This window comes from Tenrec ecaudatus, chromosome 1, assembly GCF_050624435.1.
Source record: "Tenrec ecaudatus isolate mTenEca1 chromosome 1, mTenEca1.hap1, whole genome shotgun sequence".
NCBI lineage: Eukaryota > Metazoa > Chordata > Mammalia > Afrosoricida > Tenrecidae > Tenrec > Tenrec ecaudatus.
In genome coordinates this window covers 313,475,388-313,536,335 of record NC_134530.1, presented here as the reverse complement: position 1 = coordinate 313,536,335, position 60,948 = coordinate 313,475,388, and the positions used below count along the sequence as shown (strand labels likewise).

Genomic DNA, 60,948 nt, shown 5'->3' with positions numbered 1-60,948 from the left:
ACTTCATCTATTGGTGGTGATGTTGTGGCTATTAGCTTGGTGACCACAACGTGGATTAACACCAGCCTGTCTGGTAGTTGCAGCAGACTTATCCATGATTTAGGGATAGAGGCAGCATTCTCAGTGCTGGTAGGCCAAATCCAGCCACAGAGCCAATTTGAGAAGCCCATATTTATTATCTTGTTTCTCTAGAACTACTCTCAGTACCAATTCTGTTTGGGTTCTTAAGCGAAATAAAACCAGGACACTTATGCTGATAGATAGATAGATAGATAGATAGAAACATAGATAGATAGATAATGTTTACATATTGAGAAGGAATATAACAGCTACTGTATATACTCGAATATAAGCTGACCCGAGTATAAGCTGAGGTACCTAATTATTACCTGGGAAACCAGAAAAACTGATTGACTCGAGTATAAGCCTAGGGTGGAAAATGCAGAAGCTATTGGTGTGTTTCAATAATCAAAACAAATGAAAATAAAATTACCAAAAATTGAGACATCATTGGGTAATGTATTTAAATATTTATTTTAAATAAAAAACATAAATTAAAGGACAACAAGTCATTTAACATTCATAAACCAGCACAGTAAGTGGAAAATAGGATCAACAAAAACAATAAGGTATCAACAATGATACCTTAAGAATACTATTCCTTGAGCTCAATCAGCAACCAAGCTAAAATGTAAAGAGTTAAAATCCTTCCAAACTGGATTCCTCATCATCATCCGTATCCCAGTGCAGAGCTTCAGCTGGTGTGAGGTCATCTTAGACGCTGTCCTCACTGAGATCGCCGCCATCACCATCACTGCTGTCATTTTCATACAAAGCGCAGTCTTCACTGCCATCCATAGTATTACTAATACTACATTTCTGGAAGGCACGTCGCACCATGTCTTCTGGAATGTCTTCCCATGTATCTCAAACCCACTTTGCTATTAACTCTCTGTCAGGCTTCATGAGATTTCCTCCTTTTGTTAGTCGGGCTTGACCAGATGACATCCATTCATTCCACATCCTTCGCACACGGTCTTTAAAAGGCTTTTCAAAGATACATCCAGCGGCTGCTGTACAGATGTAAGTCCACCTGGAATAACGGCTAAAGTAACTTTACTATATTTTGCCAATTTTTTAATGTCATCTGATAGGTGGGCTCTGAACACATCCCAAACAAGTAACGATGGCTTTTTCTTTAAGGCTGCTCCTGGTCGTCAGTTCCAAATTTCTTCCAGCCATTTTTTTGTTCCGTCTTCATCCATCCAGTCTTTAACATGTGTACGCACAGTAATTCTTGGTGGGAAATTGATCTTTTTAGACAAGGTCTTTCTTTTAAAAATAATGACAGGACGCAGCATAGTTCTGTTAGCCAAACATGATAGATAGGACAACTGTAAAGTGTTTATTTCATTTCCTGTGGTTTTGAGAAACATGTTTTTTTCACCTAAACTTGCCACAATTCTGTTGCTTGGAAGATCAAAAGTCATGGAAGTTTCATCCATATTCCCAATAACTGCCAGGTCATAATTATAAATCCTTCTTTTTTATATAATAAATGACTGGAATGACAATTTTTTCTTCAAGGTCTTGTGGCAATTTCTGGGAAATCTTTGTTCTTTGTCTCAAACATAGTAGGCCAAACCTATTCATGAAGCGGGTACACCATCCTGCTGACGCAAAAAATATTTCAATGCCTGATGCTTTATATTTGTCATCCTTAGCCATTTGTAGAGCATGTATGCGGATTCCCATGCATGTTACGCAGTAACCTTTCTGATGACACTCCATAACCCATTTATGCAATTCACTCTTTAGAGCCCCATAAAAAGACGTTAAACCACAATGAGCTTTTTTAGCTTTTGGAATCTGTTCCAAGTCAGCCTTCATTTTCCGCTACTCCCTCACTTGCTTTTCGTCAACACATAATTCCCTACTTGCAATACTGTTATTGCTCTCTTCTGCTCTTGACACAACCTTCATATTGAAACCAGCCTCACATGACTGGCGTTTTTGTTTTGGTTCAAGAGTATCCATTTCTAATAGGATAAAAAAAACAAGACTTTGAAAAATAACTTTTATGGTAATGCCCCTTCCCCCCTTGCAATGTGTTAGCCGGGAGGAGGCGGGGAGTCCGTTCGGGCGGGGGATGCAGGATGTGAATTAACACAGTGACCAGAGGGGAGAGACGGAGCACAGCCACAGGCACATCCTTACCAGTTCAGTTGCCGGCATAAGTGAATCACTATGGGTACTTCTGTGAGTTGGAGCCGTCCACGTCATAGGACGACTCTGATTGGTTAGATGTGACCAAACAAACATTCAAAGCCCTGCAGTGTCAGCGGGTCTTTGAATGAACAGTGGAGAAATGGCAATCACCCGCGAGATAACGGGTGCTCTTTCCATTACCTTGAGCGAGGGGGGCAGCAAGATGTTACACCTCACTGTGGTACCACTGACCCGTGTATAAGCCGAACCCCAAATATGTGCTGAAAAACTCGGCTTATACACAAGTATATACTGTAATTAATCAACACAGAAATGCACAGGGTTTTGTTCAACTCACATCCGTAAAACAGGTAAATATACTGGAAACCCTTCAAATCATGTGGGCTGCCAAGTCCAAGGTCAAGGAAGAAGACAACAGAGTCACCCTGCAGGCAAGGCAAGCAGGGTTGGTCACCAACAAGCAGTAGCTCAGGAGCTTAGGGAAGCAAGTCCAGATGGGATATCAAACAAGCTCAAGTCCTATATGGCAAAGCAGGTGGAGAGGAGCCTCAAGCTCTAACAACATGATCCACAGCTCCAGCACGCACTGCTCACCAGAGGGCAAGACAGAGGGGGTTGGTCCCTGCAGAGCCATTGATCTCTTTGCCCTCCAATCAAACTACAACCTGGTTAATTTCACATGTTCCTATTGGCACAGGAAACCTAGCTATCACATTACTAATAGGCTGAATTATTGTTTGGTTTGAAGAGGACATCAAGGGATATTTTAGTTGAAGGTTTAAAGATGATTAACTCAGGACCCCACCTCCTCACCATTCCTGTAAAGGCTGCCTCCTGGAAGGCATATCTTGTGGAACCTCTTAGCTGCCGGGTCTGGAGCTTCAATCAGACAGAATCACATAGGCATATTCTGCTTCTTTAGCACCACCAGCCATCAACAAGCACGTATCTCAGGCATCAGGACCTGAGTTCCGACACAGCAGCCGTGGTCCTGCTTGGGTGCTGCCTCTTGTGGAGGCAGTCGAAGCGGGAGCAGTAACTGCTCCTTGTTAGCTGTGGGCGTCAGCATCACAGATGTCTGCTTGCTAGGCCGGTAGACACAAACCAGTCACGGACAGATGTGCGTTTGAAGGGCCTCCTGAATCAAACCCGACCCTCAAAAACGTTGGTGCTCTTGCATTATTAAGACAGAGCTTTGATGTCTGACAGTTGCCCACGTAACCTAGTTGAGTAGGGGTAATTTTGCATAGTCGATGCTTTTCTCCACATGGGAACAAATTGCTGTCTGTTAAGTGGGGGGACTGTTCTTTTTACATCAGAAAATGTACGGAAATAGTGCAGACTATATATCTTTGGAGAAAAAAGTTGAGAAAAACATATTCATTTATATATATATATATATATATATATATATATATATATATATATATATATATATTCATTGCTTGAGAAAGAGATTTATTGTTTTAAAAAGCCAAATGATGGTGCCCGGCTATCAAAAGAGATAGTGACTGGGGTCTTAAAGGCTTGAAGATAAACAAGCGGCCATCTAGCTCAGAAGCAACAAAGTCCACATGGAAGAACACACCAGCCTGTGTGATCGAGTGGTCCCAAAGGGATCAGTTATCAGGCATCAAAGAACAAAAAATCATATCATTGACTGCACACCTCCATGATAGGATCGCTGAAGACAAATGGGTGCATAAGCAAATGTGGTGAAGAAAGCTGATGGTGCCGGGCTATCAAAAGAGATAGTGTCTGGGGTCTTAAAGGCTTGAAGGTGAACAAGCGGCCATCTAGCTCAGAAGCAAAAAAGCCCACATGGAAGAAGCACACCGGCCAGTGCGATCACGAGGTGCCAAGGGACCAGGTATAAGGCATCATGCAAAAAAAAAAAGATATAAGTGTGTGTACGTATGTGTATATATGTATATGTATATATATATACCATATTAAATGAAGGGGGAAGTGCAGAGTGGAGACCCAAGGCCCAAGTGTCGGCCAATGGAGATCCCCTCATAGAGGGGTTTAGGAGAGGAGATGGGTTAATTAGGGTGCGAGGTAGTACCGATGAAGAACACAGCTTTCCCCCAGATCCTGGATGCTTCCTCCCCCCAACTACCATGATCCAAATTCTACCTTGCAGGCCTGGATAGGACAGAGGCTGTACACTGGTACATATGAGGGCTGGAGGTACAGGGAATCCAGGGTGGATGATACCTTCAGGACCAAGGGTGTGAGGGACGATGCTGGGAGAGTGGAGGGTGAGTGGGTTGGAAAGGGGGAGCTGATTACAAGGATCCACATGTGACCTCTTCCCTGGGAGAGGGACAGCAGAGAAGGGGGGAAGGGAGACTCCGGATAGGGCAAGATATGACAAAATAACGAGGTATAAATTACCAAGGGCACATGAGGGAGGGGGGAATGGAGAGGGAAGGAAAAAAAAAAGAGGACCTGATGCAAGGGGCTTAGGTGGAGAGCAAATGCCTTGAGAATGATTGGGGCAGGGAATGTATGGATGTGCTTTATACAATTGATGTATGTATATGTATGGATGGTGATAAGAGTTGTATGAGTCCCTAATAAAATGTAAAAAAAGAAAAGAGGAGAAAAAAATGATTAGGGCAAAGACTGTACAGATGTGCTTTATACAATTGATGTATGTATATGTATGAACTGTGATAAGAATTGTATGAGCCCCTAATAAATTGTTAAAATTTAAAATAAATAAATAAATTTTGAAAACCTAAAAAAGCCAAATGAATATTTATATATCAATTAAGTGATTAATAACCCCCAAGGTAAGAAGTACTATACTAAATATGAACCCATTATGTTAAAAAATATTATCTCAGGACAGTAGTTTCAGAGGTTCATCCAGACTCCAGAAATTCTGGATTCCATCACTATTTGAAATTCTGTTCTGCATTTTTCCTTCTCTCAATGAAGTTTCTCCTATAGAATCTTGGATCACAGTGTTCAGTATAAACCTAAACCTCCAAATCAAGGAGCCCCAACCCCATGAGGTATTTGATTGTGCATAAGAAACCTTGGCAGCTCCTTTGTTTGGACATTGATTAAAACATATCTGTCATAACTTTCGCCAGTTTGACTTCATAGGTGGACAACGGATTGCAAACAGTTACATTCATCAGCTGTGCAGTCCTACCTTAATGTGCCTTTTCTATTGCTGCTACCTGAAACAGGAGTCTGGCGGTGCCCTGGGTTACCAGGTGGGCTGCTAACTGCAGTTTGAAACCACCAGCCACAGTGTGGCAGAGCCGAGTAACTGAAGCACTCTGCTCCACAAGCTGCAGCCCGCATCCCCGACCCTTCCCTCTGGCCCCTGGTAAACACGAAACATCTTTGATCTATACACATTTGCCTCTTGTCTTTTGACACAAGTGAGGTCACGCAGTGTTTGTCTTTTGGTCACTGACATTTCACATGGTAGAACGTCTTCAAGTTCCATCTGCTATTTTTCAGCAGGCATTACGCCTTCATTTGTTTATTGCCCACCTAGTGTCCCATGGCGTGTGCACCCCCGTTTGTGTATGCCTTCATCTGAGGACGCATCAGGGTTGTTTCACCTTCTTGGCAGTTGTGGAAAATGCTGCAATGAACACACATGTTGGTTATTGTTTCTTTTTAAGAATTTTAATTGCTTAGTCAGAAAAACATTAGATAAATAATAATGTTAATAAATATGTTAATAATAATGCTAATAGAAATTTTCAGATAACATATTTGAAAGAAGCAGCAGTGCAGAAAGTACCACTCAATGTGCATGTAAGGACACACATCTGATCACTTCCACGTGCGTTGCAAAAATGGGACGTTTACATGTTGGACCCGTGTTCCTTTCCAAGCAAAGGTGAGTAGATTCCACAGAGTCATAATCTTGAAAACAGAAGTGAACAATTTATAGTTTATTTCCAGGTAGCAGTGATTTTTAAAGATTTAAAACCGTCTGAATCATTGTTTGTGAAGTACATATCTAGAATCTACTAGGAACATGTGTGCATATTTGGATTACATACTATGGTCATAATCCCGGGCCCATGGGAAGATCTATTTACTAACCTTGCTTCTATTAACTATTATAGGTCAGGTATTTTGCCGATGTTCAAGAACATGGAAGGTGTATTCTAAACAAGCAAAAGAATCAGATCCTCTGATCCGTTTTGTTAATGGCCTGATTGCTAGTTAACAGTTTCACTAAAGTAGCAACTAGCATTTTCACATAATAAAATTTAATGAAATGACAATAGGGCAATTGCTGATTTTAATTTTAATTACACTTCCTGTCATTGTGCATTAGTTAAATTAGTTGATTTGTAAGGAGTTTCAAACATTAACCTATAAAATTCTACACAAAAGTATATCCTTTCTCATTTCTTTGTTACAAATTAGAAATTAAAAACACTTTCTAAATATATTCAAATTGAGTTCCTGCAGCCAAAATGAAATTGAGAATCTTGTATATTAAATTCAGGAATTACTTTAAAATCTGGCCTGGAAAAATATTTGTCTGGGTTTTAATCCATCTTTTTGACTTGTGCAGCATGAGATATTCATCATAAAAAAGTACATTAAAAATCATTTTGCGGCCAGAAAGCGGAGACGGCCGATGAGATTGGTGTGACCACACATACGCGCTCGACTCCTGGCAGTCTTTACCGGTGGAGTTTTTTTTCTCCAGGTTACCGGAAGGAAGGGCAAGTGTGCGCATGCGTGGGCACTCCCAGCCTCTGACTTCGGTTACCTTGGAGACGGCGAGGCGCTCCCCCCCCCCCTGTTCTCCAGCCCCCTGCCCCTCCCCACAGCCCCCTGAGCCACCCCCGCGTGGGCTTCCCCTTTGCTCCTGGGCCCTGGCGGCTGAAGCGGGTGGTGATGGAGTTGGAAGCATTTTTATTGGGCACCTACTGTGTGCCCGGATGGTCAAGTCCCTGAGGACAGTGCCCGCCCTCGGGAAGCCACGGGAGCCACGGGCCCACCCAGGCAGGCCACTGTAAGGTCCCCGTGAGAGACGCCTGGCCCGCCCGAGCTACAGCGCGGTGCGCCTTGCGCGAAGCAGCCTCTGCCTGGGTGCCAACCCCAAACCAACTGGGTTCGTCGCCGCAGGGGCCATTCTGGCCCCCAGCGACCTTACTTCCAGGTGACAGAGCCAGAAAGCCAGGGCTTGCGAGCTCTGCCAAGAGCTGGACATAACGAAAGGGCCTGAGTCTAAAATCAGTACCTTCAAGGTGACCTCGGTTCTGCGTTTACGGATAAATATTTTTTATTTTCCAAGTTTTGCTTTTCCGCACCCCCCGCCCTCCACAACCCCGCCCAGTAGTTTGACAACGAACCTGTATTTTATTGTAATAAAAAGATAACAGTTTTCCTTTTGAAACATAGACGAAATAAGAGATCTGCGCCTCCCCTGGGAAGCCCCTCCCCATGGGGGCTCCCTCAGGTGTGGTGACAGGCTCTGCTGGCGGTTGAGGAGGTCCCATCCACCGTGGCTGGTGGCTGCTGGGAGGGGAGCCGAGCAGTAAGAAGCATCTCTGAAAGTGCTCCAGCAAAGGTCAGGCTGCCTTCCAAGGATCCCTTTTCAGCTAGTCCTTGGTCGCTCAAAGCCTGTCTGCAGATCCACGCCCAGCACACGGCATCCTTGGGAACTAGGGAAGATCATTCATTTAGACTGGGGTCCCCGGGGCTTCACCCACTGACCCTGGACGGAGAGAGGTTTGCTGGTTTTTAAATGTAATGCCTTTGAGCAGAGCCTTCTCCCTTGTCTTATGTGAAATCTCTTAACCTTCCACGGTGAGCACCAGAGTTTGTTGGACGGTGGTCTGTGGTGGCTTGCGTATTGCTGCGAGGCTGGAAGCAGTGCCACCGGTGTTTCAAATAGCAGCAGATAGTCCATGGGGAACAGGTCTCAGTGAAGGGAACAGACGAAGGACCAGGCTCTCCCCTTCAGAGATTAGCCGCTGAAGACCTTGTGTGAAGCCGGGGGAACTTTGTGGGACACAGGGCTGGAAGAGGAGAGGACAGAGCAGCACGGGGCAGGGCTTCATTCTATTGTTCTTAAGGTCTCTGTGGGTCGGACTGAAGGACAACAGCGACTGCTCTGGAAGCGCTCGAGGTTACGGCTCCCCCGAGCCCAGGCTGTGGGGCCAGACAATCTGGTGCAAATGCTGGCTCTGCCACCAACTGACCAGACAGGCGATGGTGGGCCTGTGGCATCCCGAGCTCCTTCCAACCCCAGGGTTCTGTGATCCAGTGACACAGGGAGGGGAGGAGCTTGGCCAGAGGGTGGCTTACCGATCTGTATCAGTGGACCTGAATGGAGGGTGCTTGGATTCTTGTCTTGCCTCTCCTGCCACCTGTTTGCCTCTGGGCATGCCACTTCTCAGGAACGACGTGGGCACGGGCCCAGATTCTACACATGCTCCTTGGCATGGCAGCGTGGCCTTCTCTCTCTTGCACCATCCCTGTCCTTGGACACAATTCCAAATCCCTTCTCTGGTTTCCCTGGACATTTCTTTGTTTCTGTATGCTCCTAGACACCCCCGCCCCCCGAAAGTATCTGCCTTGAAATCCGCCCTGAACATGAATGTGATTGATGGCAGGGAGAACGGTCTGGCCCAAAGCTGCTGTGACTCTCGAGAAGGAATTTCAAGCTAGGTTTCAGGGAAGGAACAAACCACATGGCCAGAGAGGAAGCTATTTGAGACTAGCAGGATTTCGGCTGCTTTACTACAACCTCTCCGAGCCCTTTCCAGTGATCCTTTAGAGTTTCAGTTTTGAAATTCTTCATCTTATACTCCTTGGAAGGAGAACTCTGGGGCAAAAATTGGTTCCTCCAATTAAGTCCCCACAGCCTGGGGAGTGAGTGAGTGAGTCACAAGCCACGCTGGTGCAGCCTCAGTTAGGCTGTCCGTGAAGAAAACTGACATTTGCAGGGTGATTCACACCTGGACAGTGAGCCAGGTTCTCAGCCCTCTGGGGTTTGGACATCCCCCTCCAACGGCTAAGGTCCGGAAACAGCAGAATGTGGCCCTGCTCTTCCACGGAGGGAGGAATCACAGCGTCACAGAGGCTCCTTTTGGGATAGAGCATTGAGTGGTTCCTTCCCATACCTAGCTCCAGAATCTTCTCTCGAAGCCGGGGTCTCTCAGTCTGGCATGACTTATGTTTGGAACGGGTCCTCTTCTGCTTGTGGGAGGCCATCCTCTGATGTTCCCAGAGGGCCTAGATGGCATTAGGTCAGCGTGCGTCGAGACCCCTTTGGGGGGGGGGCGTGTCAAATGACCCTTTCACGGGGTCTCCCGACTCATAACAGTAGCAAAATGACAGTGATGAAGTAGCAACGAAAATAATTTTATGGTTGGGGGGTCACCACAGCATGTGGGACTGTATGAAAGGGTCTTGGCTCTGGGAAGGTTGAGAACCACGACATCAGATAGATAGCAGCAGGCATCCCTACCCCCTACCGAGCATTGTAACAACAAACCCCATCTCCAGACATCACCAAATTCCTAGGTCAGTAAAACCACCCTGAGCTGACCGCTCCTGCAATTGAACCACATCGAATGGGTGTTGCTATTATCATCTCATTTTTTATAGATTTAAACACACTCACACACACACACACCACCACCACCAACAACAACAACACCAACAGTAACAGACTTTGAGAGAAGTAACCTACCCAAGGTCACTTGGCTGTAATAGAAGACTTGGGGTTCAAACCAACTGTGACCCCAGAGTTCTGGCCCATTTCACATGCAAGGCTCTGCCAAGAGACTGGACTCCCAGGAGCCACATGGCACTGGGTTCTGTGGAGGAGTGGTAGGGGGGTGAACTGGGTGAACAACCAAGAGAGGGCTGTCCTCGGATCATTTTTACTTTTCTGTTACCTCTGGAAGAAAGGAAATGGTAGTCTGGCTTTTACTGCTTTTGTCAGCACAGGTCAGTGTCCAGTCAGTGAAAGTGCCTGGTGGGTCATCTGACTGTTGGTGGAGCTCAGGCCTTCCATTCTTGTGAGATCCCCAAGTTCCACCCCAGAACTCGGGTGTGAGGTGAGATCAAAGGTGATTGGGAGCGGGGCTCATTTTGTTTGCCTTAGGCACCCCCTCCCATCAGGGTCCTTCTTGAGGCTGGAGAGCTGAGGGGATGCCCACTGCCCTCCCTGGAATGACCTGCCCCATGGCTACCCCTAGTCCAGGGCTAAGAGTGGCAGGAGAGGAGCTGAGGTGAGTAACCTCACATTGGAAGCTTGACATTAGATGTGGTGGGTGGGTTGGGGGGTTTATACCTGGGGAATCAGCCAACGCTCCAAACGAGGTCTCCCCCCTCCCTCAGCACGTTGTTCCTGGTTGACCAACGCACCTCTACATCCAGCTCTGACCTCTGCCTGCCCCTACCCAGCCAGCCTCACGTGGGAAGTGGAAGGGGTTCCCAGAAGCCCAGATGTTGGGTGAAAAGGAGCCATGTAGGAGAAGGGGAAGAAAGGGGTCAATGTTGGCCAAGGATTGAGCTGCCTAGGCAGGGGCCTCTGCGCTGCACTGGGCAAATCGGACCCCACAAAGAGCAGGTCACCACTCAGCTTTCCGGAAACACTCACTCTCGACCTTGGAGCCTTCTTAGCTATCAGTGAGTCCCGGCCTGACTCAAATTCGTCTCACTTAAAAAAAAAGTAAATATGCTAATTAACCCACAAAAAATAATTTTGCAGTGGTGGGGGGCTCATACAACTCGTATCAGAATCCATACATACATCCATGTGTCAAGCACATTTGTAAATTTGTTGCCCTCATTCTCAAACATTTGCTTTCTACTTGAGCCCTTGGTATCAACTCCTCATTTTCCCCCATCTATCTGATCCCCCTCCCTTGTAAACCCTTAATAATTCATAAATTATTATTATTTTGTCATGTCTTATACTGTCCAAAGTCTCCCTTCATCCACTTTTCAGTTGTCCATTCCCAAGGGAGGAGGTTATATGTAGATCCTTGTAATCAGTTCCCCCTTTCTACCCCACCTTCCCCACCTTTCCACCCTCCCAGTATAACCACTCTCACCACTGGTCCTGAAGGAATCATCTCTCCTGGAATCCCTGTGTTTCCAGTTCCTATCTGTGCCAGTGTACATCCTCTGGTCTAGCCAGAATTCTAAGGAAGAATTGGGATCATGATAGTGGCGAGGGGGTGAGGAGGAAGCATTTAAGAACTAGAGGAATATTGTATGCTTCATTGTTTCTACATTACTCCCTGACTGGCTGGTCTCCTCCCTGTGACCCTTCTGTGAGGGGATGTCAAGTTGCCTACAGATGGGCTTTGGGTCCCCAATCTGCACCCCCCCATTCATAAAGATATGATTTTTTGTCTTTGATGCCTGATATCTGATCTCTTTGACACCTTGTGATCGCACAGTCTGGTATGCTTCTTCCATGTGGGCTTTGTTGATTCTGTGTCAGATGGCCGCTTGTTTACCTTCAAAATTTTCAGATCCCAGACGCTATATCTTTGATAGCCGGGCACCATCAGCTTTCTTCACCACATTTGTTCATGCAACATCTTTGCCTTCAGTGATTGTGTCGGGAAGGTGAGCACCATGGAATGCCAGTTTCGTCCGTTAATGGGTTATCAGTAGTATTTTACCCTAGTTTTACATTGTTTATTGTTTTCCATTCCCATGGGCTTACTCTCGGTAGATAGAACCCACAGAAATAAAATCCCTTGGGTTCTTCATGGTGTGTGATTGTTAACAGAAGCTCTAAGGCGCCCTGTGGCAGAATAATTAAGCTCCTATCAGCTAATCCAAGTGTTAGGCGGGAGAAAAGACTGGCGATGGGCTTCTTGAAGTATTATAATGTAGGAAAGAAATCCCGAGAGCAGTTGCCCCTCCTACAGGGTGGCTTTGAATTCACCCTAGGATCTAGACAACAGAAATTCTGAGTCAAAAAGCGTCTGTCTGCAGCAGGCCGGGCCCAGGGCTCAAGGAGACAGTGTGGAAAGAAGCACCGTGAATGAGGAGGCCCTTCTCAGCGTCCCAGGGCGCCCACTTGGCTCTCAGGCCTGGATTGGGGGCGTCAGTGGACAGGAGACCCAGGGTTGGGGATTCCCCTTCTCAGGAGTTTCACTTCTCCCTCTTACAACCTGTCAGCTCCTTCAGCTCCTTCTGCCTGGATACCCGTGATGCAGGACCTCTTGTCACGCTTATTGGGCCTCTGATTCCTGGAGAAGCCAATCACCGCCCCCGCGGTTCCAGGTTATAAGGTCTCAGCGGCACAGGCGGCAGATTCTCAGAGGAACCCATGTTTCCCAGGGTCATGGCGCCCCGGATCCTCCTCCTGCTGCTCCCGGGGCTCCTGCTTCTGACCCAGACCCGGGCGGGTGAGTGTCGGGTCGGGTCAGGGGCGCAGGACCCTTGGGGTCGGGCGGGGGTCTGGATCTCAGCTGCTCTTGTCCCTCTCCCCTCCCCCCCCCCGCCCCAGGCTCCCACTCGCTGAGATATTTTGAGACCTCCGTGTCCCGGCCCGGCGGGGAGGCCCGCTTCATCTCCGTCGGCTACGTGGACGACACACAGTTCGTGCGCTTCGACAGCGAAGCTCAGGACCCAAGGATGGAGCCACGCACGTCCTGGGTGCAGCAGGAGGGGCTCAAGTACTGGGAAAAGGAGACCAGCAGGTGCAGGAGCCAAGCGCTGGTCGACCGAGTGGACCTGTGGACCCTGCGGGGCTACTACAATCAGAGCGAGGCCGGTGAGGGGCCCCGGCCCGGGAGGCAGGACTCGAGCCCCCGACCCCACGCGCGGTCACCCTCCCTCCCTCAGCCTCCCACCCGGTCTCCCCGCCCAACGTCACCCCGAGTCCCTGGGACCCCCTGTCCTTTGCCCTTTGCAGAGTGGGATTCTCCCGGTTTCGTTTTCGGTTTCACTGACTGGACTCTGCTCTGCGGGCGGGTCAGGGTCTCACACCCTCCAGAGGATGTATGGCTGCGACCTGGACCCCGATGGGCGCCTGCTCCGCGGGTACGAACAGTTCGCCTACGATGGCGCCGACTACATCGCGCTGAACGAGGACCTGCGCTCCTGGACTGCGGCGGACACGGCCGCGCTCATCACCCAGCGCAAGTGGGAGGAGGCCGGGGTGGCGGAACGCATGAGGGCCTACACGGAGGGCAGGTGTGTGGAGTCACTCCGCAGATACCTGGAGAACGGGAAGGAGACCCTGCAGCGCGCAGGTAACAGGGGCCCCTGGGCGCCTCCCCAATTCCCTTCTACCTGGTCTGTGTGTCCGCCCTGCTGGCCTCTCAGGGGGGAGGGAAATGGGACAGACTCCAGAAGACCCCTGATGGGTGTGGAGAGGAAGGGGTTCCCCTGCACCCCCAGGTCCTGTAGGACAGTGACTTGCCCAAGAGCAGCCCTCCTCTCCCTGAGACAGTGAGGGACCCGGTCTCCCTGGGAGAGGAGAGGACAAGATTCCTGACTGATCAGCACTGCCCTTTGACCCGGGAATTGACGTTTGGCCCCCAGAGGACTTGCTCTCTCATATCTTGTTCTCCGTACACTCCCAATGGGTTTACAGATCTGATTAACTTTATTTCCCTTTCTCAGTCTCCACCCAAGTCTAAAGTAGAAGTCCATGTTTTCTCTCTCCAGCAGCTATACCCCAGGCCTGTGGGCTGCCTCAGGCTGATTCTAGAACTTTCCGTTTTGAGGAGGCGATGGAGCACCTGGGCTCCAGGCTGGTGTCTGGGTGTTGGCCTTCCTCTCTGACCCCAACTGCCCAGTCCATCCTCAGGGTAATCACAGGAACCCTGCTGACTTGACCCCAGGGAGGTCAGGCAGAGTTCCTCAGCCCTCTGACCCTCCCTCCAGAGCCTCCAAAGACCCAGGTGACCCACCACCACGAACACCATGTCCCTGAGGGAGAGGTCACACTGAGGTGCTGGGCCCGGGGCTACTACCCTGCGGACATCGCCCTGACCTGGCAGCGGGACGGCGAGGACCAGCCCCAGGACACGGAGCTGGTGGAGACCAGGCCTGCGGGGGATGGCACCTTCCAGAAGTGGGCGGCTGTGGTGGTGCCCTCCGGGGAGGAGCAGAGATACACGTGCCGAGTGCAGCACGAGGGGCTGCCTGAGCCCCTGACCCTGAGATGGGGTGAGGACGGGCATGGGGTGGGCCTCCTCTCAGGGAAAGCAGGGGCCCTTTTGAGCACCAACAGGGACAGGGTTCTTCACCATCCGGTCTCTTTCCAGAACCGTCTTCCCAGCCCACCTTCCCCATCGTGGGAATAGTTGTTGGCCTGATTCTCCTCGCAGCTGCGCTCATTGGAGCTGCGGTTGGATTTGTGATCCGGAGGAAGAAGTGCTCAGGTAGACGTGTGTGCGTGTGTGTGTGTGGCGCGGGGAGTGAGGGTGTGTGTGTGTGTGTGTGTGTGTACCCAGTTTCTTGTCCCAGTGTTGGGTTGTCATGTTCCAAGTAGGAGGTGGCCATCTTTGGCTTCCTTAAGGGAAGTACCATCCACTTATGTGCTGCCCCTGTGTGGCGCCCTGTGTGCTAACAATTAGTCTTCTGCGTGTACCTGCGCATCCCTATGTGTGCCTGTGAAACGCATGCACAGATCTTTCACCTTTATGGTTCCAGTGATGGAGATCTGATTCCCAGTAGTCCCAGGTCCCAGGGAAAGTTCCTGCTGCAGACACACTTCCAGCAGGATGGCGGTCCAATCTGTGCACATCCATCCCTCTCCTACCCTGCCCTGCAGTTCAGGAAACCTAACTGGAGCCCAGCACTAACCAGCTCTTAAAGGACCTGATGGTTCAGTCTCATCCCCACTCCATCACGGATTGCTTTGTTCCCACAGGTGGGAAAGGAGGGAGCTACTCTCAAGCTTCAAGTGAGTATGGGGGAGGGGGCTGAGTTGAGACCCTTGGGAGAGTGTAGATTGGACCCAGGGAGGAGCCCCTCACTCATAATCCTTGTTCTCCGGGTCTCATCTCCTGTGTGCTCTGACCACTTCCTGTTTCTGTCTTCTCCAGGCAATGACAGTAGCCAGGGCTCGGATGTGTCTCTCACAGTTTCAAAAGGTGAGAGCCTGTATCCCTGACACGGAATAGAGGAGACAGAGGGGACAAGACTATGTGATAGGAACTCTTGGATTGGGACATTCTGAGAGTGCAGTGGACTCCTTCCTCAGAGTGACTGACCTGAATTTGTCTGTGGTTCTTTTTTTCTGCAGCCTGAGTTCTTCTTGTGTGTGCAGGGTGACACAGGAGTTGTTCACATAGGGATCCCTATGCCCTGGATAGACTCAGGATGGCTAAGTAATGGGGATTAAGGATTTTCCCCCTTTTCACTTCTTCCTCTGTAACAACCTGTGTCTTCTCCTTCTACCTGGTCATGATCCCTGAGCTTTTCTGATTCCTATTGGGCTCCTGATACCTGGAGAAGCCAATCAATGCCAATGCCGATCCTGGTTAGAGGATTGGATCAGGCTGCAGGCCCTTGGAATCTCCTTCCCAGTGGCTCTCAATTCAAGTCCCTGCAGACATTCCTCCTGTTGCCCTTCAGGATCCTGATCCCGATCCACACCTGCTTGTGAGTCTGGGACTGGAAGGAGGAGTCACAGTATGCTGGGCAGGGTCGCAGGACCCTCCGGGCTGGCAGGGCAGTCAGGAGATCAGGATCCTGGAGGGCAACAGGAGGAATGTCTCCAGGAACTTGAATTGGGAGTCACCCCTCTGGGCACCGACTTGGTGCAATGCTTCCACACCGGCACTGCAGCGGGAGTCCCGCTTTGTCCCCTTCGGCTATGTGGACAACACGCAGTCCAAGTTCTGCACTGTGGGGGGCGGGAGGGCGAGGTTCTTGGAAGGACAGAGTGAGCAATCAGGAACCTGCTGCTCCTGCGTGGCTGCTGCAACCACAGCGGGGCCTGGAGGGATCCCTGTTGGAGCTCAGGCAGGAGCACCTGAACCCCATGGACGGCTGAACCCTATGGACGGCTGATCCCCATCTGAGGTTCCGAACCTCACCGGAATCTCCGGGGACTCACGTGGCTCTTCGTCCTTCAGGGCCGCAGGATTCAGACCCAAAATGGGCGGTTCAGGGTCCCTGCTGGGCCGTTCATCCCCTCCTGTTCTGTCTGTCTCCTCTTCCTCTGGGGTAAATGCCTATGAGTGGTATTGCTGCATCGGGTGGGATTTCAATTCCCAGCTCCTTTAAGTATTGCCATATCGTTTTTCAAAGTGGCTGCATGTATTTAAAGGTCCAACAGTGCATACAAGTTCCATTCTCCCCACAACCTGTCCAGCATTTCTTTTATGTTTTGCTAAATTGGGCTAGGATTTGGGGCGTAAGGTGGCTTTTCAGTATAATTTTAATTGGCATATCCCAAATGGCTAGGGATCGTGAGCATTTTTTTCATGTGTTTGTTAGCAATTGGTACTTAGTTTTTGGTGACTTGTCTGTGCACGTCTTCGTTAATTGGGTCGTGTGTTATTTTCTTACCGCACTGTTGTAGTATTTTATATATTTTGGTAATTAGACACTTATTCCATGTATCTTTAGTTAATTTTTTTCTCTCTTGCCGCCCCGCCCCCGCCCCTCGCCGCCCTTGTCAGTTGGGCCTGGGCCTGACCAGAGACCCCTGACAGTCTCCATCGTGCCCGAAACCCGCCGTCCCGCCCGGTGATGGGGTTACTCCCCTAACTCAAAGAACATGTCAAATTCTTTGAGCTCCAGGAGATCGTCAAAACTTCCTGCTTGGCGTGGAAGGTACCGAATTCCCCGAGGAAGGACCAGAGAGATGCAAACGCTGTCCCAAGAACTCCTCTGGTGCAAGTGTAGTAGCTATTGACAACAAAATCGAGCAAGCAATGGAGCTGGTAAAAAGCCATTTGATGTATGCGGTTAGAGAGGAAGTGGAGGTCCTCAAGAAGCAAATCAAGGAACTCATAGAGAAAAAGTCCCAGCTGGCGCAGGAAAATAATCTGAAGACACTAGCCAGTCCCGAGCAGCTCGCCCAGTTTCAGGCCCAGCTGCAGACTGGCTCGCCCCCTGCCACCGCACAGCCACAGGGGAGCACGCAGCCCCCTGCCCAGCCTGCGTCCCAGGGCTCCGGCCCCACCGGGTAGCCGCCTGTGCCCTCGCAGAACTGGCCTGTGCATCATCTGAAATGAACCGACCCGACCCGACGGGAGAAGATTTCCTAGCGGGAATCCGCCTCCACAGTCACCCATTTCATCGCCCCCTGAAAAAGAGACGTGAGACGAACAGATGTTATACTCTCTCTTTTTTTTTACTCACCCCCACCCCCAGTATTAAACACTCATATATATACTTATGGTTTGAAGCAAGTTCTTAGTTGAGTGACTTAAAGGTTTATAAGAGAATTCATTCGCACGGATATACCGGGACCTTGTGCAACTTGGCAGATACCCGTGAAATGGTTGGATTCATGCTGAGGAGCTGTGTGCCTTTCCATCCCTGCCCCCGCTCCCCACCCTGACTTCAAGAGTTTGATCCTGCTTACAAGTAGTTTGATCCACGGTGTTATGAAGCAGGGGTGTTCCGGGTTATGAAGCAGGGGCGTCCCTTGGTGGACAGCCCTCCTGGCGAAGCCCCCTATTAGGAACTGGAAAGGGAGGGCTGAAGACTGCACAAGTCTCACCTCTGCTGAGAGTAAACATAGTTCATGTCTAAACTGACACGCTGTCATCAAAATCCACCACCAAGTCTCGTGCTGTGCCTCTTTCTGAAACAGTGAACAACGGAAAACTGTTAAGAGTGCTGAAACAGTGACAGGTAGCTGGGACAGAGGCTATCTTTATTTACCATGAAGGTTATTTTGCTTATTGTGTATTTGTGTATGTAGTTATAACTTTTGTACAATAGAGGACTGTAACTACTATATAGACTGTACAGATTGAAATGTCATTGTTTCATTGGCTGTCTGAAGAGGTGTGGGTTGTTTTTTCTATCTAGATCTACATATAAAATACTCCATGGAGGAAAAACACACCTAGAGAAACGGAAAGACTTGGCACAGTTGGTCTCTTCATGTAACCCGAAATCTAGCTGTTGAAGTACATCCCTGCTCACTGAAGCCTTTTGATTGAGCTGGTTGAATACTTTGAAAAACTGATCTGTTCTAGCTAAAGAAGTGAATTCCCAGTAAGGGTTTCTTGCATATTACCTGTATAGTAGTGATATGCATATGTTTCTGTGCATGTTCTCCAAACACTTGCAAAGTCTCGCTGTATTTAACTGTTGCACTTGTCAACTTTCAATAAAGCATATGAAATGTTGATAAAAAAATTTTCCCCCAAATCTGTGGGTTCTCCTTTTACTTTTTTGATGGAATATTTTGATATGCATAAGTGATGTACTCTCAACATGTCCCAGTCATCCATTTTGTCTAACACTCTGTGTGCTTCCTGCATTACACTTGGTAGGCTGTGTGTGTCCTTTATATTATTTTTATATTTCCTTGTTCTTGTAAATTTATCTAAGGAAGTGATCCACACACAGAAAAAGACTATACTATAGGGAGTTAAACGTCATGGTACTCAATGGTGGATCACAAAGATGAGAACTTTAAAAATACCAGTACAAAATTAGAAACTAAAACGAATCTAGTTGATTTTTAAAAGAATATTTTAAAATAACACAATAATATTTCTTAAATATGACACCCAAAGCCTCACTTACATCACAGTTCTATTATTCATAATAGTCAAAAGATGAAAACTTCCCAAATGTCCTTCAGGAGATAATGGATCCAAAGGATGTACTGTAGCTATGCAATGGACTTTATTGATCCATGAGAAGGAATGGCGGTACGAGGCATGCTACAGTGGGAGGGACATGAGACTTATGTTAGTGGAAGACACCAGTCACCAAAGTGGACATAGTACTTGATCCTACTGATAGGAAATATCAGGAATAAGTAAATCACTAGAGATGGGAAGTAGACTTGTGGTTGCCTACGGTTGAGGGCTTTCAGGAAAATGGGGAGTAATTATTTTTAATGGGCATGGATCACTTTTGAGATGATGGAAAAGATGCCAAACTACTTTTGGTGATGGCTGCTTACTTGTGAATCTATGAAAAATTATTGGGCTGGAGGAGCTAAGGTGGAGGATGACCCAGGCAGACACACTGCACCATCCCCCTCCAACAATGTCCTCATCAACCAAGTGACACTGATGAAGCTGGTCATTGGAGCTGATCACTCTGGAATCCTGAGCATCAAGTGAAAAGGTAAAGAATTGGATCCAACAGTGTGGCAGAAGAAGCTGTAGGAAAGCTGCGGATGGGGACAGAGGCTGAGAGGAGGTGCCGAGCCACCGTGTCCAGCACAGCGTGACTGGTGTGAATCAAAGCAAGCAATGAGAAGCAGAGGAAGGCAACTTCAGGGCAGCCCAGTAAGATAAAAATGCAGCCCAGGCAAACATGGATGAAAGAGAATTAGAATATAAACTAGGTTCCAGGAAAGAACGTGAAGGAACACAGGCAAGAACTTGAGATTCAGGCCACCACAGAGCATGGAGGGGACCACCGTAGAAAGAACCACCCACCAGGAGGGGTCCTTGGTCATTTGAATGAGGGATCCACATGGACAGGAAGGACTCTGGGGAAATTATCAGAGATACTAAACTCTAGGTGACCCCTTACTTGTATTAAATTGGCTGGAATCACCCAGCAGTGCCCTGATGCGCAAGCTGGTGACAGAAAGTAGAGTGTGTCCTCCCTTCTTCCCACCCCCATCCTCCTGGTGAGCAGAGGTGTGGGCACTGGCCCATCTCCATTATCACCTATGATGGTGCAGAGTGGAGACCGAAAGCCCATTTGTCGACCACTAGAGATCCCCTTGCAGAGGGGTATAGGAGAGGGGATGAGTCAGCCAGGGTGTGATGTAGCACCGATGAAGAATACAGCTTTCCACTAGTTCCTAAATGCGCCCCTCCCACTATCATGATCCAAATTCTACCTTGCAAATATGGCTAGACCAGAGTATGCACATTGGTGTAGATAGGAGCTGGAGGCACAGGGAATCTAGGGTGGATGATACCTTCAGGACCAGGGTGTGTTTGGCGATACTGGGAAGGTAGAGGGAGGGTGGGTTGGAAAGAGCGAACCGATTATAAGGATCTACATATGACCTCCTCCCTGGGGGACAGGCAACAGAAAAGCGGGTGAAGGGAGACATCAGACATTGCAAGATGTGACAAAATAATAATTTTATAAATTATCAAGGGCTCATGAGGGAACGGGGAGTTGGGAGGGAGGGAGAAAAAAGAGGCCCCAATGCCAAGGGTTTAAGTGGAGGGCAAATGTTTTGAAAATGATGAGGGCAATGAATGTACAGATGTGCTTTACACAATTGATGTATGTATGGATTGTGATGAGTTGTATGAGCCCCTAATACAACGTTTAAAAAATTCATCCATTGTCAGAATTTTTGTTTTACGTTGTGTAATTCATACGGAAGGGTGTATTTAAAAAAAAAAATCATCAACAGTTTCTTCCAGTCCTCTATGCTTTCAAACAGCAAGGCTGTGTGCTCGGCACAAGACAGCCTATAAGGAGCTGTCCATGGTGACTGGTTAGAGCACTGACAGGCTCATACCAAACCACAGCAACTCTGGCCACGTGGTTCACATCATAATGGTTTACTTAGTTCAAAGAAGGAATCCAAATGTAATAAAAGGTTAATGATTTTTGTAACTAATTAATTTTCACAAAATGTAGAAGGCATCTGGTTTGTATGTGCTGTGGAGTCAGCGCCAACTCATAGGGGCCCTTTGTACAAAGGAGCAAAACCCGGCACTGTCCTGGCTCATCCTCACAGGTGTTCTATCTTCTTGTTGTAGCCATGGCCACTGTTGTGGCCACGGCCAGATCCATCCTGTTGATGACCTTCCTCTTTCTCAGTGACCTTCGATAGTGTCGGGTCCCTCCTGATAACATGTCAGAAGTACTTGAGATGAAATCTCACCATCCTTGCTTCGCAGGAACATTCTGGCTGTATTTCCTCCGAGACATTGATAATGTTTTTTGTTGTTCTTTTTGGATAGAACTACTCTAGTACTATAGTGTTCTGCTCTCCCTGCCCTGCTTTTCCTGTGTTTTCATTTACACCCCCTGGTGCTGTATGACAGGCTGTGTTCCAAAATACACGTCACGTCAGACACATCGAAGAGCATACGGGACTGAACTTTGTGATATAAACAAGGTTCAAAGTTAATTTCTGCCCATTGATTTTTACCTTCGCTGAAAGTTCTAGTATTCACCTGCTTACAAGCTGAGACTCACAGAATTCATCAATATAATATGAAAAGATCAAATGTAAATATTTTCTAAATTTCAGTAAAGGTGTTTGTAGGACAACTACAAAAGTAATCAAAATCATTTCCTTCTATGGCCATCTGCTGGCGAAATTGAGTATTTTGCACAGCCGGTTATTTCCAGCTCAATTCATCAGAGTCATGCTTATGCATTGGTAGCATATTAGGCTGCTAAGCTTAAGTTCGCCAGTTTGAAACCACCAGTTGCTTTTCAGGAGAAAGTTTCAAAAAAGGTTATAAGCTCAGAACCCTACACAGGCAGTTCTGCTCTGTCCTTTAGGGCTTCTATGAGTCAGAAGCGACTCAATGGCATTAGAGAAGCTGCCCTGAAACCTGTTCAATTGCGGTGCCCCCGCTGGCATTTGAAATATCAGTGACATCGCTTCCAGCATCACAGCAACATTACAGGCCACCACAGCACAAACTGACAAACAAGTGGTGGAATATTTGGGAAGATTCTATAGGCAAAATATTGCATAATGCAGGACGCACTAAGAGAATACACAAAATCAGTGTACGAAAAAGAACCAGTCAACAGTGTACAGTTTCAGGAGGAAGTATATGCACAAGAACCAATGGTGCTGAAGGAAGGACTTCCAATTGCATTGGAGGCATTGACCCAAAACAGGTTCCTGGAATTCATGAAATACCCTTTGAAATGTGTCATAAAGCTGAAGAAGCCCTGGAAGTACTCACTCATCTATGCCAAGAAATTTGGAAGACAGCTAGTTACCTGGACCCCTGACTGGAGTGTGTCCATTCCAAAGAAAGATTACCCAACAGAATGGTCAAGCTGTAGAATGTTATCAATGATATGCCCACAATTAAAATTTTACCGAGGATCATCCAACAACGGTTACAGGAGTACACTGTCAGGGAACTGCCAGAAGTTCAGGCCAGATTCAGAAGAGGACGGAGGTGGAACAAGGAATATCATTCCTGATGCCAGACCAATCTCCACTCAAAGCAGAGAAGACCAGACATATGTTTACTTGTATTTCATTTACTAAGCAAAGGAGTTCACCCGTGGAGACCAAAATATACTGTGGATAAAGTTGAGAAACCGGGACTTCTGGAAGACTACATTGTGCTCATATTTGGGCTCTCAAGCACATGGTTGAATACCTTCAGCTCTCATCTGATCTTGCTCATGAGAAATTGATGGTTTGTTCCAAGTTGGACCCTGACCTGCTGTAGCTGTTGATATTGAGCTCCATGATCTCTTCCAGCGATGTGGTCAAGTTGATTTCTCTGTGTTGCATCTGGGAAAACCCACGCATGCAGTCAGCATTTGTGTTGTTGGAAACAAGGATTGGCAATGAAGACCTTGAACAATTCTATCGAGCAACCTCCAGCTTCCTTTCTATCACCACGTTCCTATTTTCCAACTACTGTCCTTCGTCTTCACTTCCAACTTTTTCATTCCAATCACCAATAATTCTCAATGCATCTTGATTGCATGTTGATCAAATTCCAACTAAAGACTTTGATATAATTCTTCAATTTCTGCATCACTGCTTCTAGTGGCTGGTGCACAAGTTTGAATAATAGTTATATTGACAGGATAACCTTGCATGTGGACAGATAGAATCCTATCACAGACAGCGTTTGTACAGCGATGGTAAGTGCAGTCATTTATCTGGAGTCACTAATTCTTGGCATAGTAAACCATAGGATGTCCTTATTCAGAGGGATCACTGCCAGTCTATTCATTTAACCTATCTCTAGAATATCAGTCTTTATGCATTGCATTGCATTTTTGATGACCTCAAATTTTCATAGATTCATGCTGTGTACATTCAGAGTTCCACTTATGGATAGATACTTGCAGCTGCATCTTTGCATTTGGAGTCAGGCCTCATCGCTGATGGAGGGCTCGAAGACTATGCTTGCAGCCTTGCCTCCATCCGCATCATCGTGGGTGACTCTACTTTGAGAAGGTAGCTCTTCCTAAATCATATTTTGAGTGCCTTCTGACCTCAGGAGCCCATCTTGGGGCAATATCCCTGAGGATGTTCTGCTGCTGTTCATTAGGCTTTCAGCATCTGATGACGTTTCATTGACAGGGTCTTCAGTGGCTAAGTTCTCTATTTCTTCTTTGTAGCCTATTCCTAGTCTGGAAGCTCTGCTGAAATCTGTGAATTTCTGGTGAACGTGCTGGAATCTGAAAAGAGCAGTGACATAGCTTCCAGCATCATAGCCACATGCAAGCACCACAGTGCAACAAACAGACAGACAACTAAGGGGAAAGATTGAATACATGTTATAAAATATGGAACTTTCTAATGTAAAAAAGACCCAGAATAGTATCAAGATAAAACAGATTGTTTTAAAGCTAGAATGATAAAAATGAGCTAAAGGTTAATCACAAAATTATTAATACACTTCTAATCAAAATATGAAGGAAGAAACAATGACAGTAAATATCAGCAACAGCAAAGAAAATCAGATAAAAGGAGCTCAGCCCAGACAAATACACAGAACAAAGAAGACATCAGTTTCACAACTAAAGAAAAAAGAATATAAGCAAGAAGCTCATAAAAATCAAAATCCACTGCCACTGAGTCAATTCTGTCTTATAATGACCCTAAGGGACACAGAGGAGCCCTGTAGGCTTCATGGTCACATGTTGGGATGCTAACCACAAGGCCAGAATTTCAAAACTAGCAGCTGGTCTGAGGGAGAACAATGAGGCTTTTTAATTCCATAAAGTTGAGACTTTTTACTTCCTAGACTCTTCTTGGAAACTCACAAAGGTAGTTCTGCCAAGTGATATAGAGTCACTAGGATTCATAATCATTTAAATGGAAGTGATTTTTTAATAAGACACAGTAGAGCATCTTCATAGGATTCCTGAGACTGTAAATCTTTCAGAAGCAGATTCTGTTTTTCTGGTAAAGCTTCTGATGAATTTAAGCTGCCAACTTTGTGACCAGTGGCCCAAAGGTTACTATCATTAATCCAGGGAATGGAAAAATATGACTTGTACCACTGAAGAGAATAAGAAAATAGGATCCATTGATATGCTACCTACAAGATAGCATATCCCCTTACAGACCCATCCTAAATAGAAATAATAATAACTGAACAGTACAGGGAATTGTGTTTCAACAAAGTTGAAAGCTGGAAGACACGGATCAATTTCTAGAAACCATGACTTAACTAAACTAATAAAGACCCAGGTTATATATATATACACATTTATTTATTTTAAAAAATCATTTTATAGGGGGCTTGTACAGCTCCTATCACAATCCATCCATCCATTGTGTCAAGTACTTTTGTACATTTGTTGCCATTGCCATTTTCTACTTGAGCCCTTGGTATCAGCTCTTCATGTCTTCCTCCACCTTCCCCCTCCCCCTCCCTCATGAGCCCTTGATAATTTATAAATTATTATTATTTTGTCATATCTTACATCGTCCAACGTCTCCCTTAGGGAGGAGGTTATATGTAGATCCTTGTAATTGGTTCCCCATTTCTCCCTCACCTTCCCTCCACCCTCCCGGTGTGGCCACTCTCATCACTGGTCCTGAAGGGATCATCTGTCCTGGATTCCCTGTTTCCAGTTCCTATCTGTGGCAGTGTACATCTTCTGGTCCAGCCTGATTTTCAAGGTAGAATTGGGATCATGATAGTAGGGGAGATGAGGCATTCATTAACTAGAGGGAAATTTGTATATTTCATCATTGCTACACTGCACCGTGAATTGCTCGTCTCCTCCCCATGGCCCTTCTGCGAGGGGATGTCCAATTTCCCACAGATGGGCTTTGTGTACCCACTAGGCACTCCCCCTCATTCACAAGCCTATGATCTTTTTTTTGGCCTTTGATGCCTGATCCTTGATCCCTTTACACCTTGTGATCTCACAGGCTGGTGTGCTTCTTCTTTGTGGGCTTTGTTGTTTCTCTGCTTGATGGCCACCTGTTTATCTTCAAGTCTTTAAGACCCCAGACACTATATTTGTTGATAGCCGGGTACCATCAGCTATCTTAACCACATATGCTTATGCACCCTATTTGTCTTCAGAGATCGAGTCAGGGCAAACTGGTGTGCTTCTTCAATGTGGGTTTTGTTGCTTCTCAGTTAGATGGCCCCTTGTTTATCTTCAGGCCAGGTGGCAAATTTATACAGATCCAAAACAAATGAAAAAATTCAATGCTCATATAAAAATTTCCCCTAAAAAGTCCTCACCAAGAGAGCTTCATTGAAAATACTAACCAGACATCCAGGGAAGAGTTGACACCAATTCTATTCAAACTAATCCAGAACATAGAAAATGACGGGCTACTTCCAAATTTGTTCTATGAAGCAAGGATAACCTGATATACAAATCAGTCAAAGGCTACATTAGGAGAGAAAATGACCTATTGATACCTCTTGAACATCGATGCAAAATTTCTCAGTAAGATCCTAGCAACAGAATCAAGCACCATATGTAAAAAACAGCACATCATGACTAAGGGATCCATACAAGGTATGCAGAGAGGATCCTGTGTCTGGAGATGGACAACATGCTTAGCCAAAAATGGAGGGTCAGCAAAAAAGAGAAAGAGCTTCAGTGAGCTGCACTGACCCATTGGCTGCAGGAATGTGTTCAAATACAGCAAGCATTCTGAGGATGGTGTTGGGCTGCGCATGCTTTGCTTGTGTTGTGCATAGGTTACCATGAGTTCAAACTCGCCCAATGGTGCTTGATAACAACAATATGCAAAGATGATTCAACAGCAGAAGAACAAACAATACACTCTACTATGTAAAGAATTAAAACAAAGGAAAGAGCCACATGGTCACATCAGTTGATAAAGAAAAGGCATTTGGTAATATCCATCACCAACCCTGATTTAAAAAAAAATAACTCTCAGCGAAATACAAATAGAGGAGAAATTCCTGCATGAGGGTCTATAGACAAAACCAATAGGAACCCTGATGGCATAGTGGTCATAGATTGGGCTGCTGACCACAAGGTCAGTAGGTGGAAACCACCAGCATTGCTATGTGAGACAGAGGAGCCTGTCTATTCCTGTAGTTACAATCCCAGAAACCCTCAGGGGCAGTTCTACCTTTTCCTTGAGGGTCGCTATGACTTGGAATCCACTCAGTGACAATGCATTTGTTTGTTTATTTTGGTTTGTATTTGAGACAAAACCAGCAGCCACCATTTTCTAAATGGCGATAGACTGAAAATATTCCAATGAAGTGTGGAAGCAGACAAGGATACACTCTATCACCACTCCTATTTGGAGACGGCATAAGAATTCCAGCCGGGCAATAAGGCAAGGAAGGGAAGTGAAAAGCACACCAATGGGCAAGGAGGAACAAAACTATCCCTATTGTCAGATTATGTGGTCTTATATGTAGAGAATTCCAAAGACTCAGTAAGAAAATTTCAGGAACTAATAGAAAAAATCAATCATGTGATAAGGCTACAAAGCAATATTCAAAAATCAGCTGAATCCTTTTTTACCAAAAAGTGGATTTTGAAAAGAAAATAAGGACAAAAAGTTTTATTTACAATAAGGCATCAAAGAAAATATTTATGAGTAAATATAAGCAAACACATAAAAGATTTACATGAGAAAAAATGTAAAATATTACTAACATAAACTTAGAGACCTCCGTGAATGGAAGAACATACCATGGTCATAGATAGCAAGACTTATCATTCCAAAAGTGTCAATATTTCCCAAAGCAACCTGTCTCTATATAAAGCAATCTCTCACTATAAAATGCAATCTCTCTATATATAATGCAATTATGATCCAACTATCATCAATATTCTTTAAGGAGTTGGTGGGCGGGGATCCCACAAAGTTAGTTGCAACAATCACAAATTTTGTATGGAAAGGAAGGAGACTCTGGGTGCTATAGTTTATTGTGCCAGCCTGGCCGATAAACACAAGTAGGATTAACTGAAGGGCAGAGGGATAAATGGCTCAGTGAGCCTCGCCTTGGTTGTTCTGTGCCTCAGTTTAAAGGGGTACACCACCTGTGGGATGCCTGGCCTGTGGACTGTGTCGCTGTAAGTTGAGGTCCCTTTAAGCCCACACGATTGGAATGTTCATCTCTGGAGCTGGGGACTGACAGTTGATGACAGTTGGGGACCTGCCTTGCTGTTTGCTGCCTGGATATATATATAGCCCAGCTCTCTCTACAGAAGGGGACTGGCAACTGGCAGCTCTCAAAACTTGAAGGACTGCTAGTGTCTCACTGCTTTATAATTTAACTGTTAATTTCTTGTATTATCTATCTGTATATTATTTAACGGTTCATTTCTTGAATTATATATCTCTCTTTATAAACATATTTATATATAATTACTAGCAATCTGGTTTGTCTCTCTAGAGAACCCTGTCCAAACACGGGGTAAATGAAGCAATACTGGAGAAGAACAAGCAGATCTCAAAACCTACTATACAGCTATGATGCTCAAAAGCACTTGGTACTAGTCCATCGACAGACTCACACACCATTGGATCAGAATCGAGAACTTAACCCATTTACCTGTAGCAGTTCCCCTTTGACAAAAGCAGGACATCCATTCATTGGGGGTGGGTGGAGTGGAGAGAGTCTTTTTAACAAAGGATACTGGCAAATAGAATAGCCACCAGGAGCGAGATGAAAAACAGATGCATACATAACATCATACAGAAAAATTAAATCAAATGGATCAGAGATGTAAATATAAAACCCCAAGTTATAAATGTGATCAAAGAAAGAGTAGGAACACATTGTGGGATAATGGAATAAACCATCCGTCACCTATAAAGAAAAATACACAAATCACCAAAGATAAACAAGATAACTCAGACCTCAAAAAATCTAAATAAATATGAGCATCAGAAGAAATCATCTAAGGTTAAAGGGGAAATACATAAATTGTGAGAGCATATTTTACAACATGCTATCTGACAAGACACAGACTCAACAATTTTATAGAAAACTTGAAATCCTCAACGATAAAGAGAAAAACAATCCAATTTTAAAGTGAGTAGAGGACTGGACTGCTTACTAAATAATATTTACAATGTAAATAATATCCTATATTTACTATATACATATGATATATCAGTGTTTAATAAACACATGGAGAATAGCTCACCCATATTTGCCATTGGAGAAATGCAAATCAGAACACTATGAGAGATCCTTAAACCCCAGAACTAATGGAAAATTCAACAAGCCAGAAAACATCAAATCCTGGGGAGGATGTGGAGAAAAGTGGAACCCCAATACACTGCTGGTGAGACTGTGATGCGATGCAACAGCTGTGGACAAGCGTGTGGTGCTCCCTTTAAAAATGTAAATAAAATATCATTTCACCCCGAATCCCACTTCCAGATATATGAGGACTCTGAACTTCGAAGGAAAAAAGAAACAAAATATAATGAAATATTTCCATGAAGCTTTGAATGTCCCCATACCTTCTAAAGAAATAAGAGATAGGATTCAGACAGATACATGCACACCCATGTTCATTTCAGCATCATTCTCAATAGCAAAGGGATGGAAACACCTCAGTGGTCATCAGCAGATGTGGGATACACAAACTGTGGTACAGACACACAATAGAATAGCGTGTAATGTTAAAGAATAAAAAGGAATCCATGCAACACTTCATTACATGGTGACCCTGGAGGATATTGTACTGAGTAAAGTAAATCAGTCACCATGGACAGCCATAGTACAGTAAATCATCTTATGTGCATGTGAAAGTTGGACATGGAATAAGGAAGACCTAGTGCATTTGAATTGTGCTGCTGGAGAAAAACACTGAAAGTACCATGACAAACCCATCTGTCTAGGAGGAAGGACAATCAGAGTGCTCCTTCCAGGCAAGGATGGCAATACTTATTTTGGACATATTGTCTTACGTACTTACTTTGTCTTACTTACTTTGGACATATTGTCAGGAGAGATCAAACTCTGGAGAAGGATATCATGCTTGGTAAAATGGAGGGGCAGCAAATAAGAGGAAGGTCTTCAATGAAACGGATTGACACAGTGGCTCCAACAATACATTTGTGCGTAGGAACAGCTGTGTGACAGGCTGGTTTGACCGGAGAAACATATCCAGGAACACTCAGATATATGTGTAAGAAAGAGCTTTATATTCAGAAGTAGTTCTATATTAGCAGACATCCCAGCCCCATCCAGATCAAGCCTGAACGTCCAATGCTAGTCCCTAAGTCTGTCACTATTCCATCAGTCCCTATTCAGACTCGTGCAGCCAAACCCAGTGACGCAGAACGCAGGAACATCACTGGCCAGTGGGCGCAAAGCCTTGTGGATTCAATGGTGATGGCGGCATCACAGGGCTCTGCTTGCCATCCATGTGGCTTGAAGTGGCTCCTTAACAGGAAGGAAAAGCACAGAGAGCGAGGAAGTACCTAGGTTCCGACTTATGACAAGGCCACGTTCAGCAGGCTGTGACCTGACTGACAGGCAGACTCTACCCCTTCCCTGTATTTATCAGGTTGACATGAGATTATGTAACTTTCACAGATTGTGAGGATGGCCCAGGCCTGGGAGTGTTGTTTCCTCCTGGTGTGCTCAGTGTCCCTGTGGCTCTGAACTGACTCAATGGCACCTAGCAGCATCAACACAGGGGAAATATTGAGCAATGCAGAAAACATCCATCCAAGATGGAAAGAACACGGAGTTTCCGTTTAAAAGACAACAAACGGATGATGGCAACATATGTACAAGTGTGCTTGATACAATGGATGTATCAAACCGAAACGGTCCCCAATAAAATGATTTATTAAAATAAATTAAATTTTATTAAAATAAACTAAAAATATAAAAATATGAAGCAGAGAGAGAGAGAGAGAGTTACTGTACCATAAATAATTAGTCGACAGTTCACCATTTCAGCAGGTTGCCTATGAGCAAGAACCCATGGTGCTGAAGGAAGATTTTCAAATTGTCATGAAAGCATTAGCTGAAACAAAGCTCCAGGAATTGATGGAACACCACGTAAAGTGTTTCCACCAGTTGGTGAAGAACTACAAGCATTCCCTGGCCTATGCCAAGAAATTTGGATGACATCAAGGTGGCCAGCTGATAAGTCTGTATTTATAATGATTCCAAAGAAAGGTGACTTAACAGAATGTGAAAAATAGAGAACAATATCATTAATATCACATGCAAGAGATATTTTGCTGAAAATCATCCAACAGCAGTATCTTGACAGGGAATTGACAGAAATCCAGGCTGGATTCAAAAGAGGCCAGGGGCTATCCTTTCAGATGTCAGACAGATCTCGTCTGGAAGCAGAGACTACCAGAAAGATGTGTATTTGTACATTATTGACAATGCACAGGCATTCCCTGTGTGGCTCCTAACCGACTGGGGATGACCTCGGAAAGAATGGTAGCTCCAGAGCCTCTCCTCGTGCTCATGGGGAATGTGGACATGGATCAAGAGGCTGCTATAAACACAGAACAAGTGTACACTGTGGAATTATAAAGACACTGACTCTTCTTATACTTTGTGCAGCCGGGGATCCTGTAGAGAGCCACCATGGTCCAAATCCATCTGATGACAGTGGGTTATGTAAGCTTGTCATAAATGAATAACACCAATATTTTCTATGAAATACAAACAGAAATTGAACATTTGTAATCTTGAGGGGATTGATCATGTTTTGGTTAATGTCTTTACAAGCTAGTTAAATAAGTACCTTTTAAGTTTTGATGGATACTTTTTATTTTAAGAATATGCCAAAGATCCTCAAAAGAAATCCCATGGCTTTTCAATAGGTTTAATATACTCAAATTAATAAATCATACAGTATCTTTTTTGGGGAAAGTTGAGAAATTCAGAACACTCTAGATAATGTTGAATATGGTACCTAATATTTAGGTGTGGGCATTTAAATGAATTATTAAATCGAATATTCAATTGTTCCGTTGCTCCAGCCTTATTTCAAATGCTCCACATTCACTCAGGGTCAGGAATCACTCTACTGGACAGCCCAGATAGACCCTCTGTCATAGAAAGCTCTATTGACAGCCTTGCTCTTAATGGACTATGGACCTCATGCCAGAATTTATAATGAAACTGCCTTTTTTATTTTTCCCACAGAGAGCATCAGATTTCCAACCGTCTGAAATATGGATGTACATTCAGCTCACGTGAAATCCAATGAAAACACTTGATGAATGAAAACACAGGCCTGTGTGGTGGATCAGGTATAAATATTTCCAGTTCCAAAAGGACACGTTGTTTCCTGAATATCAGATGTCTGGTTGTGCATACGCTCTGGCATTAAATTTCCAGGTAATAAATTCTTTTTTGGAAGAGCACAAGGGAAAAGGACTGTGGTAGTTACATAATCTCTTGTCAATTTGAGACATGAGTGAAGGGGTGGAGTTTTGCCTGTCAATCAGTTCACAGCTTGATGATCTCATTTGGAGGCACTAAGGAGACACATAGCTCTCTGGAGGCTGGACACATACTCGCTACCTGCCAGACATGCTTGCTGACAAGACACTGGAGCTAAGCTAGAGCTGAAGGAGCCATGTGGGCACCCCTGCCAGTGCTGAGATGCTTCTACCGCCACTGGATCCACAAGACTGTCCACTCACTGGCCTGTGATCTTCTGTATTCAGCATCATGCCTGTGTTTCATGAGTATGAAGAGTAATTTATAGGTTGGAATTGGACTTATGGGCTAATATCAGACTTGTGGACTTGAACTGGACTGGGTTGGGTGTATGTTCTCAATATTCAACTGTTCTTGAATATAAACCCCTTTCTTATACACATAAGGGTCTCAGTGAATTTGTTTCTATAGTCTACCCAGACTAACACAAGGACTAAGCTAAGCATTGGGGGTGGGGGTGGCCCACAAAGGGAGCTGGGAATCCAGTTCAGGGAGAGGAATTCTGGGAAGTGAAGAAGAGGCAGAAGCCAGGCAGGAGACTTCTGGGTTTAGTCAGAACAGCAGTTCTCAGAGTGTCATCTGTGGAACTCTGGGAGTCACAGAGATTCTTCCACAAGATCCGTGAAGTCAAAGGTGTATCCACAGCACTCATGGAGGTGATCAGTGTTTCTCCATGTGTGGACAGTTGCAGAGGAAAGTCAGCTGGAACTGAGCAGGACTCCAGCTGTGCCGTCAGACTGCAATAGTCTGTGTCCTGCGCCATCTCTCCCTTGTCGGGAAACGGAACCGAACCAGCTGCACTTACTACAGGTCACTTATGGAAGCCTGGACATTTCTTACTGTCATTACATTCTCAGATAGAAGGTTGTCCTGAATCCACGTCTCTTAACTGTATGTCAGAAATGGGAAGTAAACATAATCCTGTCTGCATTCTAAAATATGACATTTATCTCCAGGAAAATAATTTGTATGACCTGAACTAGCTACTTTTTTTAAAAAAGGGACATGGTTTTTATTTGGAGGAAGGAATGACGGCAGACCTATCTTGACTATTTGACACTTTCTCAAGAATTAAAAAATCTAGGCCGGGGGGAGAAAAATCTACTAAGAGCATTATTGCCAATGATCAACTGTAACTTTTAAGAAAGTAAAACTTGTTTGGAGCAGAATATGAGAGCTTTTCAAAATGAAACACTTCTTCCTGGGGTGGAGGGTAGGAAGGGGGCTGGGATCAGTGGTGATACTAACAAAGGTGGCTTTTTAATGTGATATTTCCTAGTGGAATGTGCCAACACTGGAATATTTGTATTCTCAATAGACTAACGCAGCACTTCAGAGAAACTTCATCCATTAGTACACGAGTCATGCGGAGTGCAAGATGGATCTCTGGGGTTCATGAACAGACTATAAAATCTTCCACAAGATTTTTCCAACAGCTACCAACCTTTAATAAACTACCTCTTCTGTAGCAGCAGTGAAATATGAAGGATGGGCTTTCACAGTTACTTGGAGAGCCTATTTGAAGACTACCTTCTCCAATATTGTATCTGTGAGATGGTGAATGCTCTTTTATTCAGCACAAACAGGATGACACATTGGATTCAGAAGCAGATATGAAAAACCAGAAGACTCCTAGTGACACAGAAGAGACGTGTAAAGTGATTCCCTGTTTCATGATTGTTTTGTTTTGAAACACATTTCATTTTCCTGAGAACATATGATCTGTTACCGTTTAATGGGTTATCAGTAGTATTTTACCCTACTTTTACAATGTTAATTGTTTCCCTTTCCCCTGTGTTTGCTCTCATTAGACAGAACCCACAGAAGTAAAATCCCGGTTTCTTCACAGTGTGTGACTGTGAACAGAACCTCTAAGGCGCCCTGTGGCAGAATAATTAAGCTCCTATGGGCTAATCCAAGTGGCTAGGCGGGAGAAAAGACTGGCGATGGGCTTCTTGAAGTACTGTAATGTAGGAAAGAAATCCCGAGAGGAGTTGTCCATCCTACAGGGTGGCTTTGAATTCACCCCAGGATCTAGACAACAGAAATTTTGAGAGTCAAAAAGCCTTTGTCTGCAGCAGGTCCGGCCCAGGACTCAAGGAGACAGTGTGGAAAGAAGGCTCCGTGCAGGAGGAGACCCCTCTCAGCGTCCCAGGGCGCCCACTTGGCTCTCGGGCCGGGATTGGGGGTGTCGGGGGGCGGTGAGACGCAGCGCTGGGGATTCCCCTTCTGTGGAGTTTCACGTCTCCCTCACACAACCCGTGTCAGCTCTTTCTGCCTGGATACCCGTGACGCGAATCCACTTCTCGCCCTTATTGGGTCTCCGATTCCTGCAGAAGCCAATCCCCGTCCCCGCGGTTCCCGGTTACAAGGTTTCCTCAGCGGCACTGGCGGCAGATTCTCTGAGGAACCCAGGTTTCCAGGGATCATGGCGCCCCGGGTCCTCCTCCTGCTGCTCCCGGGGCTCCTGCTTCTGACCCAGACCCGGGCGGGTGAGTGCGGGGTCGGGGGCGCGGGACCCTCGGGCGCGCCGGGCGGGCGGGGATCGGGGTCTCAGCCGCTCTGGTCCCCTCCCCCCAGGCTCGCACTCGCTGAGGTATTTCGACACCTCCGTGTCCCGGCCCGGCGGGGATTCCCGCTCCATCGCCGTCGGCTACGTGGACGACACGCAGTTCGTGCGCTTCGACAGCGACGCCCCGGACCCGAGGATGGAGCCGCGCGCGCCCTGGGTGCAGCGGGAGGGGCCCGAGTACTGGGAGCGAAACACCGCGAACTGCAGGAGCAACGCGCAGATGTACCGAGTGGGCCTGCGGAACCTGCGCGGCTACTACAACCAGAGCGAGGCCGGTGAGGGCCCCGGCCCGGGGCGCAGGGCTCGAGCCCCCGACCCCACGACCCCACGACCCCACGCGCGGTCGCCCTCCCTCAGCCTCCCACCGCGTCTCCCCGCCCAACGTCACCCCGAGTCCCCGGGACCCCCTGCCCTTCACCCTTCGCCCTTCGCGGCGAGGGATCCGCCCGGTTTCCTTTCGGTTTCGCTGAGCGGGCTCTGCGGGCGGGTCAGGGTCTCACACCTACCAGAGGATGTATGGCTGCGACCTGGGTCCCGATGGGCGCCTTCTCCGCGGGTACGACCAGTACGCCTATGACGGCGCCGACTACCTCGCCCTGAACGAGGACCTGCGCTCCTGGACGGCGGCGGACACGGCCGCGCTCATCTCCCAGCGCAAGTGGGAGGAGGCCGGGTTGGCGGAGCGGGTGAGGGCCTACACGGAGGGCTTGTGTGTGGAGTCACTCTGCAGATACCTGGAGAACGGGAAGGAGACCCTGCAGCGCACAGGTAACAGGGACCCTGGACACCTCCCCAACTCCCTTGGACACAGGTCTGTGTGTCCGTCCTGCTGGCCTCTTAGGAGGGGAAGGAAATGGGACAGACTCCAGAAGACCCCTGCTGGGTGTGGAGAGGGAGGGGTTCCCCTGCACCCCAGGTCCTGTAGGACAGTGACTTCCCAGAGCAGCCCTCCTCTCCCTGAGACCTGGTCTCCCTGGGAGAGGAGGGGACAAGATTCCTCACTGCACGGCACTGCCCTTTGACCCGGGAATTGACCTTGGGCCCCCACAGGGGACTTGCTCTCTCATATATTCTTCTCCTTCACATTCCCTATGGGTTTACAAATGTGATTCACATGATTTCCGTTTCTGAGTCTCCACCCAAGTCTAAAGTAGAAGTCCATGTTTTCTCTCTAGGCAGCTTTACCCCAGGCCTGTGGGCTGCCTCAGGCTGATTCTAGAACTTTCCGTTCGTGAGTAGGCGATGGAGCACCTGGGCTCCAGGCTGGTGTCTGGGTGTTGGCCTTCCTCTCCGACCCCACTGCCCAGTCCATCCTCAGGGTGATCACAGGAGCTCTGCTGACTGACCCCAGGGAGGTCAGGCAGAGTTCCTCAGCTCTCTGACCCTCCCTCCAGAGCCTCCAAAGACCCAGGTGACCCACCACCACGAACACCATGTCCCTGAGGGAGAGGTGACCCTGAGGTGCTGGGCCCGGGGCTTCTACCCGGCGGACATCGCCCTGACCTGGCAGCGGGACGGCGAGGACCAGCCCCAGGACACGGAGCTGGTGGAGACCAGGCCTGCGGGGGACGGCACCTTCCAGAAGTGGGCGGCTGTGGTGGTGCCCTCTGGGGAGGAGCAGAGATACACGTGCCAAGTGCAGCACGAGGGGCTGCTTGAGCCCCTGACCCTGAGATGGGGTGAGGACGGGCATGGGGTGGGCCTCCTCTCAGGGAAAGCAGGGGCCCCTCTGAGCACCAACAGGGACAGGGTTCTTCACCATCCGGTCTCTTTCCAGAACCGTCTTCCCAGCCCACCATCCTCATCGTGGGAATAGTTGGCCTGGTTCTCTTTGCAGCTGCGCTCATTGGAGCTGCGGTTGGATTTGTGATCCGGAGGAAGAAGTGCTCAGGTAGACGTGTGTGTGTGTGTGTGTGTGTGTGTGTGTGTGTGTGTGTGTGTGTGTGTGTGTGTGTGTGTGTGTGTGTATCCAGTTTTTCATCCCACTGCTGGGTGTCATTTCCCAAGTAGGAAGATTGGCCATCTTTGGCTTCCTTAAGGGAAGTATCATCCATTTATGTGCTGCCCCCGTGTGGCGCCCTGTGTGCTAACAATTACTCTTCTGTGTGTACCTGCACATCCCTCTATGTACCTGTGAAAAAGGAGCACAGATCTTTCACCTTTATTGTTCCAGTGATGGAGCCTCGATTCCCAGGTTCCAGCTAAAGTTCCTGCTGCAGACACACTTCCAGCAGGATGGTGGTTCAATCTGTGCACATCCATCCCTCTCCTGCCCTGCCCTGCAGTCAGGAAACCTAACTTGAGCCCAGCACTAACCAGCTCTTAAAGGTCCTGATGGTCCAGTGTCGTCGCCAGTCCCTCACGGAATGCTTTCTTCCCACAGGTGGGAAAGGAGGGAGCTACTCTCAAGCTGCAAGTGAGTATGGGGGAGGGGGCTGAAATGAGACCCTTGGGAGGGTGTAGATGGAGCCCAGGGAGGAGCCCCTCACTCATAATCCTTGTTCTCCGGGTCTCATCTCCTGTGTGCTCTGACCACATACTGTTTCTGTCTTCTCCAGGGAATGACGGTAGCCAGGCCTCGGATGTGTCTCTCACAATTTCAAAAGGTGAGAGCCTGCGGCCCTGACACGGAATAGAGGAGACAGAGGGGACAAGACTATGTGATAGGAACTCTTGGATTGGGACATTCTGAGATTACAGTGGACTCCTTAGAGTGACTGACCTGAATTTGTCTGTGGTTCTTTTTATCTGCAGTCTAAGTCCTTGTGTGTGGCAGAGTGACACAGGAATTGTTCACAGCCTGCTTTGTGATTGAAGAGCCTTGGACTTCTCTCTCTACAACCGGAGTCTGAATGTGTCTGCCCTCCTGTCAGCATGATGTGAGGATGTTGGGAGAAACCCATCCTACCAGGATCACCAATGCCCCGCTGACCTGTGTCCCTTCACTGATCAGTTTTCCCCATCTCTGTTAGAACATCTTCCTCCCTGTATAACTTCCCTCCCTCTCACCTGCTTAGTCTCTCTTCTCTATTGAAAATAGGACCTGATGGGGAGCTGCAGGCGTCGGTGCAGACATGGCCAAATCCAAGAACCACACCACGCACAACCAATCCCGGAAATGGCACAGACACGGCATCAAAAAACCCCGGTCACAACGATACGAATCTCTTAAGGGGGTAGACCCCAAGTTCCTGAGGAACATGTGCTTTGCCAAGAAGCACAACAAGAAGGGCCTGAAGAAAATGCAGGCCAATAACGCCAAGGCTGTGGCTGCTCGTGCTGAGGCCATCAAGGATCTTGTGAAGCCCACAGAGGTCAAGGCCAAGATCCCAATGGGCGTCAACCGCAAGCTCAGCCGACTGGCCTACATTGCCCACCCCAAACTTGGCAAGCGGGCTCGGGCACGTATTGCCAAGGGTCTGAGTCTCTGCCGGCCCAAGGCCAAGGCACAAAGCAAGGCTGATGCTCCAGCCAAGGCCACGACTCCAGCAAAAGCTCCCAAAGGCGCCCCTGCCCCAGCTCAAGCTCCCAAAGGCCCCCAGGCTCCCACAAATTAGAGTTCTCTGTGAGGGCGAGAGGGACTGGTGTGAGCCCTGGGATGCTGCCTGCATGGCGCTGGTGTCTTCTTGTGCTGTTTGTTGCACAAATAAACCCACGTGGCGCTGTAAAAAAAAAAAAAAAGAAAGAAAATAGGACCTGATAATGAATTTGGTTACTAATTTTTGTCATGAGATGGATATATAGGTTAATTAAATTGATAAAATGCTGAAATTTCAAAAGAAGAAATAAAAACTTAAGCCTATTCCAGAATCTGTGTGTATTTTCAGTTGCCTGTATTGGACAGAGCCTGAAGAAGGTGGGGGAGGAGCTAGAATGGGTGGGGCCTGAACTCAGCCAGTGCTCAGGACAAGGTGATTTTGGTGGACACTTCTTCCCGGCTGGGTCATCTTCACATCTCTCTTGTCTTTATTCCTTCAGTAGCACCTTGTCCCATTAGCATCTCTGACCACAGGCCCTCAGACATCATCCGGGCTCTCCTGTCTTGGTGCTGTGGGCATGAAGGGCTTGGTGTGGCCAGGTCAGCCTGGCTCAGGTTAAAGTTTGGGCCTCGGTTCCTGCTGTTTGTTTTATATTTGAGTGTTTGTTTTCATAGACACTGTACCTGCTCCTGTTTTGTGTATGCATCTGATTTCATTTTTTCATAATTCACTCATAGGCAGACAGACAACAGAAAAGTTGGTGAAGCCAGACAGTGGTCAGTGTAAAATATGAAAAAATTTGTAATTTATAAATTATCAAGTATCATGAGGGAGGGTGGTGGAGGGGCAAAAATCAGCTGATATCAAGTAGAAAGAAAATGTTTTGAAAATGATCACAAGGCCAGGGCCCAATCCCAGCTACGTGCACACCTGCCCTCCCCCCAGGAAAATTTAATTCAGAGGACAGCACTGAAGCTCCAGCTCAGGGAGGAGGACAAGTGTGATCAGAGCTCATGGGAGCAAATGAAGGGGACGAAGAGAGGGGAAAACATCCTGGCCAACCAAGCCTTGACGATGAGATTCCTGCTCAGAGCAGCCAATGCACAGGGAAGAGCATATGGCTGACCCCACTATGAGACATGACATCCATCACTGACCCATATCCCTATGGGGGACAGCATTGGAGACACAGTGTGGAATTCCCCAATCTGACCCGACCACACAGGCAAACCACTAAGGGCGTGCAACAGAACAGCAAGGGGAACAGAGCAACGAATTGCCCAAGGAAGGCCAAAAATAGATGTTGGAGCCAGGTCTTGGCACCCCTTCACCTGGAAAATTCTCCTGAAGGCCAACAAAGAGTCCTTGAGCTAGCTACAATCTTTTCTTTTTCTTTGTGTTTTTTTTTTTTGTCATTGTCTTTTTGTTATTGTTTTATTTGGTTGCTTTGTTTTGCTCTGTCTTGTGTTTGTGCATGTTATTATCTCCACAGGTCTGTCTAAATAAGGTAGGCTGGGGGAATAATCTGGAGGGGAAAACAATGGGATTGACAGGTCCAGGCGGACAAGGGAGATGGGGGGAAAGGAAGTCAGTGTTAACAAACCCAGGGACAAGGGAACAGCAAGTGATCCAACTCGGTGGTGTGGATGGTGTAGGAGGCCCGGTAGGGATTGAACAAAGGTTATGTAACCAAGAGGAATTACTAAAACCCAAATGAAGGCTGAGCATGATAGTGGGACAAGAGGAAAGTAAAAATAGAGGAAAGAGTTAAGAGGCAAAGGGCATTTATAGAGGTTTAAATAAAGTCATGTACATATTTAAATATATATATGAGAATGGGGAAATAGATCGATGTGCATATATTTATAGGTTTAGTATTAAGGCAGCAGATGGACATTGGGCTTCCACCCAAATACTCCCTCGATTCAAGAATGCTTTGTTCTACTAAACTGGCATTCCATGACGCTCACCTTGCCAACATGACTGCTGAAGACAAAACAGGTGCATAAGCAGATATGGTGAAGAAAGCTGATGGAGTCCAGCTATCAAAAGATATAGCATCTAGGGTCTTAAAGAATTGAAGGTAAAGAAGCAGCCATCTAGCTCAGAAGCAACAAAGCCCACATGGAAGAAGCACACCAACCTGTATGATCATGAGGTGCTGAAGGGATCACTTATCAGGCATCAAAGAACAAAAAGTCATAATATTGTGAATGAGGGGGAACGCAGAGTGAGGACTCAAAACACACCTTTGGCCAACTGGACATCCCCTTACAGAAGGGTCGTGGGGAGGGGACAAGGCAGTCAGGGTGCAGTTAGCAACAATAAAACATAAAACTTTCCTCTAGTTCCTAAATGCTTCCTCCCCTTCCACACCCCACTATCTTGATCCCAATTCTAACTTACAGATCTGACTGGACAAGAAGATGTACACTGGTACAGATAAGACCTGGAAACAACGGGAATCCAGGAGGGGTGCTCGCTTTAGGACCAGTGGTGAGAGTGGTAATACCAGAGGAGTGGAGAGAGGGTGGGTTGGAAAGGGGGAACTAATTACAGGGATGTTCATATAACCTCCTCCCTGGGGCATGGACAACAGAAAAGTGGGTGAAGGGAGACATAGGACAGTGTAAGATATGGCAAAATAATAATTTATAAATAAACAATGGTTCATGAGGGAGGGTAGAGATGGAAAGGGAGGAGGAAAAATGAGGACTGATGCCAAGGCTTAACTGGAGAACAAATGTTTTGAGAATGATAAAGGCAATGAATGTACAAAGGTGCTTGACACAAAGGATATATGTATGGATTGTGATAAAAGTTGAATGAGCCACCAATAAAATGATTTTTTAGGTGCAGGGACAATAATTATTATAAAGAAAATTCATTTGATCTAGAAAATAAATGTCAAAAAATTAAAAAACATATATTAATAATGCACATCTACTATCTTATAGTTCTGCAGGTTAGAAGTTTAACCCGGGCCCACAGAGCTGTGCTCCACATGGATGCTCTAGGGGAACATCAGATTTCAGGACTCTTCCATCCTGCAGAGCCTGACCGGCTGCCTTGGTTGTAGGCCCTTCTTCCATCCTCAAAGCCAGTCGCTTAGGACCTTCTTTTGACACTTGATTCTGTCCTTACATCTTTCAGTGCCTGCCCCATCCACGCCTCCTGGATAGAAAGATCTTTGAGACCATATCCTGAGGGAACCTAGAGAATGTGAGATAATTACCCAATTCCAAATCCTAAGAAAGCCCCATACCTTTAAAAGTTTCTTTTACATACAATGTAATATTTTCCCAGGTTCCAAAGATTAGATTGTGTTCCTGTTTGGTGATTATTTCAGGTTACCCCGGAGAAATCGTAAGGACGTGCCTTTGTTGACAGCGGCACATGCTATGAGGAAGGGGATCAGAGTGTGGTGTGTGGAGAGCAGGAAGACACCATTTGAACTCAGGTAGCAGGATGGCACCCGTGGAGAAGGTGGCTGTTGAGGCAAGATGTGGAGGGCATGAAGGGATTGGCCAGGAGGACCGCAGGAGAAGTTGCAGGCAGGGCACTGTCCAGGGCAAGGCCAGCAGGGCGGGGCAGAGTCTGTTGTGGGAGCAGCAACCCCGTGTGGCTGCAGCACGGTCACTGAGAGGAGGTCAGAGGTGCGGCCAGAACATGTGGGGACTGAGGACACAGGAATTCATTGCAGGTGTGAGTGAGATGGGGGATTTCACAGAGTAGTGAGGAGAAGAGAGATGGGAGGAGGTTCAAAGAGACATCTGGCTCCGCAGGTTGTCCTTGGCTAGAACTGAGAGGGGAGGGGTGAGCAAGGTGGCTGAAAACACTGTATGCAAAATGTGTGCTTTCTCACATGTGGGCTATAAAATTGTGGGAAGTGACTGGTTTCTGGATTTATTTTGAAGGTGGAAATTATAAGGTTTCCTGATGGATCAAATTTCAATTTCATAAAGATACAACGTATACCAATTGGCCTGCTGAGCAGCATCAGTGGAGATGGGAAGGCCCTGGAAGGGGCATGGTGAGGAGAGGCCATCACTATCCCACAGTTCAGACAAGGCGGAGTCTGAGATGTGCAACGGAAACGCCAGTGCAGTGATCAGGGTGGCAAGTGGACATGCCCTACTCCATGTTAGTAAAGATGCTAATTAGAGAAATAGATGTGAGAGGGGACAGGATATGAATATGTAAAGTGTTGAGACTGGATTGGATAAGCTAGTCCTGTCTTCAAACAGGAATGATTATGTATAGGGAAAAAAAGAAATAGATATTATCAGGATGCTCCAGTGCTGAGTGATGTGATCAGACCACACACCTGAACCAGAGTGCAATGCATTCAGCCCCTCCCCCACCCCATGCTCACCCAGGATGCCTCCACCATTCTGTACAAAGAACCTGCAGGAAATTTCTTTAAGACGCATGTGTTCTGGAGGAGAGCATGGGACTCTGTGTTTGTAAGGAGGTTGGTGCTGGGCTGCTGGACTTCAGATCACAAGGACTTAGAGCAGGGAGGCCCACATCGCTGTGCATCAGCCTCACCTGGAAGGCTGGCGAAGTGAGTGCAGTCTGGGCTCTGGTCCTAATAGCTAGAAATTTGAGGGGAGGGCTGAGGCTGTGGTAACAAGTCCACATGCACTCCTGATGCTCAGACAGTGAAACGACTGAGAGCACTGATGAGAGGGCCCCCAGAGTGGAGAGGGCTCTTACACCACACTCAGGTGTTTTTTTCCTGGAAAGGATGAGGGCAAGTCTGAGCGGAGATGTGATGCTGAGAGACACGGGCCACTTCTGTCCCAGACAGTGCAGCCAGGTGAGGGTGTGGAAAGTGTCTCTGAGCTGTGCAGGAACCACCTGAAGGCTCGCTGTGGGAACACTCCCCACACGGATTCTTTTCCACCCTCAGGTGTATACAGTTGCATCCAACACTGTGTAATGAAGCAGAAAAGCCTTCACAGATCCTGATCCCGGCCCACACCTGCTCATAAGTGCAGGACTGGATGGAGGATCCATAGTCTGCCAGGCAGGGTCGCAGGACCCTCAGTGGCGCGCAGGGCCAGGGAGAGATCAGTGGTTTCAACCCGCCCCCACCCCACCCGGAACCGGCTTTCTGAGAAGGACAGATTAAGCTCGCAAGAGCATTCCAAGAGCATTGCACGGACTCGCAGGAAACCTGTTGCTCCTGCGTGGCTGCTGCAACCACAGCGGACCCTGGAGGGATCCCTGTTGGAGCTCAGGCAGGAGCACCTGAACCCCATGGACGGCTGAACCCCATCTGAGGTTCCGAACCTCACCGGAATCGCCGGGGACTCACATGGCTCTTAGTCCTTCAGGGCCGCAGGATTCAGACCCAAAATGGGCGGTTCAGGGTCCCTGCTGTGCGATTCATCCCCTCCTGTTCTGTCTGTCTCTTCTTCCTCTGGGGTAAAGGCCTATGAGTGGTATTGCTGCATCGGGTGGGATTTCAATTCCCAGCTCCTTTAATTATTGCCATATCGTTTTTCAAAGTGGCTGCATGTATTTAAAGGTCCAACAGTGCATACAAGTTCCATTCTCCCCACAACCTGTCCAGCATTTCTTTTATGTTTTGCTAAATTGGGCTAGGATTTGGGGCGTAAGGTGGCTTTTCAGTATAATTTTAATTGGCATATCCCAAATGGCTAGGGATCGTGAGCATTTTTTCACATGTGTTTGTTAGCCATTTGTACTTAATTTTTGGTGATCTGTCTGTCCCGTCTTTTTCCCACTTGTTAATTGGGTCGTGTGTTTTTTTTTTAACTGCACTATTGTGGAATTTTATATATTTTGTTAGACACTTATTCCATGTATTTTTGGTTAATTTTTCCCCCAATCTGTGGGCTCTCCTTTTACTTTTTTGATGGAGTATTTTGATATGCATAAGTGATGTATTCTCAACATGTCCCAGTCATCCATTTTGTCTAACACTGTGTGTGCTTCCTGCATTACATTTGGTAGGCTGTGTGTGTCTTATATTATTTTCTATATTTCCTTGTTCTTGTAAATTTATCTAAGGAAGTGATCCACACACAGAAAAAGACTATACTATAGGGAGTTAAACTTCAAGGTACTCCATGGTGGATCACAAAGATGAGAACTTAAAAAAATACCAGTAAAAATTAGAAACAAAAATAATCTAGTTGATTTTTAAAAGAATATTTTAAAATAATACAATAGTATTTCTTAAATATGACACCAAAGCCTCACTTACATCACAGTTCTATTATTCATAATAGTCAAAAGATGAAAATTCCCAAACATCCTTCAGGAGATAATGGATCCTCAGGATGTACTGTAGCTATGAAATGGACTTTATTCCTCCAGGAGAAGGAATGGCGCTATGAGGCATGCTATAGTGGGAGGGACATGAGAACATATGTTAGTGGAAGACCCCAGTCAATGGTGCACATAGTGCTTGATCCTACTGATAGGAAATATCAGGAATAAGCAAATCACTAGAGATGGGAAGTAGACTTGTGGTTGCCTGGGGTTGGGGGCTTTCAAGAAAATGGGAAGTGATTATTTTAATGGGAATGAATCACTTTTTAGATGATGAAAAAGATGCCAAACTAATTTTGGTGATGGTTGCTTCCCTGTCAATCTACAAAAAATTTTTTGGCTGGAGGAGCTAAGGTGGAGGATGACCCAGTCAGACACATTGCACCATCCTCCTCCAACAATGTCCTCATCAACCAAGTGACACTGATGGAGCTGGTCACTGGAGCTGATCACTCTGGAATCCTGAGCATCAAGTGAAAAGGTAAAGAATTGGATCCAACAGTGTGGCAGAAGAAGCTGTGGGAAAGCTGCGGATGGGGACAGAGGCTGAGAGGAGGTGCCCAGCCACCGTGTCCAGCACAGCGTGACCGGTGTGAATCAAAGCAAGCAATGAGAAGCAGAGAAAGGCAACCTCAGGGCATCCCAGTAAGATAAAAATGCAGCTCAGGCAAACATGGATGAAAGAGAATTAGAATATAAACTAGGTTCCTGGAAAGAACGTGAAGGAACACAGGCAAGAACTTGAGATTCAGGCCACCACAGAGCATGGAGGGGACCACCGTAGAAAGAACCACCCACCAGGAGGGGCCCTTGGCCATTTGAATGAGGGATCCACATGGACAGGAAGGACTCTTGGGAAATTATCAGAGATACTAAACTCTAGGTGCCCGTTACTTGGATAAAATTGGCTGGAATCACCCAGCAGTGCCCTGATGCGCAAGCTGGTGACAGAAAATAGAGTGTGTCCTCCCTTCTTCCCACCCCCATCCTCCTGGTGAGCAGAGGTGTGGGCACTGGCCCATCTCCATCATCACCTATGATGGTGCAGAGTGGAGACCGAAAGCCCATTTGTCGACCACTAGAGATCCCCTTGCAGAGGGGTATAGGAGAGGGGATGAGTCAGCCAGGGTGTGATGTAGCACCGATGAAGAATACAGCTTTCCACTAGTTCCTAAATGCGCCCCTCCCACTATCATGATCCAAATTCTACCTTGCAAATTTGGCTAGACCAGAGTATGCACATTGGTGTAGATAGGAGCTGGAGGCACAGGGAATCTAGGGTGGATGATACCTTCAGGACCAGGGTGTGTTTGGCGATACTGGGAAGGTAGAGGGAGGGTGGGTTGGAAAGAGTGAACCGATTATAAGGATCAACATGTGACCTCCTCCCTGGGGGACAGGCAACAGAAAAGCGGGTGAAGGGAGACGTCAGACATTGCAAGATGTGACAAAATAATAATTTTATAAATTATCAAGGGCTCATGAGGGAACGGGGAGTTGGGAGGGAGGGGGAAAAAAGAGGCCCCAATGCCAAGGGTTTAAGTGGAGGGCAAATGTTTTGAAAATGAGGAGGGCAATGAATGTACAGATGTGCTTTACACAATTGATGTATGTACGGATTGTGATGAGTTGTATGAGCCCCTAATACAACGTTTAAAAAATTCATCCATTGTCAGAATTTTTGTTTTATGTTGTGTAATTCATACGGAAAGGTGTATTTTAAAAAAATCATCAGCATTTTCTTCCAGTCCTCTATGCTTTCAAACAGCAAGACTGTGTGCTCTGCACAAGACAGCCTATAAGGAGCTGTCCATGGTGACTGGTTAGAGCACTGACAGGCTCATACCAAACCACAGCAACTCTGGCCACGTGGTTCACATCATAATGGTTTACTTAGTTCAAAGAAGGAATCCAAATGTAATAAAAGGTTAATGATTTTTGTAACTAATTAATTTTCACAAAATGTAGAAGGCGTCTGGTTTGTATGTGCTGTGGAGTCAGCGCCAACTCATAGGGGCCCTTTGTACAAAGGAGAAAAACCCGGCACTGTCCTGGCTCATCCTCACAGGTGTTCTATCTTCTTGTTGTAGCCATGGCCACTGTTGTGGCCACGGCCAGATCCATCCTGTTGATGACCTTCCTCTTTCTCAGTGACCTTTGATAGTGTCGGGTCCCTCCTGATAACATGTCAGAAGTACTTGAGATGAAATCTCACCATCCTTGCTTCGCAGGAACATTCTGGCTGTATTTCCTCCGAGACATTGATAATGTTTTTTGTTGTTCTTTTTGGATAGAACTACTCTAGTACTATAGTGTTCTGCTCTCCCTGCCCTGCTTTTCCTGTGTTTTCATTTACACCCCCTGGTGCTGTATGACAGGCTGTGTTCCAAAATACAGGTCACGTCAGACACATCGAAGAGCATACGGCACTGAACTTTGTGATATAAACAAGGTTCAAAGTTAATTTCTGCCCATTGATTTTTACCTTCGCTGAAAGTTCTAGTATTCACCTGCTTACAAGCTGAGACTCACAGAATTCATCAATATAATATGAAAAGATTAAATGTAAATATTTTTAAAATTTCAGTAAAGGTGTTTGTAGGACAACTACAAAAGTAATCAAAATCATTTCCTTCTATGGCCATCTGCTGGCGAAATTGAGGATTTTACTCAGCCGGTTATTTGCAACTCAATTTATCAGAGTCCTGCTTATGAATTGGTAGCATATTGGGCTGCTAAGCTTAAGGTCGCCCATTTGAAACCACCAGTTGCTTTTCAGGTAAGAGTTTCAAAAAAAGGTTATAAGCTCAGAACCCTACACGGCTCTGTGCTATTGGGCTTCTATGAGTCGGAAGTGACTCAATGGCATTAGAGAAGCTGCCCTGAAACCTGTTCAATTGCGGTGCCACCGCTGGCATTTGAAATACCAGTGACATCGCTTCCAGAATCACAGCGACATTACAGGCCACCACAGGACAAACTGACAAACAAGTGGTGGAATCTTTGTGAAGATTCTATAGGCAAATATTGCATAATGCTGGACGCATCAAGAGAATAAACAAAATCAGCGTACGAAAAAGAACTAGTCAACAGTGTACAGTTTCAGGAGGAAGTATATGCACAAGAAGCAATGGTGCTGAAGGAAGGACTTCCAATTGCATTGGAGGCATTGACCCAAAACAGGTTCCAGGAATTCATGAAATACCCTTTGAAATGTGTCATAAAGCTGAAGAAGCCCTGGAAGTACTCACTCATCTATGCCAGGAAATTTGGAAGACAGCTAGCTACCTGGCCCCCTGACTGGAATGCGTCCATTCCAAAGAAAGATTACCCAACAGAATGGTCAAGCTGTAGAATTATATAAATGATATGCCCTCAATTAAAATTTTACCGAGGATCATCCAACAACGGTTACAGGAGTACACTGCCAGGGAACAGCCAGAAGTTCAGGCCAGATTCAGAAGAGGACGGAGGTGGAACAAGGAATATCATTCCTGATGCCAGACCAATCTCCACTCAAAGCAGAGAAGACCAGACATATGTTTACTTGTATTTCATTTACTAAGCAAAGGAATTCACCCATGGAGACCAAAATATACTGTGGATAAACTTGAGAAAACTGGGACTTCTGGAAGACTACATTGTGCTCATATTTGGGCTCTCAAGCACATGGTTGAATATCTTCAGCTTCCATCTGATTTTGCTCACGAGAAATTGATGGTTTGTTCCACAGTTGGCCCCTGACCTGCTGTAGCTGTTGATATTGAGCTCCATGACCTCTTCCAGCGATGTGGTCAAGTTGATTTCTCTGTGTTGCATCTGGAAAAGCCCATGCACGCAGTCAGCATTTGTGTTGTTGGAAACAAGGATTGGCAATGAAGGCCTTGAACAATTTTATCGAGCAAACTCCAGGTTCCTTTCTATCACCACGTTCCTATTTTCCAACTACTGTCCTTCGTCTTCACTTCCAACTTTTTCATTCCAATCACCAATAATTCTCTATGCATCTGGATTGCATGATTTTCAATTTCCAATTAAAGACTTTGATATAATTCTTCAATTTCTGCATCACTGCTTTTAGTGGCTGGTGCACAAGTTTGAATAATAGTTATATTGACAGGATTTCCTTGCATGTGGACAGATAGAATCCTATCACAGACAGCGTTTGTACAGCGATGGTAAGTGCAGTCATTTATCTTGAGTCTCTCATTCCTGGCATAGTAAACCATAGGATGTTTTTATTCAGAGGGATCACTGCCTGTCTATTCATTTCACCTATCTCTAGAATATCAATCTTTATGCATTCCATTTGTTTTTTGATGACCTCAAGTTTTCATAGATTCATACTTTGTACATTCAAAGTTCCACTTATGGATAGATACTTGTAGCTGCATCTTTGCATTTGGAATCAGGCCTCATCGCTGATGGAGGGCTCAAAGACTATGCCTACAACCTTTCCTCCATACACATCATTGTGGTTGACTCTACTTTGAGAAGGCAGCTCTTCCTAAATCATATTTTGAGTGCTATCTGACCTCACGAGCTCATCTTGGGGCAATATCCCTGAGGATGTTCTGCGGCTGTTCACTAGGCTCTCAGCACCTGATGACATTTCCATTTCATTGACAGGGTCTTCAGTGGCTAAGTTCTCTATTTCTTCTTTGTAGCCTATTCTTAGTCTGGAAGCTCCGCTTAAATCTGTGAATTTCTGGTGAACGTGCTGGAATCTGAAAAGAGCAGTGACATAGCTTCCAGCATCATAGCCACATGCAAGCACCACAGTACAACAAACGGACTGACAATTAAGGGAAAATATTGAACAAATGCTATAAAATACAGAACACTCTAATGAAAAAAAAAGACCCAGAACAGTATCAAGACAAAACAGGTTGTTTTAAAGCTAGAATGATAAAAATGAGCTAAAGGCTAATCACAAAATTATTAATATACTTCTAATCAAAATATAAAAGAAGAAACAATGACAGTAAATATCAGCAACAACACAGAAAATCAGATAAAAGGAGCTCAGCACAGACAAATACACAGAACAAAGAAGACATCAATTGCACAAGTAAATAAAAAAGAATATAAGCAAGAAGCTCATAAAATCAAAATCCACTGCCACTGAGTCAATTCTGACTTATAATGACCCTAAGGGACACAGAGGAGCCCTGTAGGCTTCATGGTCACATGTTGGGATGCTAGCCACAAGGCCAGAAACTCAAAACTAGCAGCTGGTCTGAGGGAGAACAATGAGGCTTTTTAATTCCATAAAGTTGAGGCTCTTTACTTCCAAGACTCTTCTTGGAAACTCACAAAGGTAGTTCTGCCGAGTGATATAGAGTCACTAGGATTCATAATTGATTCAATGGAAGTGATTATTTTTATAAGATACAGTAGAGCATCTTCATAGGATTCCTGAGACTGTAAATCTGTCAGAAGCAGATTCTGTTTTTCCGGTAAAGCTTCTGATGAGTTTAAGCTGCCAACTTTGTGAGCAGCAGCCTAAAGCTTATCTATCACTAATCCAGGGAACAGAAATATATGACTTGTACCACTGAGGAGAATGAGCTTTTCAGAAAGGTTAAGAAAATAGGATCCATTGATATGCTACCTACAAGATAGCATATCACCTTACAGACCTAACCTAAGTAGAAATAATAATACATGAACAGTATAGGGAATTGTATTTCAACAAAGTTGAAAAGCTGGAAGACACAGATCAATTTCTAGAAACCACGACTTAACTAAAGTAATAATATATACAATATAATCATTTTATAGCGGGCTCGTACAGCTCTTATCACAATCCATCCATCCATCCACTGTGTCAAGTACTTTTGTACATTTGCTGCCATCGCCATTCTCAAAACATTTGCTTTCTACTTGAGCCCCTGGGATCAGCTCTTCACGTTTTCCTCTCCCTCCCTCCTTCCCCTCCCTCATGAGCCCTTGATAATTTATAAATTATTATTATTTTGTCATATCTTACACCATCCAACGTCTCCCTTCACCCACTCCTTGTGTCCGTCCCTTAGGGAGGAGGGTATATCTAGATCCTTGTAATATGTTCCCCCTTTCTCCTCCACGTTCCCTCCACCCTCCCAGTGTCGCCACTCTCACCACTGGTCCTGTAGGGATGATCTATCCTGGATTCCCTGTGTTTCCAGTTCCTATCTGTTCCAGTGTACATCTGCCAGTCCAGCCCGATTATTAAGGTAGAATTGGGATCATGATAGTAGGGGAGATGAAGCATTCATTAACTAGAGAAAAATTTGTATGTTTCATCATTGCTACACTGCACCCTGAGTAGCTCGTTTCCTACCTGCGTCCCTTCTATGAGGGGATATCCATTTTCCCACACATGGGCTTTGGGTTGCCACTCCGCACTCCCCCTCATTCACAATGCTATGATTTTTTTTGTCTTTGATGCCTGATCCCTGATCCATTGAACACTTTGTGATCTCACAGGCTGGTGTCCTTCTTCCATGTGGGCTTTGTAGTCTCTCAGATAGATTGCTGCCTGTTTATCTTCAAGCCTTTAAGACCTGAGACACTATATCTTTTGATAGCCGGGTACCATCAGCTATCTTCACCACACATGCTTATGCACCCACTTTGTCCTCAGTGATGGAGTAGGGACAGGCCGGTATGCTTCTTCAATGTGGGTTTTGTTGTTTTTCATCTGATGGCCACTTTTTTCCTCTTCAGGCCAGGTAGTAAATTTATACAGATCCAAAACAAATGAAAAAAGTCAATGCTCATATAAAAATTTCCCCAAAGAGTCCTCACCAAGAGAGCTTCATTGAAAATATTGACCAGACATTCAGGAAAGAGTTGACACCAATTCTATTGAAACAAATCCAGAACATAGAAAATGATGGGCTACTTCCAAATTTCTTCTATGAAGCAAGCATAACCTGATATCCAAACCAGCCAAGGACCGCATTAGAAGAGAAAACGACTTATGATACCTCATGAACATCGATGCAAACACTCTCAGTAAGATCCTAGCAACAGAATCAAGCACCATATATAAAAAAAAAACATGACTAAGTGGGATCCATACCAGGTATCCAGAGAGGATCCTGTTTCTGGAGATGGACAACATGCTTAGAAAAAAGAGAGTATCAGTAAAAAAAAAAAAACAAAAACAAGAGAAACAGCCTCAGTGAGTTGCATGGACCCATTGGCTGCAGGAATGTGTTCAAATACAACAAGCATTGTAAGGATGGTGTCGGGCTGCGCATGCTTTGCTTGTGTTGTGCATAAGGTTACCATGAGTTTCAACTCGCCCAATGGTGCTTGATAACAATAATATGCAAGGATGATTCAATAGCAGAAGAATAACCAATACACTGTACTATGTAAAGAATTAAAATAAAGGAAAGAGCCACATGGTCACATCAATTGATAAAGAAAAGGCATTTGGTAATATCCATCACCAACCCTGATTTAAAAAACAACTCTCAGAAAAATACAAGTAGAGGAGAAATTCCTGCATTTAAGGGTCCATAGACCAAACCAATAGGAACCCTGATGGCATCGTGGTCATAGATTGGGCTTCTGACTACAAGGTCAGTAGGTGGAAACACCAGCATTGCTATGTGAGACAGAGGAGCCTTTCTATTCCTGTAGTTACAATCCCAGAAACCCTCAGGGGCAGTTCTACCTTTTCCTTGAGGGTCGCTATGACTTTGAATGCACTCGATGACAGTGCATTGGTTTGTTTATTTGTTCTGTTTTTTATTTGAGACAAAACCAGCAGCCAACATTTTCTAAAAGATGATAGACTGAAAATATTCCAATGTAGTGCGGAAACAGACAAGGAAGGACATACTCTACCACCACTCCTATTTACCGCGGTATAAGAATTCCAGCCGGGCGATAAGGCAAGGAAGGGAAGTTAAAAGCACACAAATGGGCAAGGAAGGAACAAAACTATCCCTATTGTCAGATTATGTTGTCTTATATGTAGAGAATTCCAAAGACTTAATAAGAAAATTTAGGAAACTAATGGAAAAATCAATCATGTGATAAGGCTACAAAGAAATGTTCAAAAATCAGCTGAATCTTTTTTTTTTTTACCAAAAAGTGGATTTTGAAAAGGAAATAAGGGGAAATTTTTATTTTCAATAACCAGCATAAAAGAAAATGTTTATGAGTAATTATAAGCAAACATATAAAAGACTTACACAAAGAAAGATATAAAATACTACTTAGAGACCTCCATGAATGGAAGAACATACCATGGTCATAGATAGGAAGACTTATCATTGTAAAAATGTCAATATTTCCCAAAGCAATCTCTCTATGTATAATGCAACATTGATCCAACTATCATCAATATTTTTTAAAGAGTTGGTAGGGGGGGAAACCCCACAAAATTAGTTACAACAATCACTCATTTTATATGGAAAGGAAGGAGACTCTGGGTAAATGAAGCAATACTGGAGAAGAACAAGCAGATCTCAAAACCTACTACACGGCTATGATGCTCAAAAGCACTTGGTACTAGTCCATCGACAGACTCACACACCATTGGATCAGAATCAAGGACACAGAACTTAAACCATTTACCTCTAGCAGTTCCCCTTTGACAAAAGCAGGACATCCATTCAATAGGGGTGGGGGTGGGGGCTGGAGTGGAGAGAGTCTCTTTAACAAAGGATACTGGCAAATAGAATAGGCATCAGAAGAGAGATGAAAAACAGATGCATACATAATATCATACAGAAAAACTAAATCAAATGGATCAAAGATGTAAATATAAAACCCCAAGCTATAAATGTGATCAAAGAAAGAGTAGGAACAAATTGTGGGATTATGGAACAAACCGTCCATCACATATAAACAAGCATACACAAATCATCAAAGATAAACTAGATAACTCAGACCTCAAAAAATCTAAACAAATATGAGCATCAGAGGACATCATCTAAGATTAAAGGGGAAACACATAAATGGTGAGAACACATTTTACAACATGCTATCTGCCAAGACATGGACCTAACAATTTTATTGAAAACTTGAAATCCCCAACGATAAAGAGAAAAACAATCCAATTTTAAACTGAGCAGAGGACTGGACTGCTTACTACATAGTATTTACAATGTAAATAATATACTATAATATATTTACTATATAAATACGATATCTCAGTGGTTAATAAACACATGGGAAAAAGCTCACCCGTGTTTACCATTGGAGAAATGCAAATAAGAACACTATTAGATATCCTTAAAACCCAGTACTAATTGAAAATTCAACAAGCCAGAAAACAGCAAGTCCTGGGGAGGATGTGGAGAAAGTGGAACCCCAATACACTGCTGCTGAGACTGTGATAATTTCAACTACTGTGGACAAGCAGGTGGTGCTCCCTTTAAAAATGTAAATAAAAATATCATTTCACCCAGGAATCCCATTTCCAGATATACGAGGACTCTGAAAGTTCAAGGAAAAAAGAAACAAAATATAATGAAATATTTCCATGAAGCTTTGAATGTCCCCATACGTTCCCAAGAAATAGGAGCTAGGATTCAGAAGATACATGCACACCCATGTCCATTTCAGCACCATTCTCAATAGCAAAGGGATGGAAACACCTCAGTGGTCACCAAAAGATGTGGGATACACAAACTATGATACAAATACACAACAGAATAGCATGTAATATTAAAGAATAAAAAAGAATCTATGCAACATTTTGTTACATGGTGACCCTGGAGGATATTGTCCTGAGTAAATGAAAGCAGTCACTATGGATAGATATCATATAAAGTCACAATTCTAAAGAAGCCTGAAAAGTTTTCCACACCAGGGGGCAAATCTTGGTGGTTACCAGGAGAAGGACAACTGCTAACTGGATGATAGGAAGACCTAGGGCAATGCAATAAGGGTAGGATGAGCAGAATATCGCTAAAGAAAAGGCAGCTGCTCAGAGGTCAAAAGCATTAGACCACAAAGACGAGTAATATTGTATACACAGTCCTGCCTCTTCGCCCATGTACAAGTTCCTCATGAGCACAATGAAGCGCTCTGGAATTCCCATTCTTCTCAAGTTTATTAACAGCTTTTATGATCCTCAGAGTAGAAAGCCTTTGCATAGTCAATAGAAACATAAGTCAACAAACCAAGGGACTACTGCATAGTTTAAAATCAGGAAAGGTATGTGTCAGGGTTGCATCATCTCACCCTACTTCCTCCATCTGTACACTGAGCAAATAATCAGAAAAGCTGGATTATTTGAAGTAGAATGAAGAATCGGGATCCGAAGAAGGTTATTAAGAACATGTGGTTACAGCTAGTATAATCTTGTTCTGAAAGTGAGGAGTACTTTAATAATTTGCTGATGAAGATAAGGAATTCTAGTCTTTGGTTTAGATTACAACTCACTGTAAAAATATCAAAATGCCTACAACGGGACCAATAGCTGACATCATGATAAGCGGAGAAAATATTGACATTGTCAAAGATTGTGTCTTGCTTGGATCCACAACCAATCCTAATGGAAGCAGCGGTCAAGAGATCAGAAAGGTTATTTACATTGGGTCAATCTGCTGCACAGGATCTCTACAGGGTATTGGAAAGCTAAAATGTTACTCTGAGGATTAAAGTGTGTCTGACCCAAGCCATAGTATTGTAAATCGTCTTATGTGCATGTGAAAGTTGGACATTGAATAAGGAAGACCTAGTGCATTTGAATTGTGCTGCTGGAGAAAAACACTGAAAGTACCATGACAAACCCATCTGTCTAGGAGGAAGGACAACCAGAGTGCTCCTTCCAGGCAAGGATGCCAAGCCTTTGTCTTACTTACTGTGGACATATTATCAGGAGAGATCAGACTCTGGGGAAGGATATCATGCTTGGTAAAATTGAGGGTCAACAAATAAGAGGAAGGCCTTCAAAGAAATGGATTGACACAGTGGCTCCAACAATACATTTGTGCATAGAAACAACTGTATGTCAGACTATGTTGACTGGAGAAACATATCCAGGAACACTCAGATATATGTGTAAGAGAGTGCTTTATATTAAGAAGTAATTTTATGTCAAGCAAACATCCCAGCCCAGTCCAGATCAATTCTGTAAGTCCAATGCTAGTCCCTAAGTCTGATACTATTCCATCAATTCTTATTCAGACTCATGCAACCAAACCCAATGATGCAGAAAGCAGGAACATCACTAGCCAGTGGGTGCAATGCCTTGTGGATTCAATGGTGATGGCGGCATCAAAGGGCTCTGCTTGCCATCTGTGTGGCTTGAAGTGACTCCTTAACAGGAAGGTGAAGCACAGAGAGCGAGGAATTTCCTAGGTTCCTACTTATGAGAAGGCCACGCTCAGCAGGCTGTGACCTGACTGACAGGTAGACTCTACCCCTTCCCAGTATTTATCAGGTTGACATGAGATTATGTAACTTTCACAAATTATGAGGATGACCCAGGGCCTGGGAGTGTTGTTTCCTCCTGGTGTGCTCAGGGTCCCTAAGACTCAGAACTGACTCGATGGCACCTGGCAGTATCAAAACAGGGGAAATATTGAGCAAAGCAGAAAACATCCACCCAAGATGGAGAGACACAAAGAATTACTGTACCAGTTTAAAAAATAAAAAAAGGATGATGGCAACATATGTACAAGTGTGCTTGATACAATGAGTGTATCAATCTGCAAGGGCCCCCAATAAAATGATTTATTAAAATAAATGAAAAATAAATAAAAAGTTAAACATGAAGCAAGAAAAGAGAGAGTTAATGTACAACATAGAATTAGTGGACAATTCACCATTTCAGCAGGTAGCCTATGAGCAAGAACCCATGGTGTTGAAGGAAGATTTTCGAATTGTACTGAAAGCATTAGCTGAAACAAAGCTCCAGGAATTGATGGAACACCACGTGAAGTGTTTTCACCAACTGGTGAAGCACTAGAAGCATTCCCTGGCCTATGCCAAGAAATTTGGATGACATCTAGGTGGCCAGCTGATAAGTCTGTATTTATAATGATTCCAAAGAAAGGTGACTTAACAGAATGTGCAAAATAGAGAACAGTATAATTAATATCACATATAAGAAACATTTTGCTGAAGATCATCCAACACCAGTATATTGACAGGGAACTGCAAGAAATCCAGGCTGGATTCAAAAGAGGCCCAAGGGACCAAGGCTATCCTTGCAGATGTCAGATGGATCTTGTCTGAAAGCAGAGACTATCAGAAAGATGTGTATTTGTACATTATTGACAATGCACAGGCATTCCCCTGTGTGGCTCCAAACAGACTGGGGATGACCTCGGAAAGAATGGTAGCTCCAGAGCCTCTCCTCGTGCTCATGGGGAACGTGGACATGGATCAAGTGTACACTGCATGCTTTCAAATCAAGAAAGGTGGGTGTCAGAGTTGTATCTTGTCCACATACTTATTCATTCTGTGTGCTGAGCCGATCATCGGAGAATCTGGATTGTCTGAGGAAGAACATGGTTTCAGGAATGCAAGGCTTGTTGTCAACTGCTATATGCAGACAACACCCCTTGCTTGCTGAAAGTGAGGAAGAGTTGAAGCAATTGTTGATAAAGGGGAAGAATTGCAGCCTTTAGTATGAATTAAAGCTCAATGTAAAGAAAAACCACAGTCCTCACAACTAGGCCAACAGGTAACATCATGATAAACAGGGAAAAGATTGAAGTTATCAAAGATTTCAACAGGATTGTATCACAATTAGTGCTCATGGAAGCAGTGGTCAAGAGCTCAAAAGTTGGGCACTGAATGAGGCAGACTAAAGAAGAATCAATGCGTGCGAGTGATGGCTCTCGCAAAGAACATTGGAAGGACAGTGAACTGCTCCGCGGGATAGAGATGAGGCTCGCTCTTCCCATAGAGACTTACTTCTTCAGAAAACCAAAGCTCCTGTTCTAATCGGTCCTAATGGGCCACTCTAGGGTTTTCATGCGTGAGGCTTGATTCAGTGGTATTGACTTTGGTCTTTGATTTACAATGAAGGAGCCCTGGTGTCTGCAGAGTGGAGTACAAGTTGGTGTGCGAACCACACGGTCTGCAGTTTGAAACCCTGTACACTCTTTTGAAAGAAAATGAAATTTCTGCTCTCAACAATTTACATCTTCAGAGGACTTCCGGGAAGACGGCGACAGAGTGACACATACCAGAGGGACTCTGCAGAATCCAGCCCAGGAGAGTTGCTTAGAGGGAAATTCAACGTCGCTAGATCGCAGGAGGTACATCATAAAGACAAGTAGGCACAGACCCATGGGGTTTTGAGGGGCTGGGGGATTTTGGCTTACCTCAGTGGAAGCCGGCTGGGGCTTGACCTTAACCCAGCCACTGTATCTGCCACAGCCTGGACCATTTGGAGCCTGTAGCAGGGCTTGGTCTCAACACAGCCACCGTTTTCCCCTCCCTGCCTCAGGGAAGGGACAGGAGGACCCTTGCGGCTCCACCTGCAGGGATCTGGGTTCAGCTACATTGTTGCTTCTGTTTGCATCTCTACTCTCTATTCCCACGCAGCCTTGGAGGGCTGGACAGGGGCTTTTTCACAGCACAGCCACAGCTTGCCCTGCCGCATGGTCTGAGCAGGGACTAAACCCAAACCCTCACAGCTCCACAGGCAGGGATCAGGGTTCAGCTACACTGCGGCATCTGTTAACATCTCTGCTCTCTGTCCCCCCACTTCTCTAAGGTCTGCTCAGCGGCTTTCTTGTGACTCTTCTTGCGGCTCAGCTGTGGTCTGCTGCTGGGGCTTGGGGCAGGGAGTAAGCCCTTGCAGCTCCACAGGCAGGGAGTGGGACTCAGCTACATAGTTGCTTTTTCTTCCCTTACTTCCCTATTCTCCTGCACTGTCTAAACGGTTTTACTTTAAAATTTTTCTCCTTCTGCTTATTTCTGACCTGTTCGCTCACACTCCACTAAGGACTTACGGCACACTCCCTTTGCCCTAGGGCATTTGCGCCTGGGCCACACCCAACTAGGTGAGCTCCATAGATAGCCCAAGGTTAGGGAAAGGCCTGCTTTCTCTCCAGGGGATACTCCGCCCAACTTCTCACCTGGGAGTTCCTGCCTGTGTACCTGGGGGCATAAGGCAGCTCAGCCAACTCTTATCAACATTCCAAGCAATAGCAGGAACTTCAGCCCAGCCTCTGCAACACCAAGGCACATAATAGTTAAACTATCCAACTTTGAGGAAAAATCATGAGAGCAGCTAGGGAAAAACAAGCAATCACACATAAAGGTTCCATATAAGAACATTCTCAGACCTATCAGCAGAAACTATGAAAAAAAGGAGAGAGTGGAGTAACATATTCCAAAAATTGAAGGAAAACAACACAAATCCAAGAATACTCTACCCAGCCAAATTATCAATCAAGGTCGATGGAGAAGTAAAAATCTTCCCAGACAAGGAAAAACTCAAAACATACGTTACAACAAACCCAGCCTTACAAAAGATTCTCGCCAACTCAGTATGGGCAGAAGAACAACACTCACCAAGCATAAATAAGAGACCATCACATAGAACAACCTCACCCATAGGGCAACAAAGAGAAAGCAGACCCCAAGATAGCAATGGCTTAAGGATGGAAAGAAGTCAAGAATGATACATACACAAAACACACACTAATGAGAAAGGAAAGTAGGAAAACTCCCAACACAAAAAGGTATAAAATGACATCACAGAGTCCGCAGATGGAGATAATAACCCTGAATATCAATGTCCTGAACTCAGACATTAAAAGACTGAGACTAGCAGAATGGCTTAGAAAACACAACCCATCAAACTGCTGCCTACAGGAGACATATCCCAAGGCTACAGACAAAAATAGGCTGAGAATCAAAGGCTGGAGAAGGACCTACCAAACAAACAGCAATACAAAAAAAGCAGGGGTTGCAATCCTTATCTCGGATAAAATTGACCTCAAAGTGCAAACCATAAAAAGAGATAAGGAGGGACACTATATAATGCTCAAGGGAATCGTAGACAATCAACCATTAAGCATTGTAAACATATATTCCCCGAATGAGAGACCAGCTCAATATGTCAACCAAACACTCCAAAAGATTAAGAAAGAAATCATAGACTCGACAATTATAGTGGGTGACTTCAACACACCACTCACTGAGAAAGATAGATCACAGGGAAAGAAACTCAGCAAGGAGACTAGAGAGCTAAACTCCACAATTAAGACAATTTGACCTGATAGATATTTACAGAGCTTTTCATCCAAATATAAAAATTTCCACATTCTTTTCAAGTCCCCATGGCACATATTCGAAGATAGACCACATGCTGGGGCATAAGGCAAATCTACATAAATTTAAGCACATTGAAATAATACAGACCTCTCTCTCTGACCACTGTGCCATAAGACTGGAAATCAACAAAAGGAAGACAAAGAAAATAAGAGCAAATAACTGGAGGATGAATAACTCTCTACTGCAAAAGGAGTGCAGACTTGTGCAGATCAGAGATGAAATCAGGAAATTTCTAGAAACCAGTGAAAATGAGCACACGACATACTAAAACTTATGGGACACGGCAAAGGTAGTCATCAGAGGAAGTTTCATAGCAATACATGCGCACCTGAGAAAGGAAGAGAGGCTCATGATTGATACGTTGACACAAAATTTACAAAAACTAGAGCAGAGTCAGCAGGACAATCCCACTAATAGCAAAATAAAAGAAATTATAAAAATCAGGGCTGAGTTTTAGGAGAGGGGAAATAAGAAAACTATGGAAAAATTAAAATTGCTAAAAGTTGGTTCTTTGAAAGGATAAACAGGATTGATAGACCATTGACAAACCTAACCAAAGAAAGGAGGGAACAAATCTCAATAGCAAGAACAAGGGATGAAAGATGGGTCATTACAACAGACCCTAATGAAATCAAAAGGATAGTTACACAGTACTATGAAGGATTGTACTCCAACGAATTCAACAATTTGGAAGACAAGGACAAATTCCTGGAAAAACAATCCCTCCCTGGAATATCCTCGGTGGACATCAAGATTCTCAACAGACCCATAGCAATAGAAGAAATAGAAAAGGTTATCAAGGGATTACCAACAAAAAAAACTCAACTGGACCAGAGGGCTACACTGGCAAATTAATTCTACCAAGCATTCAGGGAAGAACTAACCCCAATCTTACACACACTTTTCCAGAACATAGAAAAAGAGGGCAAACTCCTGAACTCCTTCTATGAAGCTAGTATAACTCTGATACCCAAACCGGGCAAGGATCCCACAAGAATCGAGAACTACAGACCGATATCCCTAATGAACATTGATGCAAAAATCCTTAACAAAACACTAGCCAACAGAATACAAAAGTATATAAAACAAACAATTCACCATGACTAAGTGGAATTCATACCAGGGATGCAGGGATGGTTCAACTACGAAAGACCATAAGTATTATTCATCACATTGACATGAAACCCTATAAGAACCACATGATCATATCAATAGACGCAGAAAAAGCATTCGACAACATCCAACAGCAATTCCTGTTTAAGACATTTGCGAAGATAGAAATGGAAGGAAAAATTCCTCAAGACAATACAAGCTATATATGAAAAACCAACAGCCAACGTGGTAGTCAATGGAGAAAAGACTAACACAA

At 45.4% G+C, this 60,948-nt stretch overlaps 4 protein-coding genes across 4 annotated transcripts; all 4 read left to right on the top strand.

The window, feature by feature from the left end:
* The first annotated feature begins 12,527 nt into the window (after positions 1-12,527).
* Positions 12,528-15,599, top strand: LOC142428223 (popy Class I histocompatibility antigen, A-1 alpha chain-like). The gene is made up of 8 exons (XM_075533287.1): positions 12,528-12,614; positions 12,716-12,982; positions 13,188-13,463; positions 14,101-14,385; positions 14,484-14,600; positions 15,092-15,124; positions 15,267-15,314; positions 15,467-15,599. Exons 1-8 carry the CDS (start codon positions 12,536-12,538, stop codon positions 15,469-15,471), a joined length of 1,110 nt encoding a protein of 369 aa, XP_075389402.1. The 5' UTR covers positions 12,528-12,535; the 3' UTR covers positions 15,472-15,599.
* A 286-nt stretch (positions 15,600-15,885) lies between these two features.
* Positions 15,886-18,518, top strand: LOC142428320 (TSC22 domain family protein 1-like). Its single transcript, XM_075533294.1, has one exon. The coding sequence runs from the start codon at positions 17,106-17,108 to the stop codon at positions 17,361-17,363; it is 258 nt and encodes an 85-aa protein (XP_075389409.1). The 5' UTR covers positions 15,886-17,105; the 3' UTR covers positions 17,364-18,518.
* Positions 18,519-34,318: 15,800 nt separating this feature from the next.
* LOC142428256 (popy Class I histocompatibility antigen, A-1 alpha chain-like) lies at positions 34,319-37,431 on the top strand. The gene is made up of 8 exons (XM_075533289.1): positions 34,319-34,459; positions 34,548-34,814; positions 35,032-35,307; positions 35,934-36,218; positions 36,317-36,430; positions 36,923-36,955; positions 37,098-37,145; positions 37,294-37,431. Exons 1-8 carry the CDS (start codon positions 34,396-34,398, stop codon positions 37,296-37,298), a joined length of 1,092 nt encoding a protein of 363 aa, XP_075389404.1. The 5' UTR covers positions 34,319-34,395; the 3' UTR covers positions 37,299-37,431.
* Positions 37,432-37,613: 182 nt separating this feature from the next.
* On the top strand, positions 37,614-39,022 carry LOC142442229 (large ribosomal subunit protein eL29-like). The gene is made up of 2 exons (XM_075543509.1): positions 37,614-37,992; positions 38,964-39,022. Exons 1-2 carry the CDS (start codon positions 37,614-37,616, stop codon positions 39,020-39,022), a joined length of 438 nt encoding a protein of 145 aa, XP_075399624.1.
* The last annotated feature ends 21,926 nt before the right edge of the window (positions 39,023-60,948 follow it).

What these genes read in the sequence shown, in the direction of transcription:
- LOC142428320 (XM_075533294.1), top strand. Translation starts at nt 17,106, where the DNA reads ATGGAGCTGGTAAAAAGCCATTTGATGTATGCGGTTAGAGAGGAAGTG.
- LOC142428256 (XM_075533289.1), top strand. Translation starts at nt 34,396, where the DNA reads ATGGCGCCCCGGGTCCTCCTCCTGCTGCTCCCGGGGCTCCTGCTTCTG. An exon ending in TCTGACCCAGACCCGGGCGG is followed by an intron (nt 34,460 to 34,547) that starts GTGAGTGCGGGG and finishes CCCTCCCCCCAG; the next exon opens with GCTCGCACTCGCTGAGGTAT. An exon ending in GGAGACCCTGCAGCGCACAG is followed by an intron (nt 35,308 to 35,933) that starts GTAACAGGGACC and finishes CCCTCCCTCCAG; the next exon opens with AGCCTCCAAAGACCCAGGTG.
- LOC142428223 (XM_075533287.1), top strand. Translation starts at nt 12,536, where the DNA reads ATGTTTCCCAGGGTCATGGCGCCCCGGATCCTCCTCCTGCTGCTCCCG. An exon ending in CTACAATCAGAGCGAGGCCG is followed by an intron (nt 12,983 to 13,187) that starts GTGAGGGGCCCC and finishes CGGGCGGGTCAG; the next exon opens with GGTCTCACACCCTCCAGAGG. An exon ending in GCCCCTGACCCTGAGATGGG is followed by an intron (nt 14,386 to 14,483) that starts GTGAGGACGGGC and finishes GTCTCTTTCCAG; the next exon opens with AACCGTCTTCCCAGCCCACC.
- LOC142442229 (XM_075543509.1), top strand. Translation starts at nt 37,614, where the DNA reads ATGGCCAAATCCAAGAACCACACCACGCACAACCAATCCCGGAAATGG. An exon ending in GCCCAAGGCCAAGGCACAAA is followed by an intron (nt 37,993 to 38,963) that starts GCAAGGCTGATG and finishes CCCTCCCCCCAG; the next exon opens with GAAAATTTAATTCAGAGGAC.